The sequence below is a fragment of the Anoplophora glabripennis genome, unplaced genomic scaffold (assembly GCF_000390285.2).
Source record: "Anoplophora glabripennis isolate ALB-LARVAE unplaced genomic scaffold, Agla_2.0 scaffold105, whole genome shotgun sequence".
Classification (NCBI taxonomy): Eukaryota; Metazoa; Arthropoda; class Insecta; order Coleoptera; family Cerambycidae; genus Anoplophora; species Anoplophora glabripennis.
In genome coordinates, this window is record NW_019416276.1 from 574,960 (window position 1) to 647,048 (window position 72,089).

Sequence of the window (72,089 nt, forward strand, 5' to 3'; positions counted from 1 at the left end):
GAAAATTTGAACTTTAAATACGACAATATGTTAACGTAGGTATTATCTTGTTTAGGATTTATAATTATTATTTCTGTTGCGCGTATAAAATATAAAAATATGTCTTTTACCCCCTCCACAATTTCATTTTACATATTTTTGGAGGTATTACCGTTTTTGGGTTTCTACTAAAGCCCGTTTCGTCCAAAAGAGCATCGCGACAAAACGGGAACAGAACGTCGCGGCCTTTTCCAAGATCTCCGCTCCTCTAACCGAGCTTTTTGGCGGTTCGTTACGACCCGACGACGGTGCCGCGACGCCCACGACGCTCGCCATAGGCTACGCGGCATACCGGCGCTCCATTAGCCAGTTTATCCCAGCGATCGTGTCAAAAGCGGCGACGAAAAATTCAGGTAATCCTTGCAGCTTTTTTCCTAACAATGCATCCCCCAGGTGTAACGCGATATTTTAATTTATTTCCTTGGCTTATTTTTAGAGGTGCGTGACGGACGAGTATGACTAATTGTTGACAAAAAATGTTTATTTCGGTGTGTTGCAAATAGTTCGGAAATTATTTTCGGAGTGTTTTGCGCAATACTCAAACTTTAACTCGAGCTGTGACATGCGATACTAAACCCTCAAAATCGACGATTCAATAATCAATCTATCAAAAAGCTTAATAAAATATAACGGAATTAATTAATTGTTACAAGTACTTTTATAAAGTAATAGAAATAAAACGATATTATCTTATGTGTTCTAAATACCTAGCTACGTAATATTAAATCTAGGGTATTATACTGGGCGATAATAGCAAGAAAAATGTACATTTTTAGCATTTTAAAATATTTTTGTATGCTTTAATTTCTTTACTTTGTATTCTTGTGGTTAATTTTAATATATTTTGTTAAATGTACACTAAAATACGTCAATTTTTGTATCTGTTTGTGTCTATTTTTGTTGTACTTTGTATTTGTACCAATATTTCTCTATAAACTTCCAATACCAATACAAATAATTGTTCTACGTACTTATTCCCATAAAAGAACTAATTCTATTTTCGGCAATGCAAACAATAACCAAGCTGGATTATATTACAATAGAAATGATATTATTTTGCATGCTTTCTGCCAAAAATTTTGAGAACCCTAATAAAACAAACCCAAACAGTTCATAACTCCATTAAATTCCCTACTGAATCAAAGTTTACGACGAAAGATATCGCTAGTATATCCACTTGCCAAACATTATTGTCGTTTCGCATTCTACAAACTCCGACAAACATTTTTTAAACGGTAGCAGCGGCTTGGCAGATCAAATTTTCTTTTGAAAACGTAGATGTAAATCCGCAGATTTATTTTTAAAATGTTTGGTAACCGTGTGAAAAGCGCGAAAACAGAGTTTAATAAATTAGAAGAACGTCGGGCCTGACAGAAAAGACGTTGGTGGCGTTAAAAATACTTTCATCATTTCGAAAAAAAAGCCTACCTTGACTCCGCGGATGTATCGGGTTACCAAAGTTCTATGCCGAGGGAAAATTCTAGTAAGGGTGACATTTTGCGCATCGCTTTGAAATTTTTAGACACATGCGTAAATGACGACTTGGCAAAGTTTGTTTGGGATTATCGCATCTGCTAACATTATGTGTGTAAGCGCATAAAAATGTTTGAACTTAGCCATAAATAAACTGTAAAATAGTCATTGTTAATTCGTGGCAAATCAATATTTCGCTTTAGAAATAAAGTAAGTGGAAAGGATTGACAATGGTATTGAAATTTTAACTGATGTGTTGACGTATGGGGTAATAGATGTTCCGAAATCAAAGGTATTCGACACTTAAACCTCTGAAAATTACAACAAAAATATGTATACTTTGAGAAAGGATTCTTTATTACGAATAAAAATGTATTAAAGGAAGAAGTAGGTACTCCAAACGAATATATTTTTAAACACTGGGAGTAAGAATCCAGTAAACAAATATTTTTAACTTTTTTAATGAAAATAATTTACTTTTGTTTTGAAATTCACGGCTGACTATAAATAGCTGCTGCTATCAAAAAATAGATCTTTTTACAAATAGCTCGTAATATACATAAAACATCTCACTATATAAAACTTCTGAATACTTGTTTAGTTTATAAAAGTAAACTATATTTAAAATTTTGATACTGCATTAAGACCGGCGTTTTATAGACAAGAAATAACAAGAAAATAATGAAGCGTAACACTAAACTTCCTTTATTTTTCGAATTGAAAGATTCATGTAGAACATGTAAACATCAGAAAATGTACCTTTCCCGTTTCGTCAAGCAAATTTGTAAAGATACTCAATAATTGTGATTAATGCATGTGTTAATAGCTTCCTAAAAGCATTCTACGGGGTGTGATTATATTTATAGTATTGTACACGATTTTCTGTATGTTCTGCAGGCGTGCAAAATTCAGGAAACGTAAGATCAACATATGAGGTAAAAATATGCTTATATTCCTTATAGACTACAAGCCCATCGGAAATTTTCAAGGGGTCATTTGACCCAGCATGAATTACTTATAAGTCTATACTACCACATATATTTTCTTGGCTTTCGATATTGCTATTTTTGTACGGCATTAGGTCGAGGTTCATTTTTTTGTATAACCTATATACTTTCGAAATACTGTACAAAAATGTTTTGCCGAAAACCACCCCCCCTTGGTAGACAGGTTTAGTTTACCTGTGTACTCACCTGTACCAACAAGAATTGACGGCATAGTTTCTAAAGTTATTGTTATATGTGGTAGTATTGATATATAAGTGATTCATGCTGGGTCAAATGACCCCTTGAAAATTTCCGATGGGCTTGTAATCTATAATACAGTTTATTCTTACTCTACCAGTATATTACATAACATACTTGATTAAAAAAATGCAAAGTATTAACTTCAAATTTTTATTGCCAGCTTTTAAAATAATAACTTTTTTACTATGTTTGACTTTTATTTGCTTTAAATTCATCTAATAGACACACGTGTATGACATAAGTAATCATCAAGTTACTTTTTTTTCGGAATTAATACTAATATTTTATAACCCTACAAAATATATATAAATTCTATAATTTACGTCTAATAATACTACAGACGTCGTGTTTAAAGCCGAAATTGTTTTAAGACTTATGTTTTTAGACATTAGACTATACATTTCTCAAGTAAATATTTTGATATTGCAAAGTAAAGTTGACTTATTTAGGGACAGTAAACTGTAATGAAACACCTAGACTTCGTTAATTAATTAGACAAATACCTACACTTAACGCAAACACCATAAATTTTAAAAATTTGATATATTATTTGCGTAAGTCGAGTTTTCGTTGGCACAGTTTTAGTTCGAATTTATAGGAACATGTAACAGACCCACTCAATAACGTTTTTAATGTGTAGTTAACAAAAAGCAGCGCCTACAACGGGTTCTGTTCTCAGATACTTGCCGAACAACATAAATCCATCATCCATTCAATAATTCTAGAAATAAATAAGACAAAATATTTATATAAAAAAGAATAATTATTTGAGTTTAAAAAGTGATTCTTCATTGCGTGAAAGCTTGGTTAAAAAAACTGCGAAACGAGTGTTTTCAAAAGCCTCTGAGTGAAATAAATATAGTTTTACTGTCTTTTACCTTTTATCTTGGATCATAAGAAACGGTCAATTTTTTATGAATATTTGTAGAACTATCGATATTTTGATACATTGTTATTAAAAATTTTAAGCTCTCATAGTCGGTAATAAAGAAACGAGTTTGTAAATAAACTAATCTAGTCGAAATTGCCATTGTTGTTCTCAAATTTTTAATTTAACAAATCAGTAAAAATGTAGGGAAAATTACTTTTTCGAAAACTGTCACCAAAAGTCGACATTTTCGTTAAATTTTCAGTTGACAAAGTGAATCTTTTTTGTCACCTTGAGATTGAAATTTTATTTTATATAGAATCTTCTATACACAGGGTGTCCCAAAAGTATGGAAACAGCACAATAACTTTCGAAAAATGCATTTTGAGGAAAAATGATTCAGACAAAAGATTTAGGATTTTTCCCTGGCTATTCAATGGTGACCCTAGATTTGACCTTGACCTTCAAGGTTATTTCAAGGTAAAGTTAATTTTTTCAAATGGGATGCCCTACATTTGACCCCGGAAATTAAGAGCGGAAAATTTTACGTTCAGATATGTCCTTGACCATTTTCCGAATTTGACCTCTGATGGTCATTAAAGGTCAAATCAAGGTCACGCATGGTTTGGCGCGCTGTCTTGAAAACAAAGGGTTGCAAAAAAATGACCATAACTAACGTTGTAGGATTTTTCCCTGGCTATCTGACGGTGACCCTTGATTTGACAGTGACCTTCACCTTCAAAAACCGCACTATATCAATTTTGGCAAAAATCGGTTGATTTTTGAAATCGCGTCCGCCATCTTGGACTAAAATTCCTTAAAAACAAATTTCAGATTCGTAGTCAACGACCCCAAAAATCCCCCTATACTAAATTTGGCGTAAATCGGCTAATTTTTTGGAATCGCGTCCGCCATCTTGGATCCGCCATTTTGGACTAAAATTCCTCAAAAACAGATTTCAGATTCGTAGTAAGCGACCCCAAAAATTCCCCTATACCAAATTTGGCGTAAATCGGCAGGGAATAATCCTAAATATTTTGTCTGAATCATTTTTCCTCAAAATGCATTTTTCGAAAGTTATTGTGCTGTCTCCATACTTTTGGGACACGTTGTATGTCTCCGCTACCGTACTAGAACGCCACTCCTCATGTTGTTTAATGGTGGTAATATCGGCCCCTGCGTCGGCTAACAGAGTGGCGGAAGAACGCCTAAAGCAGTGCCCAGTTGCTGTTTCTTTTGGCACATTCCTTACTTTGTTGACGCCAACCACTTAGTTAACACATTTTTCCCTTCACAAAAAATCTTCGACTTGTAGTAACTGCCGGACATTAAACACAGTATTTACGGTACATCTTCATTTGGTCTGAACTGGAAATCACAAAACATCTCGGGGTATGAATTTTGGAATTGCGGATTCTTATAATAATAATTGAATCTTTGTCTTCTATATCATCGATCGTTATCTTTATAGCTCATCTCTTCTCAAAGTAGAGATCTTTTAATATCTCATGAGCCGCGAAATGCGCGAAAGGCGTGGCGTATCCCCATAATTCTTCTAATAAGGACGTTGTGAAAACATTGACTCAGAATTAGACCACGTGCCTCATTACAACTAGAAATGAACTAAGGCGCTCGGGCATCAATAAAGTCAACTGGCGAACGTTCGTTATATATATATTTTTTTATTGTTTAAATTAAAATAATAAAGAATAGGGCATTTTATTATGATATTTGTAATCGGATCAAAGGCTTGTTTACTCTAGAGCTCGAGAGAGACTGTGAATAATAGGTGTAATGTTTTTAGGACGTAGAATAATAATTTAGGCGACAACGGTCGGAATTATGTTTCTGCGCATATGAGGGTCAAAGCTCATAAGATTTTAAAACATCTCTACCACAGACACCAATTATTAAAGTGACAGGAAAAGTTGTCCAAAATTAGTTAAATCGATCGATTTATATTAATTTGAACTACCTTTTCTAGTAGAAATCTATTATCAGGTGCGTTTTGTAAAAAATCTCCCAATTTCCTCTTTCGTTAGAATTCTGGACTTTTTCGGACGGTATTCCACTGATTTGTTTCTCAAATATGGCATTAATTTTGGAATGGAATATACTGACCATAACGTCGAAGGTTGAATTTTATTCAATTTATATTCGAAATATGCCAGTAATACCGCTTTGGACATTTTTTGAATTTTCCCTAGATTTGTTTGGTAATAAATTTAAAGCCACATTTTTTGCAGCTGCTACTAACTCTAGTAGTGCTCCGGAGACCTGAACATCAATACCACTGTCCATTTTAAATATTTTTTAATATATTTTAGCACTTATTGGTATTAAAACGAATTCGACTTTTATCACAACAAAAAATAAGATTGTCGAGCAATTAGATTGTAACAATGAAATGTTAGGTATGCATTAATAAAAATTTCTTTGTTCATATTAATTAATTAATATGAATACTATTGTTCCTAGTATAATACATTAGTGTGTTTTGGCCCAGACAGACGACGCTTCTAGGACGATTCAAATTCGCTGGCCCTTCCATTCATAAGAACATTTAAACCAAGCCATACTGACAATACAGTTGGGTAATGTTCCGATCTGTTCTAGGACTGTCCGCTGACAGACCCAAAACAAGCATTTAGAAACAGTTTCCAATAGTCAGCGGTAATCGCATTTGTTTGGAAACAGTGAATTTTGAATCTTATCGGAATGTGCATGCGTCTGACAGTAACACAAAACAAAAAAGAAAAAAACTCTCAGCCATTCTTTTATCGAACAAGAAAAATAAACTCGCAACGTCATTTCAAACACTGTGCTCATCTCTAAGCTATTATTAAGAGTCAGCGTGGTAAAAGGAAAACAAATATCTCGCAAATGAATACTAGCGCAGATATAAGTAGTTCTCATTTAAAAAATGAGTCACCGTATAAACGATAACCGTTCAAACACCAGACATCAGAAATGAGTCATGAAATGATTTTGGCAACCGATGTGTTTTCTATCAGGATGACTTATATTTATTTTCGGACCGAAGAGAGAACAAAGAAAGCACAGAGGCTCTATTTATTGTTATTACTGCATAATTTAGAGTGGCCTGAACCGGACAACTCGGCAATTAAGCGTCTGCCAACATTGACAGCTGCTCAAGTGTTTGGCTGAATATCAGCCATACCCTGGAAATCGATTTGCTATTGACTTTTCGATCTTGGATATCTAATTAAGTTCGAAAAAATACAGACACAAGCACCGGGTTTAAAATCCAGGACCGTACCCCTGGTTATTTGCAGAAAATTAGATATTTAAGTGATTTAGTTGTCTGTGTCATTTTTTAATACCAATTGCATTGCAAAGGTAAGGATTTGGAGACTGGCACGATTGAGTAAAACACACCTTTAAATTTACAGTCACATATTAAGATACGTTCAGCTGTTGGACTTCGCATGACAACATAGGATTCTATTAAAAGCCGACTGACGATTACGTATTTAATTTTAAAAATATAGGCGGTTTCCGTGGAAAATAAGCTGTCTGTAACGCGCCAAAGGTGTACGGATATATTCTACTCGAAAATAAGTGTTTAAGAACATGTTTTCTAGTTTTGTGTTCGAAAAATCCGAATCCAATACTTTTCTGTCTACAGGGCGTCGCTATTTTTACCCTATCCTCTTTTTCCTATCACATTTTCTAAAAAAATCTTCCAAAACTACCTATCTACTATTTTTTACGGCTATAGTTTATATGAAAGTTTAAAGAGCTATAAATAAAATGTATAAAAACATAATAACTCATTTGGCAGACAGTCAAAAATATAGCTGAAACTTTTAGATATGTCATTAAGTACATATTTTGTTACTTCAAATGTATAATCTTCTATTGGCTTAAACCAATCAACGACTACTAAATCTGATCTGTTGCATAGTAAATGACGTCACAAACTAGCAAAAAAATAAGTACATCAAAAATTGTATTCATTTTTTAAAAGTTTCGATAAACTTACGTGTACAAAATCCAATAGTTGCCAAATTATAGTTTTTTAGGGCTCTATCCATAAAGAAGTTATACAGGGTAGGTCAAATTACAAAAAAGTATAAGTTTCTCAATTTCTTCAAAATCATTTCGTAGAAAGTTAAAATATGATTCACCAGTTAAATGTTGTAGAATAATTAAGGACTAGTAACTAGTAGTGGAAAAGGTCACACTAAACATTTAGAAGAAACCGAATTTTTACACATGGGTTTTCAATAACACAGAAGTTCGTAATATTTAGTTATTTGAAAATTGGTTAGTAGATTAAGTTAATTCCCAATATTCCTTCAAACAGTGTGATTGTAATGGACAATGTAACTTACCACCATACAGGAGTATGTCATTTTTATGAAAATAGTATCAAAATAGATTTAGTTGTAGTACTCAAATATTTGAAAATAGAAAAAGACTACTGCTGCGACGATTTCTCTAAAAATAAGGGACATACAGTGCCGCATCAATGTATGTACATTCAATTCCATACAACATATGTGACTACAATTGAAATCTGACGTCATCTGACATTATAATATGTCACTCAAATGTTAGTGTACTGAATCTTATACTTTGAAGTGTACAAAACACCTATGAGTAGTTGGAAAAATTATGCTTCATATAAAACTTGCAACATTCATACTGCGAATATTACAGAGAAATTTATTATTAGCAAAAATGATGATATTAGTAGTGAAATAAATAAACTTTTATTTAGTTATTAATGACGAATTGTATTAAAAAATATTGTTAATGTATAAGACCCTATTATTATATGCATACTTCAATTTCATTAATTTTATATTGCATTCTTTAAAATGAAATTATTTTTTTGTTATAGACGCGATTAATACAACTATAATTTATTGTGCTACTTGCAAATTTCTCAGTATCTAGCTGCTTGGTCTTCTCGATTGTTTTATGATATTGTGGCAAATGGACAACGGTCGTCATTCTCTTAAATCTATGAATACACTTTACAATACATTGTACGTTAGTAACGGTAAGGAAACAAAGATATTGTACATGAGTCTTAATATGTATACTATTTAAAGCTAAAAGAGATATAAATAGAGTTAATAAATATTATAAAAATGAACTTGTTTAGTCTAACTACGCAGCAGAACATCTTAAGTGAAAGTGTTAATAACTCAAAATTGATCTCCCTATCGTCTGTCAGTCAAGTATTTTCAGCAAAAGTGATTTCAGGTTGATTTATTACTAGATTCAAAGCAAATGTGAAACAAAGCTGACAAATAGATTAGTTTAATTGGAATTATGGAATATTTAGAATACTTATTTAATTATAATAACAAATAAAACACATTCCTTTAAACCTTGTTTCGATTCTAGGTAGATTAGAAGCGAAACGTAACTAACAAAAATGGCAGCACATCCGAAATTAGTCAACAAACAGTTCAATTCCCCCATCGGGTTATACTCACCGCAGAACATACAGGAGGTGTTAGAACGGGAGACCCAGATATTGGCCAATGGCGCAGTTGGGTAAGTACATTGGCAAAACGTTATGACAGTTTACACGATTGTTTCTAATTGTAAGTTAGCTCGGGCACAAATTATGTGGCAATTCGTCGAGGAGTGTTTTTTTTTCTAGACTCCTGAAATTTTGTATAATTAAAACAGAAAATATTAATATACTGCCCCTTCCTCCATCCTTTTAAACATAACTTGTCGTTGGATAAAACATTATCGCCGATGTTTGTAACGGATTTTTTTCGAATTCGGAAGAACAAATGAATGTATGCCGCTTGACATAATTGCTTTTCGAAAAGTTATTAAAAATGTTGAAACACAAACGAACATTTCCTTGCACCTGCCAAGTTGGACACTGTGCGTCAAGCGTATTTATAAAAATTATGCATAAAGCAACAGAATATCTAAAATTTGGTCAAGATACATCTAAAATAACCCACTGATTCCTATCGCGAGCTGCTGCCAAGCGAATTCCAGACGCGTAGATAATGCAGGTCCTGAGTTACCTATGTGAATGGTACCTATCATTTGCCGCTGTAATATGTTTACTTATTGCACTAAAGCCAGATGTCAGGGAGGATTATGTGTAATAATACCCGCACCGGTACTTGGCAAGAGGCCCACCAGGTATCTCGTGATGTTCTTCTGTTTGTCCGCAAGAAGCGCATTCCAAACTGCGGTTTCCGTAACCCAGGAGGTCAATTAACATTGATGTCAGCTGCGGAAATACCAGGTTTTATCCAAAAGTTCCGAAAATTTACATATTACTATCAGTCATCGTAAATCTTTTTTCCATCATCACCTTCGTAATAGTCCTCTTAGGCTTCCAAACAAGGCAGCCACGATTGGAAGCATCAAAGCAGCAAAGTTTGCTGACATTCACAGGATGGATCTACTTCTGATCTCTTTGGTAAAGTAAAATTAACGTCCTGTTAATAAAAGTTCCACTTTGGGCAAGTCGCAAAGGACAAGGTCTTATGAATGAAGAGAGTTGTAGACAGTGATCATATTCTTTGTTAAAAATTGTATATTCTCGTCTTTCTAATCATTTTTGAGATTCGAAATATTATGCACAAAGTTTCCATGAAAGCAAAGCTCCAAGTAACACACCATTGATAATATTTCATACAAGAACTCCAGGTATTCAGAGGGAAGATACTACATTACCTTTCTAACAGATGATCTCACATCTTTCTCCAATCAAGAGAGAGTTCAAGTAAAAATTTGCCGTTAGAAAGGTTCTATTCAACTGTTTTTAGGATAAGGATGGGTTACTTTGGAGCACTATCAGAATACGATGAGGTTATAAAAGACTTTAATCTAAAGGTGTTCTATCAATTAACAAAAAGGTAAACCCTCGCACTATCGAGCGACTCCTGTTGTATTTGGTGACTGAAGATCTTGAAGCCTAATCTTTGTTGAACAATTTTCAGGCTGGTAGTCATCGGTCTATGCTTCTTTAGATTCGATATATCGCTGCTTTCTGCAAAAGAAACTTTGAAACTGGAAATCAAGTCCAGTGACTTCAAACCATACACCAGATCACCAGAACGTCTTGGACCAGTGCAAATAGCAATTATAAATGCCATACAGAGCACTTAAAGCGATAACCTCTTTAGAAACGACAAGAAATTTAAATGGCTTGGAAATTGTTCAACCATAGTCAACTACCAAACCTGCAAACCTTGTTTTACTTATCATAATGTTTTTGAACCATTGAAAGTCGCTTTAGAAGAAAAACATTTGGTTGAAGCCAAGAGCAAAAAGATTCTGATTTAATGAAATAGTTATCGAGTGGGGAGATAATTTTAGTTTTATTTCTGAAAGTGATAATACATGATCTTTATTGGGATAATAAAAATAACTGCCTAAAATGCGGTAAAAATACCATAGAAAATTTATTTTCGCATTTATCGCAAATTATTACATACAGCTTTGGAAAATATAGAGTTTTTCTCGGAACAACAGAATTTTTATCCAAACTGTTTAGATTGCCTTTTGATTTCCCACTCCTATGTGGGAAATTTACGATCGTTTCTGCAGTTCCTCGACGAAAATACCCAACGATTCGTTTCGAATGTGCAAGTCGATATTTCGATTTTTTTTAATATCGTCACCGTGCGGTCATTATCAATTTGGCTCGAATTACCTCGACACCTACACGATTATTAATAGAAAACGAATAGGTACTTCAGCAAAAACCCATTCGAAATCTTATACCAGTATTGTTTGTTATAAGGTGGTTTGGAGCGGACTTTTAAATATTCATTTATTGTGACGAAAAATTAAATACGTATTTAAATATACTAAAATGCTGAGAGTATTTACGAAAAGTAAAAGAACATTTAATAATTTGCAACATATAAATCAATTAGTCTAATTGATTGATATCTCATTTAGAAATTAGAAGCAAACAAAACGGTTGTGAACTTTTATACACAACATGATCACTCATGTTGTGTTAGAAAAAGTAGTGTGAAATATTTGACAAGTTCGAAGGTTGCTCCAGCTTAGAACAAAGCGTTATTATTGATTTTTTTGTTTTTTTTTTTTGTACGTAAAATCAAGAATGAACCGCATACAGACTTTTATGTGACCCTTAAAAGTATTTAGTTGGAAAAACATTTTCATTTTAATAATGCCTTCAGTCTTGAACGGATGTTCTTTAGTTAATAAACATTCATTCTGGTAATCAAGACATCTTCACTGAAGACTTATTTTGCTGCGAATACAAAAATGGCGTCAATTATTCGGAAGGATTAAGGTTATGTAGAAAACTGTTAGTTATTTAGATATTTAAATTGTTTTGAAGACGAAATTTTCGATTTATATGTTATTATCAGAGCTAAGCAAAAAAGAGATCCCTTCAGTACTTCTTCATGATAACTTTTTCTGTGGCTTGGGCATTTTTTAATCAAGTACTCTCTGATGTGCCTCTTGTGGTAGTTTTAAGTTATTTTAAAACATTTTTAAGCATGGTACTTTAAAAAAAATGTCCCGCCAATTTAAAAATTGAATTTTTGTTATAAATAGTAGTAGTAAATTTAAAAAGAAAACGTCGGACAAAACTAATATTCCCACGAGAATGTACCAAAAAAATCTGCTTCTTTTTCGCTCTAACTTTAATAAAAACGTAAAAAAAAAACAAGTAGAAAATTGAAAAAGTCGGTTTTTGTCAAAATAATATAAAATATGTAAGAAATAGGGGCCTACACACATATAAAAATAAAATTTTGTGAAATATGCTTCTGCCATTTCAATGACCCCTAAGGGCACTTTTTTTCTAATTTCCCTATGATAGACATCTTTACTAAATAACTTTGATAATCTTTTTTTTTGGAACTTTGTCAATTTGTAGTTACTTTTGAAATAATGTTCTACGAAGCACTATAAAGCCCGAAGCAAAATCCGTTTTCAGCAAAAATGAAATTTAATGTTCGTTACCAAATATTCTCTTGATATATTGCCAATGTTTTGAAAACTTTTCTCATCAAATGTATCAAAAATCCAATCGCAACTATAACATTGTTACATAACTGCTCATTTTTTAAAACTGGCTTTAGCCCAATACATTCACGCCATATAATATTACAGTTTCCGATTTTCATTTACGAATAAAGCCGATTCTCATTTTTTTTGTATATTTTTGAGATTTACCTATAATAGCACACATTTTGATTATATTTTTCTAATATTAACTCGTTTGTAGAAATTTTCACAGAACTATTTTTCTATAACTATAAAGACAAATACGTAATCGTAAAGTTTTCGATTTTGATATCAAAAATACCAAAAAGTCGAAAATAAAAATAATATATTTAAAAATATTAGTTGACTCTCCCAAATGTGACGTCTATGATTACAATTAAAAAATCATTTTTATCCAAAGGCTGTCCATGAAAGGTTAACACTTAACCTTTGAACCTTCTAAATAAACAGCGTTCTGAATAATTAAAAATACAAAGTCAAAGGACCATTTACAAAAAGCCTTACCACCTTTAAAAAGACGATTTATGTCAAATCGATATGAAATCATCCCTATAATCGTTGGTATTTTGAAAATGTTATATTTCCCGCAAATCTACACAAAAAATAATAAGTACAGTATATATTTTTGGAAAGAATTTTTAGCCCCCCTTTCCGTTTTTGAAATAAAATACAGGGTGTCCCATATAAAAATATTATCACATTTATTTGTATGGCATCGAATGTATCACAAAAAAATGCCTGCAGAATGTTCAAACAGTTTTAAGATACCTAACTTGAAAAGAAAACGAGAAAAGGGCACCAGAGGTTTGTTATACTGAAAAAAAATTCCACTCAAATTTCACTCAATTTTACTCAATAATGTATTAAGCCCTGTCTACACCCGATTGAGTGAAATTTTCACTCTATTACTATGAGTACAGCTAAGTGAAACTATCACATCAGAAATTAGTGAGATTTACCACAGATAAATTTATCTGTGGTTTTACTCAAATCTGAGTTACTGCTAGCTATCAATAGGCCCATTCAGTAGAATTTTTTTTGCATATTCCAAAAGTGTACCCTTTAATTAGTTGGTATGCCAAAAATCAATTTTTTGTTTCAACGAGAAATGTGTGAAATAAATTAATGAAAACAGAGCGAGGAAAAACGTTGAGCAACCATTGCCGGACGTCATAATACCGGTACGGGCGACTGGCAGAGCACTTCGTTCGCGCTCGCGTCGCTCTCATCCCATTCTGTGTTAATACATACGCTGTGTGGTTCGCTTGACAGTTTCGTTAATCATTGTTTTTATGTCTAAATGGGTCGAAACCGAGGATTGTACAAATATTGTATAGTTCCAGGCTGCAAAACTACCTCAGGATCGACTCCGAATAAAATATTTATTTCATTACCGAAAAATGAAAAGTTTGTGTGATGTTATCCACGGTTTCCCCAGCCACGGTATGCAACTCAAAACGACCTTCGTTTTTCTTTGGTTGCACGTCTAGGGGGTTGTAAAATATTATTATTTGAACATTTAGGGCACAATTTTCAACTTTATGCCGGAAAAAAATTCTACCCCATCTAAATGTTCGTGTTCACAAAAAATTCGAAATACGTCGGCGAGAGGGACCTATAAGCAGTTAAAAACCACTCTCGTATTTCTTTGGTTGCCCTTCTAGGGGGTTGTAAATATTATTATTTGAACATTTAGAACAGAATTTTAAATTTATGCAGAAAAAAAAATTTCCACCTCATCTAAATGTACCCGTCCACAAAAATTTCGAAATACGTGGCGAGAGGGCCCTATAAACAATTTATTTAAATAATAATATTTTACAACTTCCTAGACGGGCAAACGATCAAAGTGGGGTGGTGCACCGTCATGCATGTACCACATTTCAGTTCTTATTTGAAGGGGCACTTCTTCTAACAAAATATTTAGATTTTCCTCTAAAAATTGCAAATAAGGAGCACCATTAAGTCTTTGCTCCAGAATAAATGGACCAATCAAATGATTCCCGATAATGCCAGCCCACACATTCACCATAAACCTTTGTTGGTAGCGAGTTTGAACTAAAGCGTGAGGGTTTTCTTCATCCCAGACATGTAGATTATGCGAATTAATTATGCCGTCTCTTGTAAAACCTGCTTCATCGGTGAACAAAATAGATGTACCAAAATTATGATTCCGAATATGATGCTGTAAAAACCAATTGGCGTATTGAAGTCTTTTTGGATAATCATCTGGAGACATAGCATGTACTTTTTGGATGTGGTACGGGTAAAGCAATTGTTCTTTCAGAGTTTCATGTACAGCCCATTTTGTAACATTGTTTTGCGCCGCAAGCTTCCTTATGCTATTTGAAGGATTATTAGCAACGTCTTCCAATATTTGTTCCTCTACATGAGGGTCTCGTACTCTCCTCGGGGCTCCTGCTCCACCACGGCGTGGCAAAAAGCTTCCTAAATAAAGGATTCGGAAGAAATTAGTTTCACTAACGTTTTTCACTATTTTTTTTTACCTGTTTCTCTTAAACTACGATCAACTCTTTCAAAAGTTTTTGGACTCGGCAAATGTCGACCCGGAAACCTTTCCTCATAAAGTCTTCTTGCCTCCACGGAGTTGCATAATGCTTCCCCATAAATTAGGTGCATATCAGCATATTCTGCACAGGAATATTCTTCCATTTTTAAATGTTATTTCTAACGGCTTAAAACGAATACCACAATAAAATTGAATTTTTATTCTGTCACGCGCCTTTGACAAGTACTTTAAAATCAACAGGGTCTAACAACGAAAACAATAGAAAAGAACTCCATGGAGACAAGAGCAATAATAATTTGTAGATGTATTTTGGTCATAGATGTTGATTTTACAAGAAACGGCATTATTCATTCCCTTAATTCACCACCAGTAAATGTTTATGGTGAATCTGTAGGCTGGCACTAGCGGGAATGATTTTATTGTAAAAAAATAAATTTTAATTGTTGTTGTATTTGTTACCAATTTTTTTCAAAACCGATTTATCTCGCAAACCGTTCATTTTTTCGAAATAAATAAAGAGTACCATTTTTAAAGAAAAACCTTCAGAGTATCTAATAATAATATTTTCAGTTTGATAAAATTACTTCTGTCAAAATTTTGAGAAAAATTGTGATAGGGCCAGTCCGTTTCTGGACACCTGATAATAGCAAAAAGTTGATTTTAGCATCAAATCGTAGAGCTCCATGTGTAATACAACGTACGAAAATTTTATTAAAATATACAGGGTGGTTTCAAAGTTATAACCCTAAACGTTAATTTCTAGGTACCCCTTTGACCCCCCATAACTCCGTTAGGGGGCACATTAGGAAAAAAAATTATAGGAAGGACTAGTTTTATTTTGACCTCCCCTATACACTCCCGAGAGATTAGGAGGTACTTACCGGACACCCTGTATATCACTGAATGGGCCTTTTTGACTCTACTCTGAGTATATAAAACCAATTTAGAGTTCACTTTTCTCTAATATGATTTAAATTTAACTATTATTGAGAAATGTATTTAAGGAGTACCTAAATTTCAGTGAAGTAATTAGTTTTAGTTTAAATATAATCACAAATGAATAAAATGATCAAAATGCTCAATATTGAGTGAAAATGTACTCAATAATTTCACTCAATTGATTCACTCCGAACCTTTATTGTTTTCACTCACCCAATTTTTTAGTGTATTGTTATTTTCTCGAAAAAAGAGCTCTGGACTCGTCTGTAAGATTTGCTCTATCACCCTGTACAAAACTTTGATACAATTTGCGCCTGTCCCAATGTCATAAACCACAGGCATGGAAATTGAATTTCATTTACAATTTCATAAATTCGTAACTTGTAGAGACATCCAAGTGTGTTTTGACCTACACTGGAAATTTTCTTGAGGCCTTCCTGTATCCAGGAAAACATCGTTGTTCATTCTAGTTATTAATACACCGCGGTATGATTTTCCACACGGCAGCAACCAAGCTCGCTACCAGGGCTTTTAAAATTAGAATCTCATATTTCAGCGTACTTTCATTAAGCGTGTTTATGCATATGCGAAATAGTTTATCTTATCGGAAATAACTTTCTTTAACAAGTGTCCGTAATGGCGCTACTGAAAAAACAGGCGAGAATTATTGGTTTTCTTTTTCGAATCTGGCTGGGAAAGTTCAAACGAAAAAATGTTACGCTCGTCTGGAACAATTTGAGAGCGTTAAAAGCTGTTACTAGGAAAGTTTTGATGTGGACGTCCAAGTGATTAATGTAGATTGAGATGTCGATTTGGTTGTTTCGGGGTTTTAGAGTCAGCAGATGTTGAAAACGTCAGTGTAATGAATTCTTTGACTTGACAGTCAAAGTAATTGTTTAGAAATGTGATATTCCCGATAACTAGCAACAATTAAACATTTTCATCATTATTCAAGACATAATGAATGCTGAGATAATGGTTAAAAATCCACTGAAAATTAAGTAATTATTTGTCATCTTTTTTATTCTATTATTATACTTTTACAGCTTAAGTGATTTAAAATATTTGACTAAAAAAATTTTAGAAAAATGTTGAGACATTGGATTAACAATTAACACATGAAAAGTAATTATTAGTAATAATAGTAGTAATAGTTTATGATTATTTATTTATTTTTTATTAAGCGATTTAAAATTTAAAATAATTAATAAAGAAAATGTAGAAAAACACTTGCAAATTTTGAGCTGTACAATTAATCGTTATTTATTGTATAAGTGTTTTAAGTAGCATTTTATCCACACAAGAATGTTTAATATTCTTAAGTGGATAAAAGACAATTAAAACAAATGCAATACGTTTTATCCATAATCTCATTGCAATTATATTTGTGGAGTCAGAATTACTTATTGGAATTTAATAAAAAAATATTCGCACGACTTGATATTTCTTACTAGTATCCAATGAAACGTGGTGGGTTTTGTTATACCTATTGGTTGCTATGGTACATTGTTTATTATCAATTATTTAATAAACAGTTCTAATCTAAATTTGGTAAAAATGCAAGAAAGTAATTGTGTTCCTGTGGTTGTTTTTGAAGATCAAGAAGCAATTTTACGAAAAAGTGTTCGCCGACTTTAATGAATGGAGGGAAAAACGGAGAGTAATGACGAAGACATGCTATGGTATTTTTTTTAAGAAAAAAATATGCAATTTCATCTATGTGGTCGAAGTATTCGATGTTGAAGGCTACTACAAAGGTCTACAAAAATATAGATATTGGAAAATATAACAAGCTTACTGCTTATTTGAAGAATGAATCGAGATACAGGGGAAAAAAAGCTGCAGTATTGGAAGGACCACATACTTATTGAAGAATTTTTGACTGGGGCTTCCGATAAAAATCTTTATCTAGGACAGGATGTGGTTGTATCTATTTTTGTTATATTTTTTGTATAACTATTAAGTAAATAATAGTATTAACGACGAAAGATTACAGCACCGCACCGTGACAAAAGTAAGAATTTTCTTACAGATTGTTTAATTCTATAAATTTATTTGTACATTTCCTTAAAAAATTGAAAAAATATTTTTTTATCTCAATCATTTTCTCAGGAGCTTTGATTTTTAATACAACCAACGTATTTTTATTTGATATCAAGAAACTGAAGCAAAATCATACCAGTGAGTGTACTGCTTCTTATATAACGGGTGTGTAGTAAAAAACGCCACAAGCTATAACTTTGCCATTTTTTATCCGATTTCCAAAAACAGAAGATTTGTGTCAATGGTTTCAAAAATACTCACCAAAACTAAACGATATATTTTCCCGGTTTATTTAGGGGTATTCCGTCATATTACGTGATATTTCGTCGTGTTTTGCATGCAAGTTTTTATATTTAGGAAATAAAGATAACTTGGGTGTTAAATTTCAAAAAATATTTTTAATTATTTTAAATAATTTAAAAACTAGTAAGTGAAATAATTTGAAATTCAAAATCAGAGGGCTTTTCCTAATATTTACATGCTCCAGTACAGAGTAGCGGTGGCATATTTTTGTAAATAAAATAGTACGCCACTGCTTTATGGTAACAACCATGATATTTTCGGATTCGTCTTTCAATTTTCTACAAATTACTACACTCTTATGTTTTTCGAAAAAAGCCTGATTTTCGAGTAAAACTTGAAAAACGAACTAAGTACACTCGTCGATATTCGAATATAATACTTTTTAAAATTACATACATACTGCGATAGCAACTTTGACATTCTGGGCAGTTAAAAGAAATAATAAATAATGCTTTTCATCATATTCAAGCAACAATAAATTTCGAACAAATTACATTTTCGTTACTAAAAAGATGTCGGGCCTGTGTTTGTGGAAATGGAGGTATTTTTGAGCATTTACTCAAACAAAATCATTAAAATGATGACTAATGTTATTAATCTCTTTATTCGAATAAATAACCGAATGATTAGTGCTTGTCATGTCATTAAAGTAAATGTTTTCAGTTGGTTTTTTAAGTTTTACTCGAAAATCAGGCCTTTTTCGAAAAACATAAGAGAGTAGTAATTTGTAGAAAATTGAAAGACGAATTCGAATATATGGTTGTTACCGTAAAGCAGTGGCGTACTATTTTATTTAGAAAAATATGCCACCAATATCCTGTATCTCCGCCACTGGAGCATGTAAATTTTAGGAAAAGTACTTAGAATTTGGACAATGTTTACACAAATACATGTGCCCAATTTCAAATTATTTCACTTACTAGTTTTTAAATTATTTAAAAAAAAATAAAAATATTTTTTGAAGTTTAACACCCTGTATCTTTTTAACGAAGCGTTCTAGATAACAATTTTATACAAAAGACCCCTTAAAATTCACCAAAGAATACGAGGTTTCATTTTTGGTCACCATTTGTGAATCACCCTGTACATATTTCAATTAATTTTAATTTCAAGGTTTTACTGTCAAATGTATACCAGTTTTCGCCAAAGTTGAAAAGTAATTTAATTTTTATTCAAGATTGAAATCAATCTTAATCTTTTTTCACCGTAGGGCTGAAAGTGGAAGGGTTTCTGGGAGGTCCAAATACGAAATTACTACCTGCCTGAAATTTCATATGTTTCCTAGGAATTTCAGAAGCGTTTTTCCACAGGAATCGCAATTTTAACCATATTTTCCCCAACAAATTCCATTTTTACGCGATTACGTGCCCCTCGGAACATCTTGGCAGGCAAAAACGGCCTAATTACACTCACCCGTTGTCAATCACTGTCCCCATCGGTCCTGAACCAAGTTCGATGACAGACGACCGATTTTATTTTCAGTATTTCAAATATACGGAATGATTCAGGACGGGCGTACATTCGCAAACGAGGATTCCTGCAATAGTTACGCGTTCGATTCACGTGAAGCCGCGTGCCGGTCGTCGGGTCCTTAGTAGCGCTACGATTTTCGAACGGGGTTGAAGTAGAGGCCGCCATTGGAGAGAGAGCTCGCGCGGGTAGTTCGATTCGATCTTGTTTGTGTGTTTGTTTGTTTGTTGGAAATCGCCATGGCCAGTACCGGCAGGTTGGTTTATTTACGTTGCGCGACCTTATAAAGATGCTTTGAGTAAATATTTTTTGTTTGGAGTTCGCTACATCTACAGGGTGAAAATGAAAATTTAATAGTAGTTTATGCTAGTCCTCAGCAGCATTATAGCCCATATTTCCACGAGTAAATTTTAAAAATGTGCGTCTGGTTTGTTACATAATCAAAATGTTATAATGTAGAGGGTGACCCATTTTAGACGGGTTCTGTCATAGTTCTGATAATGTCAGTAACAAAAAACAGTGTTTCTTCACATTTTAAATATATTTTCGATTATACAGGCTGTTACAAATTCGCTTCTCACTACAGGGATCTCGGAAACAGTAAGAGATACGAAGTAGCTTAAATGGGGGCAAAGTTGCGTAATCAGGGGACCAACATTATGCCTCTAAAAAATCAAGGCTAACATGATTAGTTTTCGAAATATTTGAAAAAAAAAACGAAATTTTGGACATCCGTTTTTGTTTCATTTCGGCCTCCTATTGAATGGCACAATCAATTTTTGTATGTAACGTTTCATCTCTCCAGGACCATCATCATCTTCATTTTTTTAAATACGACCCTAGAAATTTTATTACATTATTTGCAAGCCATCATGATCCCCAATACTGTATTGCTTTAGCCAACACAAGATTTAGACGTTTTGTCTCGAAAAATTCATCTTCAGTGTATTCGTTCCAAATTTATCTAAATTTTTTATTTAGATTTCTATGTTTATTGAATAATCGTACACTGTAACTCTCGTTAAAGCCTGTAAAATCCATCTAGTTATTTAAACTATTACCACCACGCATTAAAATAAAACATTATTCCATAGTTATTTCTAGGCTTCTCGAGTGCTCAAAATTCAAACAAATTCCTATCTATTTTTTTCAGGATATTCATACAAATGCATCTGACATGCTCTTTCACAGTTGCAATTACAGATATAATAAATTCCGATAATATTACGCTGATCTCCATTTTCAACCTTTGCCAAAACGAAAATGTTTTTGAACATTTACTGAAATTTTTTAAAGGATTATATTCAGTTGGCGTTTTGGTTGTTCATATGCATTTTCAAGAATTAATTTGTCATAATAAAATTAAAACTGTAATAATGTTTTAATTTTGACGCAACAACTTATTAAGTTATGTATGACCAAGTGATGGTAATAGTTAATAATAATAAATGTTTTATTGTAACGCGTGGTGGTGATAGTTTAAATAGGTCTAACGGCACTTACAGCGTACGATAATTCAATAAATAAAAAATAATCTAAATAAAAAATTTAGATAAATTTGGAACGAATACACTGAAGATGAATTTTCCGAGACAAAACGTCGGAATCTGGTTCGTACTGAGGCAGTACAGTATTGGGGGTCATGAAGGCTTGCAAAAAATGTAATAAAATTTCTAGGGTCGTATGGTCCTGGAGGCGAAACGTTACATTTAAAAATTGATTATGCCGTTCTTTTTACAATACCACCTCAAACAAGACTGAAATGAAACAAAAACGGATTTCCAAAATTTCGTTTTTTTTTTTCAAATATTTCGAAAACTAATCATATTAGCCTTGATATTATTATTGCATTTTTGAATTCGTTGTTGAATATACGACCTACCTTGATCAAATCCGATGTTAAATTAATTAAAACACCAACGGATGTGAAATTTAATTACTAAAGTATGTTAGGGCCTAAGTCTTATAGTTTGCGATAGATTCGAGATTTTTAATATTTTTTTGTCACTGTTATAGCTTTAAAAATTGATGTCACATAGCACTGCTTCCTATCCGAAATAGTAAAATTAATATTTTAAGTCAACATTTTCCACATAAACGAATTCGACTAATTGCCTATTTACAAAATTTGATTTTCAGTTGTTAGGATTCAACAAAATGTACGAAATCTAAGATGCAAAATCTCAAAATTCAAGCTTTTATATACACTAGTTACAAAAATTGAAGATTAAAAAAAAATCCTAAATTTTTAGGGTGATTTTCAAAACGCTGTATTTTGGCGAAAAATGGTCGTAAAACAATAAAAAAAATCAAATCAAAGCTTGAAGTTTCTAGGTTCAAGATCAGAAGGTCTAAATTTTTTATCGTCGGCCACAAGAAATCAAAAGAAATAATAAGAGGATTTTTTTTAGATTTTTGTATCTCTTTCAAAAGTTCCACGGACTTCAATATATTTTTTTACTATTCCACCCATCACCTCTTTTAGTTTGATTCATCCTCTTTTATTTGAGCTGTTCAAGAGCTTTGTACAATGTTTTTTTCGGTGAGTTATCGTCGTTCAAAGCAAAAATTACCTTTGTGTCTTTGATAATAATTAATTATTCGCCAATGATCGTACTGAAAATTTAAGCAAGGTTTTCAAAACTACTTTATATTACACCCGAAATTGTTCATCTGAGTGTTGACGAAAACTTAAAAAATCGTATAAAATTTTTAATAACTATTACTAGGGCTGTCAGAACTAAGCCGCGGGACAAAGGCGTACGCATTATTTATTAAAAAGCAACAAATTAAATTGTCTACAATAATATACCACCATAAACACTAACGGATAGGAATTAATTACGCAACATCCGCACGATAACAAATGCAACAGTATACTAACGTGACATGAACGTAAAAAGCATTATTGGCAGCGGATTACGCATGTCTCGGCACACCATTGAATTGCAGCTCCCTTTGACAGCCTAAATTATTACTGTAAATCTATTTAGTGTTTTTCTAATAATTTTGCATGTTTTTCTTTTATTATTTTATTATTACTACGCATTTTTAAGTCCATGTGTGATTTAATAAGAATAATTATTGCTGCTTTGAAAAGAAATTTACTGTTATCTAATCGGGTAAAAAAAAGCTACTACAAAGAAGTTTTGTTTCCACATTTTACTGTTACGTCAGGTAGCCTTTCTTCTTGCATAGAATTAATAAAATATTAACAGAAAAAAAATTATATATAAACATCAGTTTTTCAAAAAAATACATTTTTAGAAACGATAATTTCAAAAGCGATGAATATGTTTCTCCACCCAAAAAAATATTTTCCCTTTTTATTAAACTTCTATTAAAAAACATATATTTTATTATTAGCTTTCGAATTTTTTACTCTATTTTAAAAGTATTAGGCTAATTCGTACAAATTCATTTTGACTTCATTTGCTACGAGTTCAGAAAACAATTTAAATTTTTAAATTGAATTAGCTAATATGTACCTTTAACATAGTAAAACAATTATTTGTACAATTATTTCTCTAATATTTAGGCAACCAATACATTTAACGACAATCAAACATCACTTTCACGTTCTATCTTGGTATTGAAGATCCTATTATTGTCTGGCATCCATTTTTCAATGTGCGAAACCACGAACACCACAAAAATTGTATAATATACAGGGTAGGAAAGTACCGATGGTCTATCTGAAGTTACGTGAGAGCGATAAAGTAAGCCATAGAAATCCATGTGATAGACAAGGATGGGTATAGTGAAGGCGTCTAATAGTCACCGCCCATTTCGCCCTTCCACAAATAAGAAGTGGATCTTATTTGAGACCATCGGTACTTTACTACCCTGTAGACCTAAACATACCTCAATTAAATTAAAAGTGAATTAAATCATCTAAAAATGCAGACAGTACTAAAAAAATGAAATTACTTACGAAATCAGGAGTATTAGGATCGCATTTGGAAAAAATCAAAATACCCATGACCGAAATCTTTAAACTTTTAACAGGTACTAAGAAAGTAATGCAGAAATTTTTTTATGCTTGAACAAATTATGAAAAAAGTAAATTGTTTAATTTCGAAGTTATTTGATCTTTTAGACCCAATAGTTGTTTATCAAAGAAGGCTTTAAATTCAACAAACAATAAAAAAACATAACTGACAAGGTGTTTCATTTGAGATAATGAAGTTAGGTAATGTCCATAAGAAACGTGACACCTGTATAGTAGAAAATAATTTTAAACTGTGACAAAATCGATTTGGTTTAACTTTTATTTAAAACACTTTTTCGTATTGTTGATATTACCAGAGCTATGGAAGAAATCTACTTAAAGACACACCCTGTATGTAGTATGAAACTGAAAGGAAAATACTGCAAATACTGCTTTAATGTGCATCTATATTTATTTACAAATAAAGCAGATTTCCAAAAACTATGAATTATTTAGCCAATACTAATCTAATCTTGATATTTCATATACAGTGTGTTTCACGCTGTTTGTAGCAAATTTGTAAGTAATAAAGTTACGTAAACTTACTCAACCATAATTTTGGAACTAATAGATTATTATTAACAATTTGAGCATGCATATATCTCGGTATAACCTCTTCAACTGCATAAAATTTTAATTCAAAACGAAAATGTAGTAAAAAAATATGAACAGTGCAGTTAAAATATATCTCCACAGAAAACATGATTTGGATAATTATTACATCAACAATAACGTTACATTTTTTTTTTCAAAAGGGAGTTGTATACAGGGTTGGAAAATCCACATGGTCCATCTGCCTTTACATGACAGCGACAAAGTAAAGTAAATAAATCCGTACGATAGACAAGGATGGCTATAGTGAAGACGTTTCATAATCTGAATAGTCATCGCACGTTTCGGGTTAGAAGTGAGAGTGACTATTCAGATTATGAAACGTCTTCAATATAACCATCCTTGTCTATCGCACGGATTTCTATGACTTACTTTATCGCTTTCACGTAAAGGCCGATGTACCATGGGGACTTTCCGAATCTGTATATAAACTAGAATTGTACAAACCCATCTGCAATGAATCTCTAAAAAAGTCCTTTAAATACGAAAAAACTTATTTATTGTAGCGGCATATTAAATTACAACGACGAAAATTGTCTAGACTTGGTTTAGACAAAATAATTTCACTAAGATAGAGCGTGTTTGGATTTATAGGTACAGAAACAATTAATATAATAAATGAAACACACAAATATTTTTTGTAAAATAAAATTTCCTCATGATTGCAAATCTTAACCCTTCTACAACTCTTTAGGTGCCTGCCAGTTTTTGGAAAATTAAATATTTTACGTTCATGTTTTACATAATTATACTGAATAAAAATAATGGAATATTTATAACAATTTTTATTTTCCCACGCTGTAAAAAATGCCTGCTAAATATAGAATTTGACACACCATTAGAACGCGGGCTAGTATAGATTTTAATAAGGTAAACTCTAGTTGCAAGTACATAGTAAAATATGGACAGGCTGTTCAATTTCATCAATGCGTTCTCAAGGTGCTGCTTTTTGAAATAGTTAGATGATGTGTTATATCGTAAAATCAAGTGACAGACGTCTGTACCGGCTTTTGTTTTCAGCATCAACTTCAACAATCCCAATGTGGGTAAACCCGCCAATCTCAAAAACTCCGCAGTCCTACGGATGCTGGAGGAAGAAGAGAATCGACAACGAAATGGAATTGGACCAGGTAAGGACTTAAGGACGTTAATATTTTTCACTTTTTTTTGTCATTTTCAAGCTTCAATCTCACCCACAACCGTGGCTTCAATTAATTTGTAACAACTCGTGAAAATTCCATGCAACTAAGTTTGTCACACCCTAACAATAGACTGGAAAATCATGACTCCATGTGATACTTTTAAATGTTTTTTTAATACCGTTATATATAAAAGTGTGGAAATCATTTTTTTTCATCATCTGAGCCTTCTATAACGTTTAGCTTCGTTTAAACTGATCCCACTCGGCTCTAATCCAATTCATGCATCGTTTGAATCACATTTCAGTGACTCAGAATACCTATTTTCCACGGCATCACTAATCCAACTGCTAAGGACATCAAAAATAACAGTTTCTGCCAAAATGTGTACATCAAACTGACGTCATTTAGTTTTTTTTTTAATTTTAATGCTAATTTTTGTGCTTCGGGACAAGGAACTTTTATATTTCATATTCTAACATGAATAATATTCACATACTTTCCATCGCGATTTCAGTTTTTCATTAGTTATACAGGGTGATTCATTAACAATGGGAAAATCGAAAGCTGAAGATACTAGACGTGAAATGGTGACCATTGGCGCAAACATGCCTTATCCGAAAGTTTACGCCACTTACGACCAATTTTACCGAAAATTTAGTTAATAACTTTTTACCCTGTATGTCTAATATGAAACTTGGTTCAAAATCTGAAAGAGCAATAATTTTTCCATCAATTATGTACCCATGTTTCATTTCGGTATCTCGATGCGTTTTCGAGAAAAATAGATTTAACGAACACTATGTTTTGATACGAGAAAGTAATAGCGAAACAAACTAAGTTGTTTCTTCATGTTATTACAACAATTATCAATAAAACAAATGAAATACCTACTTAATAATGACTCACAGTAATTGTCCGAAGAATCCACCGTTAACACTGATACACTTTACACAACGTTTTCTGATAGATCTTCGAGTTTGAAACAACATATTGGGATTGCGTCTGACTTCGTTGGCAGCGATTTGTATTTTTTGCCACAAGTCTTCATACGAACCAATATATTCTTTGTAAACGATATCTTTCATTCGAGGCCAAATAGAAAAATCAAGAGGATGAAGTCTGGTCTTCTGGGTGGCCAAGCAAAAATGCTTCCACGGCTTGAAGAAGTTCTACTTTATTTAAGAAGAGACATGTGGTTCATGCATGACGGAACTCCACCGTATTTTTCTCGGCCAGTGCGTGCATATTTAAATGTAGTTTTTCCAAATCGCTGGATTGGCCATGTAAGCATTTTTGCTTGTCCACCCAGAAATCCGGACTTCAATCCTATTGATTTTTCTTTTTGGTCTTGAATGAAAGATATAGTTTACAAAGAATCTATTGGTTCGTGTGAAGAGTTGTGCCAAAGAACACGAATCGTTGCCAGCGAAGTCAGACGCAATCCCAATATGTTGTTTCAAACCTGAAGATATCTCAGAAAACGTTGTGTAAAGTGTATCACTGTCAATGGTGGATTCTTCGAACAATTATTACTTTAAATTATTATTACGTATTTCATTTGTTTTGTAATAACATGAAGAAACACTTAGTTTGTTTCGCTTTTAATTTCTCGTATCATCAAGACATAGTGTTCGATAAATCGATTTTTCTCGAAAACGGATCGAGATACCGAAATGAAATAAGAATATATAATTAATGGAAAAATGATTGCTCTTTCAGGTTTTGAATCAAGTTTCATATTAGACATACAGGGTAAAAAATTATTAACTAAATTTTCGGTAAAATTGGTCGTAAGTGGCGCCCTCTATTACCAACGCTGAATTTACAACACGCATCTTATTCGTCGCTTAAAAAAATATAGTTTCACAAATTTTCAAGTTCCTAACCCACATAGTTTCAGAATAATCGCAAAAAAAACGATTTAAAATTTTTACTTTCAACACCCTGTATTTCCGAAACTACCAACTTTCGGATAAGGCATATTTGCGTCAATGGTCACCATTTTACGTGTAGTTCTGCTTTCGATTTTCCCATTGTTAATGAATCACCCTGTATATCACTAAAATCAAGCAACTACATTAATTTTTCATGGCATCTTTAATTAAGAACTTAACTTCCATTAACATTCACATTCAACAAGCGAGGAGTTACATTTTTCAACTGTCACGTACTGTAACGGACTTATTAAATGTTTAACGTTGCACTATGCAACCCACGATGCACTAAGCACGAATAGAATAGCTTACGCCGTAACGTCACCTGTTAGGCAACACAACATACGCGTATGTAACATTCACGAAAAGCTGTCATTCCCACATCGCCCTGGTCGAGAATTACGGCATAATCTATTTTATGCTCATCCATGTCCGATATTTTATGTTGCGCTACCTCCACATGTCAAGCGATAGTCCTTCTAATTTTACTTCAGATTTTCATTCAGAGTTCTATTTCCAAACTATGAGTGATTATAGTCGTCGGTGTAAGCCAGATTAGTCATATCCAAAAACCGTTCCATAGGTAACTACAACACGGCGAAACCCCTACGAGAAAACATAACATGGCCGCCACCGGAGTACGAGCATAAGAACAGTCTCAGGTCGACTTTTAAAGACGTGGTCGTTCCAGGTAAACCGCAGCAGATGTTGTGAATGCGCCTGCGTTGTTTCTTGTCTTCTCCCACTCCAGCCGCGGTTGTTAAAGCCTTTAGGGGTGCCGATCCGCGGTACGGCACTGTTCTTATCAATTTCCGCGTTCAGATTTCGTCAGTTCTGCGAGCGGGAGTTTCTGATTTCCTTGTCTCTTACATGTTGTGCTAATACAAGTGTCCAAGTGTTTTCTTTTTGATTAAAGTGAGTGATTTTTTTTAGCTAGGGAAACGAAGTGGCGTTGCGCTTTTTTTGTTTGAGCAGCAGCAAATTATACATTTATTCCGAGCAAAAAATTTTTTGAGGGTTAGTTTTTGGGTAATGTTTACTGAATAATCTCGGTTTAGATGCCAGAAAGTTTTATTTTGTGTCACGGTGTGATTTTAGCACCTGTCCAGTTTTAGAAATTTGTTCGCTACCCAAGTGATGAAGGTGGGCAACATTTCAGACAAAAATAACGTACCGATTAGATTTTTTCGTCAAGTTGTCATGCTATCAGAATTAATCACAGACAATTTGTCAGGAGATGAAAATGCGAATGTTGAAATGACTGTTTAGAATTTCTTTATATAAAAAAAATTAAAATTCACTTAAATAAAAACAATTAATGTTTTCATCCCTATATAGGTATTTATTTTGTATTTTGCAGTCAATAAATAAATAATTACTTAAAAATGTTCCTCTAAATTGAAAATTCTAAGCCTGCTACGACTTTTTTAATGTCAGTTTTTGTATTAGCAATTTTTTCGTTTCAAATTAAATAAAAAATATTTCACTTTTGTTTGTTTTTTTATTTATTATTGTAGCAGACTGTACACCTATAAATAGGGACACCCTGCATGTTCCATTGCGAAAAAAGACAAGCAAAAATACTCGATAAAAAAAATAGAAGCACAACTCAACTATTAACTTTTCTAACCTACAAATTATTCAGTAAACAATTTAAAGAAAAACCCTGTAGTATCAGCTCATTTTTTTAAACATGCTTTTTGTACATACTTTTTTGCATGAGCACGTGTTTTTGTTCTAATTTCAATGTGCTAATTTTTTTAAGACAAACTGTAATAGTATTTTTACAACCTCGATTACAACCTATTTGCCACTAAATGTAATATATTATTTTTGTTGGGAATATATTTTGTATAATAAATGTTATATTTTTGTTATAAGGATGACATGTTTATTTCAAGTAAAAACAAATATTTCAAGTAGCGTTTACATAACGGTTATGTTTTTGATTTTCGGCACTGACAGATTTCGAACATCCTCACAAGATTTTTATTTTTCTGAAAGAACTACAGATTTATGGATATTTACCAATCTGAACCAAACGTGTTTGAAATATCGCGTCAGTATCTCGGAATCAACAGAAAACGTGACATATTGTAAAGCCAAGATCCACCTTGCTTTAGCATCATATGAAATGAAACAAATTGTTGGAAAACGCCGGTTAAACGATCAAGACATACTTAATTCATTGCATATTAATATCTGGTCATTTTTCATTTCGGTAAAGTAAATACATCAACAGCAATTAGTATATTTTCGGAAACCATTATGCAAATTTATTGCCGTGTAAATTTTCTGAAACTAACCAAATTATAGCACAGTATCCAGGCGAGGTTGTATTAATAATAATCTTGGCAAATTAAATATAACCGTGTTTACAGCGTTCCGCATTTGTCAGGGCGTGAATAACCGTGAAAAAAATTAATTACTATTTATGCGACCTGGCTAAACGAACATTGTTGGTGCTTTTTAACAGTTAACTTGATTATATTATACAATATTTCCGATTACACATGAATAGTGCACCGCGTTGGGCGCCAAATCTTGTATGCGCGTGAGACTGCAGGATATACCAGAATAGTAATGTCATAAAATAGTACTAGTACCTGAGATTTGGCAAAGAATTGTGTAATAATACACCTCGTCGCGATGAATACGTTTATCGGAATGCAATGTTTTAGGATTTTACGTCATTTTAACTGCCATAGCTAATATTAACAATTGTTTACAAAAACGAAGAATATCTAAACACAGAGGTGGTCTGAACAAAAAATTAATAAGCTTTCCTGTATATGTAAATCAATAAAAAAATTGGTAGATTCTTATCCATTCAAAATTTTTAAGAACTTTTTGCATAAATGCCTTATTAATAAAAAATAAAAAATAATTTTGCATAAATGCCTTGTTAATAAATGCTTAAATTTTTTCCTGAAACAACTATTTTTACCAAGCTGTAATATGTGTACCGTTTGGCCCATTTTCAAAAATTAATTACTACAAATATTTTAACAGCGTTCTTGGCATAAAAATGACAAAAGTGATTAATGTCGGGTCAAAAGCTAATTGGAAATATTTTTGTTAATTGGTTTGCCTGTAGTAATTATCTCTTGTTGATAGCGTTTAACGAAAATGACGAAAATGCGATAAATACCAAAAAATAACTCGAAATGTTTTTTCTCCATGTGAGTTTGTAGAATTTGGTCACAAACAAAGTTCTGCTTGTTTGCTTCACTGAATCATTGTTATTTTTAAAAAAGCAGACTAGAATTTTTCGTCCAGATTTAGGTAATATTTTTTTTTATGATTGCCTTTCTTGGGCCAGTTCAAAATCCAATTAGGTATTTTTTAAATTCGTTTACGATATTTGTAACTTTTTTCCAGGTGCAAAAAGGGTAGCTTGGCCTCCCCCGAGCGAGTCAGGATCGGACTCGCCCTACGTCGAACAGAACTCAGTATCTGCACAGGTAAGCAGGAATAACATCCAAGATACCCCCTGACCCTGTTGGCACTGTAGTCTGTTACGATATTTCTGGTGCAATCCTCGTAATTGTGCCATTTTGCTTGTTTTGCAACCGAACGGTTTTCAAATTAATATTACCGACTGGTTTATTATTAATAGCATGCTTGGCACACAGTAACCAAGAGGGAAGGATATATTTTCAACAGATGATACAACCAGGAGTGAATAATGCGATATGTAGGGCATCCTGAGTAACATTTTTTTCCGTACACTGTAAAAATGAGTCACCGATGCAAATCACTTTCAATTTTTTTGTGAACTAGTGAATCACTAGTGTATATTTCTTAATTTCTCTTGGTTGCTGTGAATATTTACTATCTAAAGTATAACATTTAGAAAATTCAGTTATAATTTTTCATCGTATTCAGTCTTATAAAAGGTAAAATCAAGAAATTTCTGTTCACTACTTTGAGATTTTTTGTAACGTAGGTTGTTTTTTGTCTGGATATTAGTGTTGTAAATTTGCTTTGGAGTACGTTCAGAAAATATTTATAAGTTTGCGATCAATATATCAATTGACTTAATGAAATTCAAAATATGTTCATATTTAGTTAGTACAAAACAGTGGCTTTCGATGTAAGAAAATAAAATCAATATAACTGGAGCAATATGTGCTGGCAAAGAAACGTGATGAAACTTTTACATATTACACACACACAAACTAACCTGCTGGTCTGAACTGTTGTGATGTCTCTTGGAATGATCGAGAGCATTTATGTAACTGCTCTATTAATCAAATGTGCTGTGGAACATAAAACAATTTTAAACGCGTCTGTTTATGTCGGATGTAGGTGTTCTTAAATGAAATAAACGTTGAAACTTCATATTGCTCTATTTATCAAATAAAAACGGCCAAATTTCGATCGAACCGTAACGTTTTTAAACACCCCTTTATTATTTTTTAATAGGGTGGACCTCAAATCTCCTCACAGTCACCCGGCTTTCAGCAGAATAACTACCAAGCACCCGCTCAACAACGTTCGGTTTCCTCTAACCCACCAACAAACCGCCCATTGAAGCCCCTTGACGTTTCGACCGGTAGTTCGTCGCCACTGTCTTCCCCTCTCTTGAATCAGAGTCCACACGGCTTCAGACCCTCCACTCCTGCTAAAGGGTGGGCCCCAGTGCAGTCTCCTGTTGCCACCCCCAGCCCTCCCTCTTGGCAGCAACACCCCCCAGTCCAACATCAGCAGTCCACCACTTCCACCACGCAACACCCCCCACTCCAACATCAGCTGTCCACCTCTTCCACCGCCTCCTCTACCACTCGCTACCAGACTGCTCATCAATCTGTCTCTCAGCAAACCTTTCTAGGACAGCAGTACCTTCCTTCCTCTGAAGTGCAATACCAAACCACCCAACAGTACCAGTCCTCTCAACAATACCAACCTCCCCAACAAAAATCCCAACAGCAATATCAACCTCAGAAACAGTTCCAATCTCCCCAACAACAATATCAACTTCCTCAGCAACAGTATCAACCTCCCCAACAACAGTACCAACCTCCTCAACAGCAATATCAAGTTCCTCCCCAACAACAATATCAAGCTCCTTCCCAACAGCAATATCAAGCTCCTCCCCAACAGCAATATCAAGCTCCTCCCCAACAGCAATATCAGGCTCCTTCCCAACAACAGTATCAAGCTCCTCCTCAACAACAATATCAGGCTCCTCCCCAACAGCAATATCAAGCTCCTCCCCAACAACAATATCAAGCTCCTCCCCAACAGCAATATCAAGCCACTTCCCAACACCAATATCAAGCCTCTCCTCAACAATATCAAGCTTCTACCCAACAACAATATCAAGCTTCTACCCAACAATATCAAGCCTCTACCCAACAAAACCAGGCTTTCCAACCCTCTCAATCTGCTCCTAAACCAGCAGCTGCTCCATCTCAGGTATGACTTTTTTGGGATGGAAAGTATAGGTTTACTTGGTACCTGGTTATATTGACTAACACTACTAGGTGGTATTGTTTGAGCTACTAATACGTCGCTGTAACTGAAGTTTTATATGATGTGTAATTTATTTTCGGATGAGAATAATTCTAGAAAAGATAATTGCTTGCTTTTCGGAATGAGTATGAACGTCATGTGAAATAATCAAAGTTTCAGTTGTGGATGTGAATAGGTTGCTACTTCTGTTATTAATGTTGCCGAGAATCTCTTTTGAAATTTCTCCAGAAATAATAAACTTGGTAACGCGTGAATGCTTGATTATTTTTTATCATTATTAACGAAATAATAAACGTTGTCTTTGAAATACATCAAAGTAGAGCGGAGATAAATGAAGCAAACTATTTTAGAATTTTGTCAAGGTCAGTCGTTATTTCTGCTCTAGTTACACTCAAGTAAATTTACTTTAAATCATTTTATTTTATAAAACTCATATCTTCTACTGATCTCTAAATATTCATCAATTTGTGTTATTAATATTTCTTGTTAGACAACATTATCTTTTCACATCTACCCTTGTGCTTATAGGTAGCACCAAGAGCAGCCCCAGCTTCAAAACAGGCGCAACCACCACCGCCCACAACCATCACTCTTCGCCCCAAGGCTCCAGTGAGCCAGGCACCTCCACCACTTGTTACATCACAACCAGCCACGGCTACCTTAAAGGGTTAGTAAACTTTTATTTCTTCGGTGCTCATCGTGTAAAAACATACAGGGTGATTTAATTGAAAACGGCAAAAATTAAAAGGACGTATGTCACCACCGAGAAATACTCATAAGCGCTAATAGAAATCAAATACATGCGATATTATTCATTTGCTTAAGAACATATGGAATAGGAACCCTTTTTTCAAGGTTTGTCAGTTAAATTTGAGTGATCAGCAAAGATCATCGGTTTGCGATCACATTAGTCCCGTTGCTCACGAATTACGTTTGGCATTTTCAATTAAACTAAGTATTGTTCTCTGCTAACGTAGGTTCTAAGATCTTTTCGGTGTTATAATGGTAGGGATCAAAACGATTTCCAAAAATAATCTTCTGCACCTTGTTCTATGATAATTCCAACCGATGGGTATTTTTTTCGTGTGTGATGAGTAAAAAATTACATTGTTACATTTTGCATCACAATTTTATCTAATACGAGCGTACTTTTTACCCAAGTCACTGAATAAACTAAAGATAAAACAAATGAGAGCGTCAAAGATATACACTTCAGTCGAATACAACTTGGAAATTAAGGGAAAAAAATTGAATTAACGAGCTCTGAGTATGCTGAAATTTTACAAGTGGGCTTTTATATTGTAGACTGTCCTGTTAAGATTTTGCCGTATTCTAATAGATCACCCTCTGGGCATGTTAAGGAATGTTTTATCACAATAAAAAATGCACTTCTTTAACATACTGCGCAGATCCTTCTTAATAACCGCCTTTGAGTATATAGAAGAACAATAATTATTTACACCATAAAGGAGATAAGTATTATTTACCAATCGAAGATGATTCTGCGCCCGAGCGGAGCGAGGGCTGGCAATAGAGTCCGAGACTGGTAAATTATACTTAACTGCTGCGTGGTGTATAACATTTTATCTGCTCCCACAGTTCCTAATTGTCCATGAAATAAAGATTAGGTTTTATTTTTTGACATTTCTTAATCAGTTCATTTTGACATTATGTATTCCAAATCTTGCAAAGTCGTCTTGGTTGTTTGGATTTTGTAGTTTCTAAGGTGTTTATAAACAAAACTACATAAAAGTTGCAATTTTGCTAGTTTTGAATTATTATTTCTAAATTAGTGATTTTCAAATAGAAATTGCAGCAAATGCTGCCTACCAATTTTTATTGCCCGAGAAGTCGAAAGTGCGCTACGGACGAGCATATAGAAATTTCAAAGAATGGTGCCAGAACATAAGTACTGGTGCTTATATTCAATATTTTTATATTATGTATTTTCCGTATAGATGAGGTGTACTTTTAAAAAAACTTTGTGGGATCGGACTGTACTAAATTGTAGCAGGTAGCTAAAATTTAATCCCCGACAATCCGTCTTTGTCTATGCCGCTTCAATTTCTCGGTCCATTTCTCTTATAAGTAAACAATATAAAAACAACACTTCAAAACATGAGGCTACTTTAAGCATCATAACCGGGTTAAGAGGGTTTTTAGTAATTCAAATAAAGTTATTCAATATTATTATCAAAATATTTATTTAAATTTAATGAATAAACTTTTATTCCACACAAAAATATATGTATTTTGAAAATTCAAATTATGGTGAGTAAATGTAGTGTTGTATAAATGTACAATGAAGAAAATAAAAAAGTAGGTATATTAAAATTCATCCTCTGAATATTCTGATGAATTATCTTCGTCTCCTAGATTGATAACGATCGGTTCCACAGTAACGTCAATTAAATTATCGAGTTCCCACATTTTCTCCTCTTCTTTTTCTACATGATGTATACATCTTTGCCAGTTATCTGCAGTTACTCGTTCCAAGGAATTTTTTAACAAAATTTTCTCGTCACTTAATTTAAACGTATTATTTCGCGCTACATCTCCTTTTTACCTGCGCCCAGACGAATTCGATTGGGTTAAGTTCACAGTGATAAGGTGGTAACCGTAGTACCGTTATTTGGCGATTTGTTGCCATTTCATCGATAACATATTTTTTCTGATCTTTATTAAGATTGACAAGTGTCAAAAGTTCCTTTTTCACCATATTTGGTTCAAAAGAAATGTTTTTTCCGGATAACCATTGAATTATATCGGCTTTCCTCCAAGCAGTCGTAGGCGTCCGCTCGGTCTGCCGTAAATGGTAACTGGCATTATCCATGACAATTACAGACCCCGGAGGAATAAGATCTAACATCTGTGTAAAATAATCTTCGAAAACATCTGCGTTCATGTCTTCGTGATAGTCACCTGTATTTTTAGATTCAAATAAAAGTAAACCGCCATCTACAAAACCACTGGCACTACCTATATGTGTCACTATTAATCTTCGCCCTTTACCTGAAGGTGCCTTGAACCCTGTTGAAAGTCCATCCAAAAATGCTTGTCGAAAACTTTTTACATTTTTATCTTGCCATACTTTTGTTACAGTATATCCCTCGTTGACCCAAGTTTCGTCTAGATAATAAATATTCCTCCCCTTCGTCACGGAATTTTCTAATTGATCTTAAGTAGGATCTTCGCCAACAAATAATTTCATCTTTATCGATAAGAACTGACTTCCTGTTCTGCTTTTCCCAGCAAAAATTTAACTCTCGTAAGACGGCCCATAATTTGCTTCTACTGATTTTTGACAAATCGTTGTCCTCTGAAAGTTCACTTAAAATTTTGTTTAGCGTTGGTATTTATTTTTTAAAATAAAATGTGTACGAAATATTACCACGCCCATGGCCGGTTCTTATCTCGGGGTTTTATTACTTTCTTTCATTTCCAAACAGACTATAGCAATCAAGAGACAGGGTGGGTGGAAATCAGCCACAATTGCAGAAAGTTATGTTGCTGACAGTTTAAGCAACAAAAATGAAATAGCCAACAGGATTCTTTATAATGACACTTCAACTCCAAGTTCTAGTAGTACATCGCATCATGCTGTTTTAATGGATCAGTCACATAATATTGAGCCTCCGGTGGCTGAAATGAGCGGTCAAATCATTTTGAGAAAAATGTGACAATTAGTAAACGCGAGGGGAATAATTATCCAGATTTTATAAATGTTACTAAATGTAATAACTGTACAATTACTATAAATATTCATTTATAACAATTAATAAAATGTAATGTTCATGAAATATTTCTATTTATTTGTTCATAAAATTTATATCTCGAAATCGCTTTTTTCCCTAGGGAGGTAAGTTACCTCGCTTACCTCCCGTTGTCCATAGCAACTTCCACTTGTACGGTAAAATCCACTTACCTCCTTAAATAGTGGGAGCAGATAAATAAGATTTACAATGCCCGCAGTTGCCGAGGTGTTAGGACGTTTAGGCTGGTCGCATACAGATGAGATTGGCATTAAGCAGTACCCAACTGTAGCAACATGGTATTGATTATGGTGTCATCTACATGTAGGCCTAGACTGCGTTAAATCTAGAGCTTGGTAGAAAAAGGGCCAATGTCCATTGCATTGGACATTGGTCGTTTGTCAAATGTTTTAAAAGTATTTCAAGGACCAAAGTCCATATATTGGCTCTTTTTCTATTAAACTAAGATGGACTTGGGCCATTTTAAAATTTAAATAATTAAGGCTTATAATACTTGTTGACATTGGCCCTTTTTGTTATGCAAATATGTAACATGGGTAGTCCAGGAGACTCATTGGCTGTTAAATGTAATTTTTGGACATTGGACCTTTTTCTACCAAGCTCCAGAAATATTTCAGTTCTTTCTATATGCTCAAGGGTATTAGTTGTATTAAAAAATTAATACTCAGATCACAGCTAGTAAGGTAACTGCACAAAATTTATCTAACTTTCTCTAATTGCCGTAGTAGAAGCAAGTAGTTAAGCTATCCTCTGATATAGTGATACGCCCTAGTACATATATTTATTTTTCTCCTTTTATAGTTTCGAAAAAAAATTTACGCGGGGACATAAAATGGCCTCCGGAAGACGTAAAGCGAAAGATTGCCGAGGAGAATTTAGATAGTAATGATAGTTTCCTTTCTATTCAAGGTGGGAAGCATCTCCGAGGAGACCTTAAATGGCCTCCAGAGTGTGTAAGGCAGCAGTTTGCGGAAGAGGACAGACTGCGCCTGGAACTGGCGCAAGGGCCAGCATGTAGGCCATTGAGGCCACACAAGGATTACTCAGAATTCTTTAATCAGCATGCTCTGAATTCGACGTATCCTGGCTACAAAATTCCTCCAGGAACGCAATTTTTCAGACCGGTGTAACGCACTTTCCGATATCTAGAGTTGTTAATCTAAGATTATTTGGAAAGTCGTTGAAACGCAAGCTTTTGAGTTTATAAAATCAAGAAAAACATGTATAACAATTGTAACTATATTTTAGGAAATTTCTTGATTCTAAAAAGTTAAGAAGTTTGCAAAATACCGTTCAGAACGGTAAGATTAGCCTTTAAGATGCTCGTTTGTGATAATACGCTGAACTGATTTCAATAGCCCAAACTAACCAAAAATTTTAGCTATTTTCTTACACTTTGTATGTTAATATTTTGTTAACCAACGCAGTATACTTACATTAAGAATATATGGTTATGAAAATATTAAAATAGTGAGGAAATGTAAATAAATAGTCTTATCCCAAGTTATATATGTTATAAAATAAAATAAAAAAAGGGTTTGACTTAATAGAAACGATTAGCCGCTTACCGATTATTATTAATATAAATTAAAATAAAAAAAAATGTATCGAATCGAAGGCTTGCTCTTTTTGCACAAAGTTATTTATTTTAGGTATATATATGTACATTTTAAAATTCTGTAATATATATTTGTACCATGTACGCCAGCAGGAAAATTAAATAAACAGAAAAACTCTGGTTTCGTTTTATTTCTCCCTGAATTAAAAATTCGATTCAATTTAATTGAATTTTTACAATACTTACACAATACACTTTACAATACTGTTAACCATGAATTGACCAAATAATTAACGACTGATTCCACAAAGTTGAAGAAGCTTAGAAAAATTAAATGTATTTTAGGTAAAATGAAGTACTTAACCTGTTTCATATTTTAGTGAAGATTTGACTCAAACAAGTGGACCTGAACCTTTCTGGACCTTCACCTCACTCCTTGAGCAATTGTAAAATGCTTAATTTTTAAATTAAAAATATATGATAGCATATAGTAGGATCATATTCGATGCAAAGTAGAGCAAAAAATTGTCGGTCTTTTATCAAAGGAAAATCGTCCCATCATTTTTAGGACGAGTAAAAGGCCGGTGTCCCATGCATCCGAAATCCGATGTACGATATCCGAAAATATTTTAATTCGTACAAATGATAATATTATAATTCACATGCATCCGAAATTAATCTCATAGAAATCAAGAATAGAACCATGGAATTTATTACAAGATGAAGGTGAAACATTTTCAAATGACAACCATAGGTATATATTATAGAAAATATACGTAATATTATATTTTCTTGTATGTTATATAATATAACATTTATTTGACTGTAAATATATCAAACTACAATCATAGTATGTTAAAAACTTAAAAAGTGAGGTTAAAAAACATACGATTTCGGATAAAAGTTAAAACTATTTCTACTTTTTCCGACGTCGTATGAATTTAAAAAATTTCGGATGAAAATGAGCGGTAAAAATTTGAATGTATATTAACCAATAGGAACACTTTCGGACCTTCGTATCGTCGGATTTCGGATGCATGGGACACCGGCCTAAGATGAACCATTTCAAATTTAAAATGAAATTGAATGTAAAATCTGAAATACCGCTTCATAAGCACCACAGACTATACGCATTGTGTTCTGGTCGTAGCTGTAGTCGCCCAGGTGCATCGAGTGTATGAAGTGGTCGGTTATACGTCAAGTACTAACCTGGCGAGCTTGGTCGTAAATCAGAGACCGCCAAAAATCAAGTAAACAACAGCGGTGCGTACAGAGGTAAAATGTAGTACCTATGTGCAATTTAAAAAACAAATTTGATTTATAATAAATTACATTTAAAATAAATAGTTTGAGAATAAAGGCATTTTTGTAGGAATAGGGGTGCCAGACGTGAACTGATCCTTTCATACCTTCATAATGCCTAAAAAAATTGTTCAATTATTAAACCCCTTAAAACCGTACTACACTGGATCCCTTGACAGGCAATGATTTATTACTTTGATCCTACTCTAGGATCGCTTCAGTATCCAAATTATAAAATATGTATAAAGTACCTACCTAAAGGTTTTAGGTAAAGAATAAGACACAAATGCTCTGTGCGAGGCTCTGGTCTAAGGTCTAGTGCCGTCTCAAATTCATGAACGAACGAATACGGTTGAACGACCAAAGCAGCGATTTTGATTTTCATAAAGTGGCCGTTGAATGTGATAGCCACTAGCTTGGTTACTTCGATTAGTGGTGGCGTAACATTGCTCATCAGTCATCACTAGTTTATACCATTTCGTATTTCATTGATATGTTGAGGTTATTGACGGATTTTTTTGTATTTTTATATTTGTGATAGCTATTAGAATTGTTTTGTGTAATAAATGAGAAACATACAATTGAGTTAGTGCTTATTTGTTAATAGTAGGAGGAGAAATGGACTTAAAACTTGAAAATACATTTTGAACTACCTATATTTATTTTTCTTAAAACAGCATACAATTCAGCTAGAACATTATTCCTTGAGGAGTGCCTTCTTTAAGTACCTGGCTGTTAAACTCAATTTTCACGAAGATAATTAACTTTAAATAAAAAGAACACAACAATTTTCGCATAAAACCCAAGTCTGTTTTATCTGTTTTCTTTAGCGCAAACTATTTCCAACATTCCGCCATTTCCGCCAGAGGGCGGGGTGTTTGGTTAGAATTGGGAATAACTCAACCGAAATATAGATACATACATAAAGTAGTAACAAAATTACCTAAAAGATATTTATTTGACACTTACCTGTGAAATTTTTCATTAATTCTCTAATATGGACCATCAATAACCAACAGACAACGCCAAAGGCCAACGACGAAAGAAGTCCACGAATGTCCAGAAACTTGTTTCTTGTTTCACTTAATTTTCATCGGCATAGTATATGTGTATTGTTTACTCGGATGATATACATTACTTACTTCAGCTTCAGATGTAGAAATTGTACAAATTGTAACCTTTGTAACAGAAAACCGAAACATAACCACAATCAAGCACTTATTGTTAAAACACAACACTGCGAGTTACAAAGCAAAACAGCGTTATTGATTTATTAAATATTTGATTTTTTCGTATCACTTGATGCATTTTCATACCGAAGTATTGTAAAAAAAACGAGTAAAAAAACAAATGCATGTTTGTGTTTGTAATCGCGGCCCGCGCGGCCGGTAAAACAGGGTCGCCAACAGAATAATTTTAAATTGAAGTTGCAAAAGTTAAATTTGTTTGAATTGAAATTATCACCAACTGTTGATTAAACGAGAAAAACTAGGGTACGCAAGGTGTACCGCTACCTTAACGCTGTAACGAAAACGGGCCAGTGGCGTGCTCATAAATATTTTTATAAGCAATTCAAAGTTAAAGTGGGGATCTCAAAATTAAAAAACGACGAATATATAGAATGTACCGTTACGGCTGGCGTTTTATAGACAAGAAATTTCACTTTTAGTATTAAAGTTGAAATATGAACATTCCTTTAATTTTTCATAGTGACAGATCCAGGAACATGGCACCAGGGCACCCATATAAACATCTGAATGTACCTTACCTGTTTTATCGATAATTTTGTAAAAATACTCAATTATGATTAATTTGTGTTAATAGCTTAAAAGAATTCTGCGAGATGTGATATAAGTTTCTAGTACTGTACGTGATTCTTTGCACGTTCAACATGCGTATAAAATCCAGGAAACGTAACGATAAATACAAGGTAAAAATAAGCTTTTTTTGTTAATCTGAATGTACTGTCAGCTTGTAAATTGTCTTATACCCTGGAGAAAACTTCGTTTCAATCGCATCACATCCACTCCATATACATAATTGTATCGTCAGATCCCACTTCTGATTTATGTAATTAATAATTATTACTATCGGAATTTTTAAAACCACCGTAATTTTGGGCCAACAGAGTGTTCTCGTAATGACATCGTTGCGACCCTCTGGCTTTCCAACGAGCGTTAAAACGAAATTATTACGTGAGGAAAAGCGTCTGCAAGCACTTAAATGTGTCAGTGTTAATAATTGGCGACAACCCGTTTGGGACTTGAAAAATTATTTCTTTTTAATCCACACGACGTCTAAACATAAAGGAAACGAAGAAATTTTTTTTTTAAAGTTTTGTAAATTTTAGTCTGCTTACGATCTCACATATTTTTCTCTTGAATATTTGATTAAAAAAACTCCCTCTTGTTTTGGGGCGTCACTCCTTACTTACCCTTTATATGAAAGACTGTACTAAAAATGTCATCGTTTACATCGATCATAAATTCATTCGCCGATATTTTTCCAATTCGCATAATAAAAATTTTACCTGCGTGGGACGGGAAGTTAAATAAAAATTGTCTAACAAACTTTTATTAAATAATCTTTTACAACTTCAATAACTGGTAACGATATACCAAATACACAATAAAACTAATATAAAGTTTTGAAAAATATTCTTTTTTACAATATAAAGAAACATGTACAATGTAAACCACACGATAAAATTAATTAATATTTCATAAATCTCTTCTCGATAATTCCCTACCTGTATTCATCGCTTTTATATAAAAATGTATAAAAAGTGATACATTACAATAAAAAAGTATACTGAAATTATCTCAATCCTTCTTAAAAGTCATTTGATTGACCAAAAACTGTGTAATTCATAGCAAAATATTAAAAGTTAAACCACAAAATCCATCTATTAAAAAAAATCACAGTCGGTACGTACCCACACGTTCATATTTAGCTTCTGATTATACTTAAAATTTTACATTTATTTGCTGAGCATATTTAGTGCCTATTAAGAAATATAGAATATGAAATTCTTCTCAAAAATATATTAGCAAGATAACAATCCAAATAAATACAATGCAAAATATACATACTGGTCAAATAAAGAAATATTACGACAACCGATCACACCAAAGAGAATCCTTCGGTCTGTTGGATAGCCTGCATTAATTTGTACCTTAAACGCTCCTTCGTCTTATATCTGGGCAAGTCCAGCAAGTTAAAACACGTGTGGGCCACCGGCAAGAACTTATCGTCATTCGTGGGCTGTACGACGATCTACAACAACGAAACGTTTACTGCTGTACCAAAAAAACACGAAATAGGGGTTATGAAAACAATATAAGCCTACTCTCTAACCGCAGTAGTTCAAATGTACCCAAAATATAAATAGGTACATCTGCAAGAACTTATCGTCATTCGTAGGCTGTAAGATGATCTACAACAACGAAACGTTTACTGCTTTACCAAAAAAACACGAAATAGGGGTTATGAAAATAATATAGGCCTACTCTCTAACCGCAGTAGTTCAAATGTACCCAATATATTAATAGATACACCGGCAAGAACTTATCGTCATTCGTGGGCTGTACGACGATCTACAACAATGAAACGTTTCCTACTTTACCAAAAAACGCGAAATATAGGTTACGAAAATAATATAGGCCTACTCTCTAACCACAGTAGTTCAAATGTACCCAATATAATAACAGGTACAACTCTCGACAAACGTAAGATCTTCACAGTAGTTCAAATGTACCCAATATATTAATAGATACACCGGCAAGAACTTATCGTCATTCGTGGGCTGTACGACAATCTACAACAATAAAACGTTTCCTACTTTACCAAAAAACGCGAAATATAGGTTATGAAAATAATATAGGCCTACACTCTAACCACAGTAGTTCAAATGTACCCAATATGTTAACAGTACAAATCTCAATAAATGTAAGATCTTCACAGTAGTTCAAATGTAATGGATTTGTTACAGCTTTTAGAATGTATTTAGTTTATTACTGAATGGTTGACAGAAGTCAAGCCAATGGTGTATTTGGATCCCTGAGGCGCACATTTTTATAACCTATTAGGAATTTATAGAGTCCAACAGTGAAACATAAGTGAAAGAATACACTTACCTTAATCGCCTTCATTCCCTGAATGGGTATCCTGTAGCTGCCCGTCAGGTACACCAGAAATTTCTTTTTGTCCGTCAACGACATCTCGTGCAACACCTCCCAGAACCACCTGATCGTCTGGTCCGAAGATTTGTAGCCGTTCTTGTACTCCGCAGCCTCCTCGAGGGCGTGCCAGTCGTAGTTCTCGTTGCCGATCACCACGGCCATCAATTCGTGCGAGTGGAAGAGCTGCAGCACTCTGCCGCCGCAGACCTTCATGAAGCCCTTGTGGAAGGCCTCGTATTGGTGCTTGACGGACTCGTTGAAGATGTAGTTAATGTAGAGGTTGACGTATTCCTGCCTGAAAGGAAAAACGGCTTGTTTATTAAAGGATGGGCGTTATTAACGGTTAAAACTCGCTTGTTTTCTTGCGTGACGGGTACATTCGATCCGTTGGGCTTCAGAGGAATGGTCACGGCCTCCCCAAACATGTCGCGAGATATGTCAAACGACAGGCTGAAAACGTCTTGCATGTCGTTCCCTTCGTAGTCCAATAAGCTTTGTAGGGAGTTGGCCATCATGGGGGAGAGCCCTTTTAAGTCGGACAGGCCTATCGGTTCGCTGAGGAGTTTCTTGTACAGCGCCAGAGGGAACGGTATGTCGATTATGGTGAAGTTGTATATTGCCAAGCCCAGAATCATGCCTGGAAAATGACGTGGCGTTATCTGGAACGATGTAATTTAAACGATGAGATACCTATGAGGAAATAAACGTCGTTATCCTCGAAAGAATTCTCCGCGAACCAAATCGTTCTAGTCTCCTCGTATTCCTTGAACATGCCGTATTTCGGATCTAAGATTTCCCGGAGGAGCAACAGGAAGAATTCTTTCGTCACTCCGCCGGCATCTTCCGCTTCCTCGCCGCAGAATTTAACCTAAAATCGTCAAAATGTAAATCAGACGTGACCCGAAGCTTCGATCGTCTCTTTCTAACACACCACGATATTTGCTAATTAGAAATATTATAGAAACGTTGAGTAAGTTCTTGCTGTTTTCCAACAGATGGCGCTACCAGAACTTGCAACGTTTGAAAGCATTGAGAATAAGTTGAAACCGAAAGACGTCGAACTGCGTTTTTGCATGTTTGAACAGCTGAGCAGCAATTCCATTCATATGAAAACGCCAAAAAATGAATACTCTTGGATATTCTCAAAAGACGTGTCGTTTTATGACGTGGAATTAAAATGGTACCAGAAAAATGGGAAAAAACCGATGGATAATACTTTCAGCGACATGTTTTTTTTACTATTTTTTTTTTAGATAAACCATACATTTTCACGAAAAAAAAACAGCGAGAACTTATTCAACGTCCCGATATTTCGTACCTTTAGAGGTTTTTTGAGATCGGAGGGGTTGACGTGACTAAGTTCCCTAAGTGCATCGTCTACGATATGATCCCTGGTCACGTTCAGCACCAGGAACTGGTTAATGGCGTGCATGCCCTGGGGCGAGATCAGCATTGACAGGAATGCCTGCTGCGCAGCGTCGCTCATGGCTTTTTGCATCTGTAGAGAGACGGTTAAGTTCGTGACTTACGTGAGATACAATTGTGAGTCAAGAAATGCTAAAACCGTCTCTGGTACTTACTTGAATCGACTGGTCTGTTTCTAACAGCTGCAGCTTAGCGTGAGCGTCAAATACGAACGGGTAGTTACATAAAAATAGTTTTCCTGTCTAAAAAATTGTGTTTAACAATATCACGATACATTTTGGTGTTTAAATATGGCACTGACAGGGTGTATACCAATTTTGACCAAAAGATTCTCGTTTGAGGAGGTTCTGTATCAATTTTTATTTTTCAGTGACTAGCGTTCCAAAATTTTTTGTCGGTGCCTCCCGCGTATGATCATTTTGAAAGATATGCGGAGACTGATAAAAATGTTTACTGTCAATGACTTTTGTTTGACAAGGGTAGATTTTTACCATATAATTTTTAGTTTCAGAGAAAATGCTAAACAATTTTAAAACCAAAATTTAAAAATTCCTACTTTTAAAAAATATTAAATTTTTTCTATACGGGGTGTCCCGAAATTAATGCAACAAAATTTGGTCACAGATTCTTAAGACAAATTTAGGGGACCCGTATTTTTTATTTTTGCCAAGTGGCCCCCTCTCTCGGAGTTACAGCTCCCTGAAATCCACCCCTAAAAATAATCTTTTTTATATCTCAGAATCATGTACGAGAATCACTAAATTTGGTACACAGGGGTTTTGTGACGTGGAATCTGATGGTGCTACGCTTTTTGGCGGGTTCCCTTGTCTTTGGAAAAAAAAATTTGGTCACATTTAAATTTCTTACAAATTATTATTAGTCCGCTAGAACCCATTAAATTTAGAAGCTTTCTGTCTCTTGATACTTTTTTCGTAATACGCAATGTTTTCGAGAAAAATGTTAAAATGTCATCAAATGCATATCGTGATTCGCCATTTTCCTCAAAAACATGGCGTTTTACGAAGTAAAAAAAAATCGAGTGACAAAGAAGTTTATAAATTCAATGGCTAACTAATAATTTTAAAAAAATTCAAATTTGCGACCAAATTTTTTTGTTTCCAAAGACAAGGGGGCCCATGAAAAAGGATCTTAAGGGGGTTCCCTGTTAAAAAGCGTAGCACTATTAGATTCCACATGTCATAAAACCCCTGTGTACCAAAAGTGATTCTCGTACAACATGATTCTGAGATATAAATAAGATTATTTTTAGGGGCAGATTTCAGGTGGCTGTAACACCGAAAGAGAAGCTAGTTGTCAAAAAGAAAAAATACGGGTCCTCTAAATTTGTCTTAAGAATCTATGACCAAATTTTGTTGTATTAACTTCTGGACACTGTATTTCATTAGAGTTAATAAATCTTATTTTTTTTTTTTTAATTTAAGGTAATTGGTTAAAATTTTTAATTTCAATTTTATAAATTATGTTAATGATTTTTCCAATAATAAATGTTATTGTTTCTTGATATCAACTAAATTAAATAAAATCGAATATTTAAATAATGTGTATCTCTTATTTTTTTCTTTTAAATTAGAAAAAATAAAAAGTAGCTATGAATTTGCGATTTAATAGTTTTACAGGAAATTAAAATTTAGTCAAAATAAATGAAGGCTATTAGATTTTTTCCAATAGTCTAAATATTTTCAACAAATGTATTATTTTTAGTTTCAGATGATTAAAATAACGCCTATCTTTTCGTAAAAACAGAATTAAATGTAATTTAAAAACAATCGACACACATATGATACAAATAGAATCAAAATCAATGGCGTTATAGTGCAATTAAATAAGCCTTTAAATCGCAATTTTGGTCAACTTGTCTGAATATTTGGTATGTTTGAGGTATACAATAACAATAAGTGACAGTAATTTTTTTCCAACCCTCGTCCAGGGGTGAAATAAAATAAAACAAAGTGTTTTTTCGAGATAACTCAAAGGGGTAGTTAGAGCCAGAAAGAAAAGTTTACAAAAATCGCAACGAGCAAATAAATGAATGAATTTTAAAAGTTTTTTTTTCAATCTACTCTAAAAAACATAAATTCTGTTTTCAGTGAAATAGATTTATATATTTTTTTACTTTTAGTAGTGTATATTTTTTTTTTATAAGAAACTTTTTTTCTAGCTCTTCCCCTTCTAATTTTAATTTTATTTTAGTTATTTTATTTAACTTATTGTTATTACACAAGGTGTCTAATTTGAATGTACCAGGCTGCATAGCTTTTTTTAATTCGACTTTTATAAAAAAATATTTCGAACAAAAGTTATCAGGTTTCGAGGGGGTCAAATTATGGTGACCTTGAATTTTACCTTGAAGTCAATTTCAAGGTCAACCGTGATTTTTTAAATGGACACCCATATTTTTATTGCGGATTCGTATTCTGCGGGAAAAATTACATAACTTTTGTACGACACATTTTTTGAAAATGCTTCGTTCTGTTGCCAGTATGTAAAATTTTATGTTATACAATTTCTTTATAAGAAACTTTTTCTTCTAGCTCTTTCTCTTTTAATTTCAATTTTATTTTACCTATCGTTATTGCACAAGTGTCCCATTTTAATGTAGCAGGCCATATAATTTTTTTAATTTGACTTTTATAAAAAAATATTTCCAATAAAAGTTAACAGGTTTCGAGGGGGTCAAATTATGGTGATCTTGAATTTTACCTTGAAGTCAATTATCAAGGTCATTTCAAGGTCAACCTTGATTTTTTAAATGGAAACTCATATTTTTTATTGCATATTTGTTCAGTGCCATAACTTTTGTATGAAACATTTTTTCGAAAATGCTTCGTTCTCTTGTCAAAGTGCGCTAAAAAAATAACGACCTTGAATCTGACTTTAAGGTCACCACACTTTGACCCCCTCGAAACCTGACAACTTTTGTTCGAAATATATATTTTTTAAATGGAAACCCATATTTTTTATTGCAGATTCATATTCTGCGGGAAAAAGTTTGTAACTTTTGTATGAAGCATTTTTTCGAAAATGCTGTTCTCTCGTCAGAGTGCACCAAAAATCAATGTTGACCTTGAAATTTACTTCAAGGTCACCACACTCTGACCTGACAAAATATTTTTTTCTTTAAATATGCGGCCTCGTACAATGGGACACCTTGTGTATTCCAAACTAAATTATATAAAAAATTCAGGCAAGTTGACCAAAATTGCAATTTAAAGATCCATTTAATTGGACTATTAGAGAAATTCTAAAACTGTGGAATTTCCGAATAATTCTGTTTTTTCGGTATTCTAGATGGGTATACATCCTGCCTTAAAAAATTACAGCAAATATAGGAGTCCTAACAACTAAATATTCGGACGGAACATTATTTATTACAAATTTGATGCAATTTTTAAAGTTTTGTTCTCCAAATTGAGCCTAATTAAAAAGTTAAGCTACAATGAGAATTAAACCAACGCCACAAAATGTGACGACAAGTAAATGTCCAGTTGGAAGAGCTTATTTACGATTTAGTAATCCACCACCTTTTGAGAAGTGTCGAAGTTGTCAAAATTTGTAAACTGTGAGTATTAAATTGTTTGTGCTAAATGTTTATTCAAGGGTGGAATTATTGACCGTTATTGACGAAGTTATTGACCATCGGAATATTTAATTGTTGGGGGCTCGTAATTGTGAAATAAATTCTAAGAAAATATAATTAATAGATTCGTTAAATATAAAACAAATATCACTTACTCCAGGATCCGAGAGCCAGTAAACATAATCGACCCTCACATCCATAAATTCGGATAATTCTATTATATGGAAAGTATCATAAGGTACCCTAAGACCGTCTACGCTGTGATTCAATTTGTTCAAATACGCTAAAATATCTAACATTGCCACTAGACTAGGATCATAGAAGGCCGTCTACAAGGAAAAAGAAAAACAAATGATTCCTACATTAAAATTTAGACTTGTCAGTCCTCATCGACACACTACGTTAGTTTTTACACACTCAAAATGATAAGTTATTTATTTATACAGTGTCTGCCTAACAGAAAAAAAAGTAATTACAAGGAAGGGTGACGGGAAATACAAATCCATTGCAAGAATAAAGATTACTTAACAGTAAATTCGAAAAAAAAATAATAATAAAAGGGATGCAAAAAACAAAGTAAAACACAAAAAAAATATAAAATAAAAAGAAAGAAAAAAAATACAAAATATGGACGTACCTGCCCCTGTGGAATTTTCTGGTTTGACAAAATGTACACCGCGACGCTCTTAAACACATTAATCAAGCGTTCGAAGTAATCACAGCTCGTCATACTGTACCAGCTGCCTACCACTTTATTGGCGGGCTGTTTCAAGCCTAGCAGAGCCTTCACGAAGGGCTTCTGCAGCCTTAAGTGCTGCTTCGGGTTGTTGAATTCGTGGTACAAAGGCAAAGTGAGGTAGATTCGAAGCGCTTCGACGTCAGGTGGCGACGGGCTCAGTTGAGATACAATGTTTTCCGTGATACAGTTCCAAATCTGCAAATCCAGAAAATAATAAGAAAAACAGCGACGAAAATTTAAAAAACGTACCAAGTCTTTTATGCTGTTGTTTTCGATCTTCCCTATCAAGGAAAACGTCCCCTCGGCCTCCTCTAAATTCACTCCGTGGTGCCTGCTGCTGCAGTAGTAGTGTTTCTCGTCGTTCAACAAGAACGACCCGTTAAGGCAAGATAAACTCTTAAATACAGTCTCTAGAAACGAGAGGACTTCCTGTTCGACTTGAACATTACCCGGTGTCCTCAACAAGTTCTTCACGTAATCCTGAGTGAGGTGCAAAATTTGCGTTTGGGGGTTGTACTCCCTGCAATCGTACGGGGGTATGTCGCTGTTTTGTTTTACCACAGATACGAAACAGTGATCCCCACCTAGAAGAATTATAATAAGGATAGCAGACGTGATACGACCATCATGTCTATAAGTTGCCGTTTAGTTACTACAATTTTTTTGTTTTTGGAAAACGGTGAAAACTTGTCCAACGTCACATTATTAACTTTATTTCGTATGTATTTTGTTTATGTAACGTTTTATATAGAATTTCATTTGTGGCAACGATCTTATTGTTAAAATTTGTCCATATATATAACTCACCTGAAAATATTCTGTGAATGACAAAATTCTGGTTATTTCCGGGAGTAGGAACGAGCGAAATACCGCTAGGCGACACCCACGGCCCCAGCACCACCTGCGGTGTCATCGAGCTGGTGGGTTTCCGAAGCCCCAGCTGTCCAGAACCGCCGATACCAAAACTGTACACTCTACCCCTAGATGGCACTAAAGCTAAGGAATGCTGTCTGCCGCTAGCGATTTGGGTTATCGTCGAACCCATTAATTCCACCACCTAAAATATTTTCACGTATATCACGGATCGAAAATAAATAACGATTACCAACCTGTCTCGGTAATATCTCGTTGGTATTTGAACCGTGACCCAACTGCCCAAACATACCCGCACCGCAAGTGAACACACCCCCGTCCATGGTCAGAAACGTAGAAAACTCCTCCCCGCAGGCAATATACCTTACCCTGATGTTCCTCAAGGTACGTAACTGCGTCGGGAACATCTTATTGTTGGTATCGTTTAAGCCTAGCTGACCACGGGTGTTCTTTCCTTAAAAAAGTTTATTTCAATACATTTTTTAAACGGTCCTGCGAGTTTTACCAACCCCATCCGTATACAGCACCAGATTTCGATATCGCAAAGCTATGGTTTGCGCCGCAAGCGATAAATGCTACAGGAATGCCCGTGAGAGAATGTATAACTTTCGGCTTCACCTCGCTGGACGAGAGGTTGCCCAGGCCGAGTTGACCAAAATTGTTTGCACCCCACGCCAATATCTCCCCACCTGCAAAATTCCATCGTTGAAATACATGTATATCTCGATGCGCTGGGGCAATATGCTGGAAATTTTTCATAAAGTTAACATCATTGCACAACGTCAGCTGAGAAATATAATTTAGAAACTGTGAATAAAACATTATATTGTACGGAGGGATGAAAAATTGAACCAATGAATCAAAAGATTCGGCACCAATCGCAATGCAGGCGGCATTTATCAAAGGCCATAATGGTACGTGTAAGCGGGCGGCGTCAGCAGCGGCTTTTCTCAAAGGACTTTCGGCTTCACGACACTAAGATTTGTTTGTTTATAAATAATTTAATACCTAATTTTGACAAAAAAATATAGATTATTCTAAAACTACAACATGTATCGTTAGTTTTGGATCCGCGAATACGGTAACTACGAATAAGGAGCTTTGACTGTACTTGTTTTATGTCGTACGCGGGAGCGCAAATGACTCCATCTGTCGTGCTGACTCCTAAATTTGCCATTCAACGCCTGTAGGGGCATATAGCCCTCGGAGTAGTTGTTTCTCGCAACACTGACAATTAAAACATGTACTTGTTTTAGTTTTCAGTTTATTTTCAGACCCCGTTCAAACATTCACACATTGCAAACTGATAACACTGGAAAGTCCAGATAAACATTCATGATTTCATTTTTTAAATTATTTTACTCACTATTTGCCAGGGCCAACGAATGTCTCTGTCCACAGCATATCTGCAGAATGTGATAAGTTCCTAAGGCACGAACGAATTTCGGTGTGGCTTGAATGTTTTCTCCGATATCAAGCCCCAACTGGCCGTGGTAATCGGAGCCCCAAGAGTACACTTGGCCCCACTGGTTCAATGCCATTGAATGCATGGAACCGCATGCTACGTGGGTAATAACGTGGGCATCTAGCCCAGTGACGGGTTCTACAATAAGGGAAATTTATACAGTCCATTTTATCAGCGATTTTTAGTATACTGATGCGAACAAACCCCCAATAGGCACATATTCAAACGAGAACACTGTTTCCTTCAATTCACTTTCGATATTTGTGTTACATTTATATGAATTGTGCATTGGTTGTTAAAGTATTTATTCTAATAAAAATTGTACAAACGGTGTGATACTAGTCTATCGTGCATTGCAACTCAATAAAGTTTACTTAAAAATGATAAATAAATAATTTTCATTATTTGTAGGTACTACATTAATATCTTCATTCATTTCTAAATTTGTTTCATAAAAAATTACCTGAATTCATTAACAAATTGTTAACCACATTAAAAGAATGTTTTTATATTTAAATAAGTACTACATCACATAAATATTGATTATTTAACGTCATTTACTTTGCACATTAAGTTCCGACTTTTCCGTGTGCATAAAAATTGCACTTAACCACAGATAATGGATTAGTATTTACTAAATCACTAAACTTAGAGTTAACACACATAAGCAAAATATTACATACTAAAGAGAGACATACGTGGCCTTTTTCTAGGCTGGTCGTGACCCAGCTGACCATAGTCATTGCTACCACACGAATATACTTTTCCTTCCTTCGTCAAAAATAGTGTATGATTCTCTCCTAGTGCTGCATAGATCACAGTATTGGCTAGGTACCAGTCCAAGGCCCTCGGGGTTAGAATATGTTCATCTTCGATGCCACCCAATCCCAATTCTCCGTGTATTGTACTTCCCCACGCAAACATTGTTCTGTTTGTTATCTATTCAAGAAATAAACAAGTTTCATTGCTCGTACTGATACAACTGAAATATAGATAAAAACATTTCACTCAAAATGACATGTCTAGAACATTCCAATAATTTTTATTTTAAATTTGTTAATTATCATAGATAAAATATTCGTTAAGGCGTTACCTATTTAGTGTGTGTTAGTTCATTATAGACGGTCACTTATGATTTTGTATATACGTAAATTAGATTAAAAAATGACAAGGCATTAGAAAAATATGACACTATGTAATGGAGGTTATGAGGTTATGAAAATAGAGGAATTTAAGGATTGCGACTTTATCGATTTGAGTTGGAATTACACGTATCTTTACACTTTGAAGTTCTACTAAGCGAGGGAGCCACTAATCCATCTTAAATTACATTACATATAAAAATATTAACACCATAAATTATTTAATATGTTAATTTAAAAATTAAAATTCATATGTGTTTCTAAAACATATGGTTCAATTATTATTGAATATTGAACAGGTACCCTCAAATCCCTCAATTTCCTGCCAGTACAATTATTAACAGGGTTGGATCAGTGGCTACGTTTAGGGTGTAGAGCCTTGCACAAAGTGCCTTCATTTGCAGGAAAGCAGAAACCAATTAAATACGATTTATAATGATTTATTAGTGGACGGCTGTTGGAGCAATATCAATGAAATGAAGTGTATTATCGGAACCAGAGTAATATTTGTTCTGCGAATATCTACTTGTATTAAAAATAATTCACAAGAGAACAAACAGTCAAGGGGATTTGTTGGGTACGGCAATTATTTTGGGATCATTATTAAATTTCTCTTAGGAATAATTATAACAAGTACAAACACCAAATATTTTTTCAATATGGAATACTCGATGGGATCTACCTCGACATACATAATATCTGTTTCTAGGGGAATTTCGGAATCTGATTGTTTAATATTTAGGGTTATTTATATTCTGCTTTAGGTAGTTGGTTTAAGTTTACATTATTGTTATTGCAGCCGTTACATCTCAAGTTGTTCAACTTTCCATAAAAAACTACTTTATTAATTTCAAAATCGCGTCTTCTTTATTTTTAGAGATATGATTTTGAACATATAGGTAGGTACCTACATTATTAAGCTGTATTTCAAAAACGAAGCATTCTTCGATATATGTTTATTTTTTTCTTTTCTATTATAACAAAATACGCTGTAGTAAAAATACAGTTTGTTCCATAAAATCTTGAATCACTTAGTATATGTATATTATTTGAAATTTAATTTTAAGCAATCAAATTTAAAATTCCTGTCCTACATTAATTTGTAGGCAGGCAGTTAAAGCGTCACTATTAGCTTTGAGACATGGGTAAGACACTAACATATAGGTATATTGCCTATAGGATTTAACTAATAAAAAATAAATATTCACTAAATTCTACTACTTAGGTACTTATGAGTACTTACCAGAAATACATGGATATACGATACGACTTTTGACGATTCCATGCATACTTAGACGTAGCTAAAAATGTGCATTTTTGTAACATCTTTATTTTACCAAGCACTACGTTTTTGTGGTAACTGATTTTAGAGATTGATCTGACCTTATATTTCCCGGATTGATACAGTGGTGGACCCATTTTGTAGGAGGTATTTCTGGAACTTCTTAAATTATTTTGTTTGATCAATATTTGGAAGGTTTCTTATGAACTCCATCTAATTTTATACGAAATCGGTGCTTTGTGGGACGTTTAAATATTTTTTTTTACAAAACAAATTCAATTACTACCATTTGATTTTATACATTTATTTTATCATTCCTTTATCCTTTATATTTAACGACTGAATTTAATTTGATATGAATGCCATATCAAATCAATCAAATTTATTTTGTTTGTCGTATTTGTAACATCTACATAGTCAGCAAAAAAATTAAGGGAGCAGAGAAATTTTCAAATTTTCTTAGTGATATTTGAAAGGCTGCAACTTTGTGAATAATGGTCGTATCGAGAAAGACAAAAGAGCGCCATTTTTTTCACAATTTCACATTGAATACTTATCAAATGTCGAAAATAAAAATTATTTTTTTTCAAAATTTTAATCTTTTCAGTTAAAAAATTTTTTTTTCGACATTTGAAATAGGTATGTATTAAATTTGAAATCGTAAACGAAATAACGGAAAAAAATTCAGAAAAATTAAAAAATTTTTTTTTTCAAAATTTTGAATATTTTTTTTCGATGTATGAGCATTTAACGCAAAAAATGTAAAAAAGAATTAAAAAAAAATTTTAAATTTAAAAAAAAATAATTTTTTTTCAAAATTGATTTTTTTTGTGTTTGATCAGTATCTAACGCGAAAAATAGTAAATTGATAACGCAAAAAATTCTGAAAAATTAAAAAAAATTGTTTTTCCAATATTGAATTATTTTTCAAATTTTGAGTGTATTTTCGATGTATGATGAGTATTTAATGCAAAAAATTGTAAAAAAAATAATTCGATCTGAAAAATTTTGTTTTTTTCAAGATTTTGATAAAACGCGAAAAATTGTATAAAAGAATGCAAAAAATTCTGAAAAGTAAAAAAAATTTCTTCAATATTGAATATATTTTTCAATATTTTGAATATATTTTTTGATATGATGAGTATTTAACGTGAAAAATTGTAAACAGATCATAAAAAAATTCTGAAAAATAAAAAATTTTTTTTTTCAAAACACCGTTTTTTCCATATTTGATGAATATTTAACGCGAAAAATTGTAAAAACGATACTTAACGCAAAAAAATTATGAAAAATTAAAAAAAATATTCTTTCTCAAAATTGAATTTTTGTTCGATATTTGACGAGTATCTAACGCGAAAAATTGTAAAACAATAACGCAAAAAGTTCTATGAAACTTAAAAAAATTTGATCTTTACTCAAAAATTTTTTTCAAAATTATGAATTTTTTTTCGATATTTGATAAGTATTTAACGCGAAATTATGAGGAAAATAAGGCAAAAATGTTTGTTTCACCTTGATCATCATCATCAATGTTTAAGGAGCAATAAACCTGGTCCTTTAATGTTTTATAAAATTTTGATGATTCAGAAAAGAAAACGATTTTACCAATCGATTTCAAAATTTACATGTTGCATGGGCATATATTGAGCTAAAAAAATCCTATAAACATTGGTACTCTTTGCAACATTTACAGAGCAGTCGTTGATTTTCCAAAACAGCAGGAAAAGTAATTTTTTTGCACTTTTTTAACTGAGTATAAATAATTTTTTTTTCAACCATACCAAAAGGCCCTTGAATAACATTGATGCAAGTTTCTAAAACCCACCATTCCGTTCGCTGTACGATCAATTAATTCATGAGATATCGATGATAAAAAAAGGTGACTTTTCACTCAATAACCGATATCTCAATGAGAAATAATCATACAGAAAACAAAAAACAAACAAATCGAAGCTAAGAAATCAAGCTAAAAAATCCTGACATTGATTAAGCCAGAAAAAAATTTTCTGATGCCATGGGCAATTTTGAAAAAAAATTGGAAAAATTTTGCCATGCATTATTTCTTTTGATTGCGCCCAGAGTAATGCTCAAAAAATATTTTCATCTCAAGATTTCACAACTAGAATCTTCAAGCTTCAAGATGTTTTTTTGTTTTTCCCGATACGACCATCATTCACGAAGTTACAGCCTTTCAAAAATCACTAAAAAAATTTGGAAATTTTTCTGCTCCTTTAATATTCTTTCTGGAGACATAATAATGTATAAAATTAATAATAAAGTTTAAAAAAATACTGTTCGACTATTTTATGAACATACCTCGTACAGCGTTTATTTCTTCTTTTATGTCTATGACTACATTTAGTTAGCTTTGTTCCTTGACTAGTCCAAAACAGCTCCCAACAGTCAGGCGCATGCGCATTCCGATATAACGTTTACATAAGGTTCAAAATTCGTTGTTTCCAATCAAATGCGCATCCTCCTGACTGTTTTGGATCGCTCTAGGAACAAAGCTAATATCTCAGAGGTACACAAAAGGGTAAAGTTACGGAAATTTATGAAACCATTTATTTATTTTAAATATGTATGTATAAACAAATAATAATACATTTCTTAACAACTCATAGAATTTTTAATAGGCGTATAAATATCATGTAAATAATACTTTTCGACTTTGGCACATTAAGTATATACAGTTATATATCTATCTTAAATGTTATAAATTCTAAAATTAATACTTAATAATTTAAAAATTACTCAGTACAGCTAGAATAATATATTTGTAGCGCTTATTTACAGAGATTCTAATATCCACTACTTTAGGTTTAGGTATGTAGGCTTGTGATCGAGTTTCTGTTAAGATGGTTCCACGTTATATCGTTAATGAAATACGCTTACAATTAACCAATATAGGTACCCAGAGTGAAACTAACTTTTCTCGGAAGATAACGTCGAGATCAATTTAGACGAAAGGATGAACTGGAAGTGGAAACTGCTACCCGAGCTTCTTTAATATTGTTGTGGCTTCAATAAAGTTGCTCAATTACACTAAACTTTATACATCGAATAAAATAAAACGAGATAAACAAACACACATTAGCCGTATAAAGTTCGGACGTAAAGTACAGACCTACAATGGGTATCGCCGCTATAGGATAACGCTAATGGCAACTTTTTCTAGAAAAGATGACACTTACTATCTCTCAGAAAATGAATTTGTAGTTTTATAGCTCTTTTGAAGAAAGTTAGCGTAGATACACGAGCAACAAAACTTTGGTATACTCAACACGTTTCATATAATATACAGGGTAGGTGCTTGAAAATGAAACAGAGCGAGTAATTCTCGTGAAAATTCTCGGGCCGATTTTTTATCGAAGGGGGACATCTTTTCACATTTTCTTGTTACAAACTCTAAGGAGGGGGTAGAGTCTGAGTTATTCGTTTTCAAGAATCCACCTTGTACATATTTGTCAACTTGCAATAAAAAACGTTTGCAAACGAATCGAGTTGCCATTAAAACAGAAACCCAGCCACTACAAGAGCGAAGAACATTAAGTGCGACTCTTCAAACTAGAAATTGTACAAACATTTTCGCAGTCTCCTTTTAATTAGAGTATAATTGAGTGTGCTTCTTAATTCAATTCCAGAAATATCAACAGACGCACGCCTTCAGGGAGCGTTATGTTTTCGTTTTGGAACGTAACTGGATTTGGAGGAGAACAATTGTCGTGGGTATGATAAAGATAAATAAAGTATCTATACACCTACTTGCAATATAATCGCAAATTAACCCTGTTTGTTCGCCACTCAACCGCAATCCCGCACAGGGTGTTCTGTTTAAAGTTTCCCAGCCCGATATCTCGAAAAACCAAAAGAGATTGTAAGTTCTGTAGGAAGAGTTGTACAGGGCGAGTCAACGCTGTGGCAAAGTTGATTTATCGCTAGAATATAATTGAGGCAAAATATTTCAAAATAAATTGGGATGGGGGGACAAGAAAAATAATTTGACTTATACAGGGTGATCCGTTTTCGGAGAACTGACCAAAGTTGTATTATTTTACATGGAATACCTTGTATTTTAGTGGATATTTATATTTTACATAGAATTTTTCGTAATAGGTACTGTGCCAAAAATCAACCGTTTCCGGATATTAATATTTTAATATAAAAAATGACAATTTCGGCGTTACACTTGATCGTTGCTGATATACTCGTTTTTTGAGATACAATCTAAGCAATCGTCACACATATTGTACTAGGCTCAGCGTAAATTCTGAAGTGCTCACTGTTTATAAATGACATACAGGGTGTTCACAAAATAGTAACAAATGTTATCTCTTTCAAAGGCAAGTTTTTTCAAATGGAACGCCCTGTATTTTTTGACGGGATGTGAAAGACCTTCTCAAAATCTACAACTTTCATAATAGGTGTTATATATCAGTTCCCCATATTTTAGGATATTTTCGCAATTTATTTAGTAGGCTATTGATTATATAAAAAAAAACAGGGTTAAAGAAACTATGACGTTCAAGCAATTTTATTGCATGAATCGTTCAAAGAGTCATTTTAAATGAAAAAAACCCGGAGTGCTATTAAATTCAATTTTGAGGTGGGAAGTAGCTATACATATAGAGTAAAAGTCAGAACTGAAATTTTTATTTTAAAATTTGTATTAGGACATTATTTGAGGTTATAAACAGATTTGTTTTATAAAAATGTTGTGTAAAATAATAAATAATGGTACTTCTCTCTCGAGTATTTTCATATTTTTTTAATCTAATTTTTTCGAGGGGCAGAACTTTTTATAAAGAGTGACATTTTTCGATAAAGTCAAAAACAGAAGAGTTTCTCCTCTTATCAACTTCATCCGTGGACACACTGTATATACAGTATTAATAAACTTTATTTTTCTTAAATTCTCAAGTTTTTACTAAATTATTTTATTCAAAAAGCAAAAAAAAAATAAAGAAATCTTATTTTTTGCTTTCTTTAAAATTGTTTAGTAACGTTTATTTTCATAAAATTTTCCTCTTAGATTTTTTAAATAAGCCATATCGATGAGAAATCAATTCTCTACAAAATTTTTCCTATGAACTATACCGAAATTTTGCTTCGTTTTCGTACTATATTTAAAAAACTGCAAAAGTGCTTTTTCACCCCTATCTTTAATCTCAACCCTCTAATTTAATATCACCCCGCGGTTTTTTCATTTTTAATGACCCTTCGAACAAGTTATGCGATGAAAATCCTTGAACGTCTTATTTCTTTCCTTTTTTACAAAAAATGAGAATTAAAACGTATAAGGGTAAACGCAACAAAAATCGAAAAATTGGCTAAGTTTGAGCGGCCATATATCAGTCAATTTTCATCCAAAAATACTTTACAACCTCTTGTTTTGAAAGAAATTTTATCTACTTTTTTTTCTATGAAGCAATGCCTACACCTATCTTTACTCAAAAAAAAACTAGAGACAAAAAGTAAAAAAAAACAGAAAATCGAATTTTTTGCTTTTTTTTCAAATTGTTTATTAACGACTTTTTTGCATAACATTTTCCTTTTAAATTTTTTAAATACGCTATTTCGATAGGAAATTCAATTCTCTAAATAATTGTTCCTGTGAACTATAGCGAAATTTTGCTTCGTTTTCGAGCTACAATTAAAAAACCGAAAGGGGTGCATTTCCACGCCTATCTCAAACACCCTCTAATTTAATAGCACTCCGCGGTTTTTTCATCTAAAATGACCATTTCAACGATTCATGTAATAAAATATCTTGAACGTTATAGTTCCTTTTAAAATCCTATAATCAATAGCCTATAGGGCTAAAGAGTTGAAACGAAGAAGCATTGCTTAACCGCATCTCTCTATCTGTTACCGTTTTCGAGCTACAGGGCGTTTCTCGATTTTTGGTTAAACCAACTGGTGCCCTTTCCTCGTTTCCCTTTCAAGATATCTTAATCGGTTTGAACATAAATGAGATATTTTTAGTTTTTGTGATGTGACCACAACCTTTGTTTTTTATATGAAACACCCTGTATTTTATTTCAAAAGCAGAAAGAGGGCTAAAAATTAAGTTTTCTGACTGAGAAGGCTCTGAAAAACAAACAAGTTTGACACTCAAAGAGTAACATTTTGCTAGGAAATGATGGATGAATATAATGATGACCCACTTATTTTCAAAAGTATTTTTTGGATGGATAAAGCAGCATTCACAACTCTCACTTTGTAAACGAACTACCAGAAGACACTTAAAGTTCCTACAAAACGAAATAGACGACTTTCTGACAGAAATTCCATTAGACCAGCCGAGGGAAATAATCTCTATGTTACAATACTGAAGAAGTTACCAACTTTTTAAATAACAATTTCACGGAGCGGATTGGTAGGCGAGGCACCACATCGAGGCCTTCCCGTAGTCCAGATCTTAGTCCACTGGATTTTCTCTTGTGGGGTTATTTAAAAAATAAAGTACATACTGATAAAGTAGAAGATGTAAATCAATTAATTGACAGAATAACGACCGAAATCGCGAATGTCAATAATAATCCCGACGCATTAGAAAGTGTGATCGTATCAATAAAAAAAAGATATCAATTATGCTTTCAGAGGAACGGGACTCACATAAAACAATTATTAAAATAACTTATATTTTTCTTGTTGTGTTAATATTCATTACTTTTTCTATGATTTTGTTTGTTGTTGTTCGAACTAGTTTCTCTGTTTTCGTTTCCCGATATTTTACAATAAAACTGTCAAAAATAAGTTATAAGTATGCATTTGTTCAGAATACAATTTTACATTTAAAAATGTAATAGTTCACATTAAAAAATAACAAATTGTATCTGTCGTATAGACATTTAAACTTGAATTGTTTTTTTTTTGTTGCTACAAACAGAAACTTCATAAAAAACACTTCAACTTTTATCTCAACAAAATTTTTATATCTGCAAAACTAACCGAGATAAGTGCGGTGGGAAAGTTAAGTGGGACACCCTGTACATAAACATATATTTTGGTTTTTAAGATATCAGACTGGGGAATATTAAACGGAAAACCCATATATCGATTAATTTGTATTCATTCTCATATTAATAAATATAATTTTCACTGAGGACCTGGACTATCTGCAAAATCATACATTAGGAACCACAGAAGCGATAAAATATATCTAGAGCATATTTCTAATAAACGTTACCAGTCCTGCAAGGGAAATAATATGCACCAAACTTTGTAACTAATATTGACTTTGACCACAAATGTGTTGTCTTAGGTCGGTCTCAAGGGTCCCAGGAATAATCCAGTCGTATTTGCATTACTAACAATAAATGAATTATAAATAATTTATGTTGAAACTCCAAACGTACTCTTTGAACAGGTACAGAGAATACTAAGATTTAATTTTAATAGTGAAGCATAACATTTGGAAATTAGGTACCAAGACTCGCTTTTGTTTAAGGAGAATATCCTTTATATAAATTGGGATCATTCATCCAGTCCTCCAGATGTGACAGTTCATTCTATTGTTTTAAATTTCCAAGGTGAAAACCTGCTCTTTGAAATTCAGATATTAATTATCATAAAGTCGTAAGGCCTGGTTCCCGCCGAGAGAGAGAGAGAGAGAGAGAGAGAGAGAGAGGGAGGAGGGAGGGAGGGGAGATGGTACATCATTAAAATTTCAATTTATCAGACATGAAAAAAGCAATTATAATCTCAGCTCCGTCTTTTTTTCATCTCGTATTTTAAGGATCGTGGAAATACTCGTATAAGTCGTTGTTGTTGTTATCCTGCGGTTTTAATATTTATAAAATGATAATTTCGGAATCAAGTAATATAATAAATAACATATAATTGTCAAGAAGATGGACACATTTAAATAAATACGACCGGTTTTGTTTTCAATAAAAGAGTTACAATACAAATGCGAGTGAATTAACCGGGACACTTGGTAGAAAGCCTATTTTGGACAAAGATATCGAGGATAAGTTAGTAGCAATATTCGAAACAATAGTGAAAAATTCGTACGCTTCCTTGAGATCATGTCCAGGTCCACCAAGTTCTTTATATAATCATATTTGTTTCCCCTACGTTGAGCTATATAAAAAAAATTAGAAAGAAAAAGAATCATAGCGCGATAACGGCGTCGTCGCTGTCTGCCTCACTCCAGTGGCCGGAATCTACGATGTGTCTGTATAAATCCGGAGGCTGGTGCAGCTCAGGTCATATCTCGAGGATGGTGTCCTGCTCTGCTAAACTGTCCGAGAGTGAGTGGCTGCTGCCTGGGATGGGTTCCGGCAGGCCGTCGTCCAACACCTCGGTCACCTCCTCGAACTTGCTGCTGGAAAAAGAGAAATCTTCAATAATACGCTATTTCTTCCAAAATTAGGCAATGACACGACTAGAAATACCTAGTAATATAGGACAAGAACACAATAATAACACACAATTTACAGCGAGGTTACATCTTTTCAATTAATTTTCATCTACCTCAAATGTAAAATTCGGATGTAATTTTAAAAAATTTCTAGAAACTTTAAAGTGTAATTGTAATTTTACAACATATCTATACTGTTACTGTTATTTAATACTGATACAAGCGAAATCTGTAAGATAATAGATTGACTCGTGAATCATCATGTAAATGTAATTGTGAAATTACATACTTCAAATGTAAAATCTCAATGCAATTTTACAAAATATCTATGTAAACACTTTAAAATTTATATGCCAATTTCACAACGTTTATTGTCGGCAACAAGCAGCCTACTTTGGTTATTGTAATTTTACAGCAAAGGAAGAACATGTCATTGGCATCAAGGCGGTACAAACGAGATCTTTATATATATTTTTTTACTTGTCATTTGCATATAAAACTGTAATTTTACATTAAAATTACATGTGCAACGTGGATTGTTAGCAACAATCTAGATACTAGATTTATGTCTCAAGTTATACTTACACACAGTTATTGTGATTTTACAATTAGATTACATATTTTTGGGTAATTGTGTGGCATTTTTGTCCAACTAGTTAAATTACATACTTCAAATGAGAAACGTAATGTAATTTTACGAAATATTTTTACAAATGGTTTACAATAAAATTGTGAATTTACATTTGATTTGGAATTCCACCCATCGGCAACAAATTACCTATGTTAGTAATTGTAATTTTACAATTTCTCTTTTTGTAGTGCATACAAAAATATCTCATAGTCATCACAGCGGATTAATAGCAATACAAACGAAACTCTTAGATAATACGTTGATTTGTTAATTATAATTGTAATTTTACAAAATTTTATAAATAGGACTGTAATTTTATAGTACAATTACATCTATTTGGTAAAATACAACTTTCCAATAAAAAAATCAATTTTTACAAACATTGTATTAAGTTACATTGTTTCTTGTGAATGCCACGAAGTGTATTGTCAACAGAAACTAATTTAATTATTGCAATTACTTCACAGATAATAGATTTACTTGTCAATTATGCACAAAACTATTATGATTCTAGAATAAAATTACATCTTTTCGGATATTTATCTATCGAGTTGTCATATTACATACCACAAACGTAAAATTTCAATGTAATTCTACGGAATATCTATGTAGACACCTTAAAATTTAAATACCAATTTCAAAATGTTTATTGTCGGCAACCTATTTTGATTATTGTAATTTTACAGTAAAGGTAAAGAACGTCTCATTGGCATCAATATCGTATGATAATCGCTACAAGCGAGATCTTTGGATAATTTTTTTTACTTGTTATATACATATAAAACTGTAATTTTACATTAAAATGGATTGTTAGCAACAAACGAAATATGTTATATTATGTCTCAAGTTATACATACAATTACTGTGATTTTACAATAAGATTACATATTTCTGGGCAATTGTGTGGCATATTTATCCGACTAGTAAAATTACATACTTCAAATGAAAAACGTAATGTAATTTTACGGAATATTTTTACAAACGGTTTAGAGTGTAATTGTGAATTTACATTTGATTTAGGATTACAGCCGTCAGTAAAAAGTAATCTATTTTAGTCATTGTAATTTTGCAGTCTCTCTTTTTGTAGCGTTGTGACTTGTATAAAAAAATATCTCATCGTCATCACAGACGATTAATAGCAATACAAACGTAACTCTTAGATGATACGTTGATTTGTTAATTATAATTGTAAATTTACAAAATTGTACAATTAAAACTGTAATTTTATACAATTGTACAATTACATCTATTTGGTAAATTTATACAACTTGCCAAAAATCGATTTTTACAAACATTGTATTAAATTACATTGTTATTTGTGAATGCCACGAAGTGTATTGTTAGCAAAAACTAATTTAATTTCAATGTAATTTACGGAGTATCTATGTAGACACTTTAAAATTTAAAACCAATTTCAAAATGTGTATTGTCGGCAACCTATTTTGATTACTGTAATTTTACAGTAAAGAGCGTCTCAGTGGCATCAAGATCGTATGATAGTCGTTACAAACGAGATCTTTAGATATTTTTTTATTTGTTATTTGCATATAAAACTGTAATTTTACATTCAAATTACATGTGCAACGTAGATACATATTTATCCGACTTGTTAAATTACATACTTCAAGTGAGAAACGTAATGTAATTTTACTGAAAATTTTTACAAACGGTTTAGAGTGAAATTGTGAGTTTAAATTTGATTTAGGATTCCAACCGTCAGCAACAAATAATCTATTTTAGTTATTGTAATTTTACAGTTCCTCTTGTCGTAGTGCTGCGACTTGTATATAAAAAAAGAACATCTCGTCGGCATCAAAGCCGGTTAATAGCAATACAAACTTAGATAATACGTTGATTTGTTAATTTGTTAATTATAATTGTAATTTTACAAAATTGCACAATTAAAATTGTAATTTTATAGTACAATTACTTTATTTGGTTTGGTGAATTTATGTAACTTTCCAATTGAAAAAATCGATTTTTACAGACACTGTATTAAATTACATTGTATTTGTGAATGCCGCAAAGTGTATTATTAGCAAAAAATAATTTAATTATTGCAATTTTTTCTCAGATGACAGTTTTACTTGTCAATTATATACACAATTATTATGATTCTACATTAAAATTACATCTTTTCGGATATTTGTTTGTTTTACCTCAAACGTAAAATTCCAATGTAATTTTACTGAACATTTGCAGCGCAATTGTAGATTTACAACCTATACTGGTGACAAGTAACTTGTTATAATTAGTTACAGTATTCTGTGGGTTGCTCTGGTTCTTGTAAAGAAAGGACCTCCGATCACCACCAAGGCGTTTAATAACCGATACAAGCGAAATCCCTTAGATAATAGATTTACTTGTCCGGATAAGCGGAGACGTTGGGGCCTTAGGAACACATCCTCTGGGATACCGGACTTCCGGTCATTGTAAAATCAGTCGAGCGGGTAATCCTACAAGCACCGCGCGCGGGTTCGATCGCCGTTTATTCTGTTAGTGGGCCGTGTTCTTGTCCAAACTTGGCCTCGACAAGAGCCTATTCTGCTACTGATGCGGTTAGCCTGAGTACAAAGTGCGATGGGGCGGCTGTTAGTTTTCCATTCCACAGAATGAAACTTTATCTGTTTGCTTCATTGTGTACATTCGGTGCAATCGGAGTCGGCTGCGGGACGAAGCTGAGGCGTTGGTTTTTTGTTTCTTACACCGCATCAACATACCAAATAGAGACAACAAATGCGAGAGACAAATAAATGTTTTTTTTAATTATTAAAATTTAAAATGATATCGAATTTACAAAAAGGCAGTGGCGTGCTCTAATTTTCCTTCAAATTATTTACTTAGTTGCCTCAGCGCCGCCGCTGCAGTATTAAATTAAATCTAATTACATAAAATTAAACTTTAATAAAAGTTTTATCAATATTGGCCAGGAAATTTTTGAGATTTTTGGAAACAATTTTCATTTTTTTAATTAACTTTAACGAAAACAAAGCGTTAAAACATATGAACTTTTCTTTCAAACTTTGCGAGTTCTATCGCTAAAATTTTCCCCAATTGAAACATGGAACACCTTGTATGTTTTAAAAACTACCATGTTTAAAGCATTTATCCATTCAACTTTTACTTCAGTTTTATTTTTGGTCTTATGAAGGACCTACTAATATTGATGAATTTCTGAAATTGTCAGATCCGAAGCAGTTTACTGGCCATTGATTCCGAAGATCTTGGGTATCTTTGTTAGCAGATTCGGGAGCTAATATAATTACAATAAAATGATATGGTGGACAAATAAATAATGTATTAATGTTTCTAAATAATTATTTCTAAATTTATCAATACATAATTCTATTATCTTGAGAAAAATGCATATTGCTGTATAGTGTATAGCATTTTATTTTTAACACCAGAAATAGCTATTTACACCATAAAGGAGGTAAGTATCATCTACCAGTCGAGGACGATTTTGCGCACGAGCGGAGCGAGCGCTGGCAATAGAGTCCGAGACTGGTAAAATATGCTTAACTGCGTGGTGTATAACATTTTATCTGATCCCACAGTTCTTTATGGTTCATGAAATAAAGATTAAGTTTTATTTTTGACATATCTTAACCAATTCATTTTGACATTATTCCAAATCTTGCAAAGTCGCCTTGGTTGTTTGGATTTTGTCGTTTCTAAAATGTTTATAAACAAAGCTACATAAAAGTTGCAATTTTGCTGGTTTTGAATTACTATTTCTAAATGAGTGATTTTCACTGAAATTTCACGCTTTTTATGCGCTATCAAGCAGGTAGATGTTACGACCAACCAGTCGGCAAGAATACCCTTTCTACGATTCCTAATAAGATTGCACAGTTTTTGAAACTAGAACATCCTGAAACATATGCACTCCATTCATTCCGAAGAACATCGGCAACGTTACTGGCTAATACAGGAGTTGACGTGGGTGGAAATCAGCTGTGATTGCAAGGAGTTATGTTGGTGACAGTTTAAGTGACAAAAATGAAATAGCCAACCGGATTCTTTACAATGACACTCCAGGTTCTAGTAGTATGTCGTATCATGCTGTTTTAATGGATCAGTCAGATAAAAATGTCACTTTTAACGACAGTTTTACAAAAAACTGTTTGTATGTTTCTATTCTATCCTTTTATTTAATTTCCAGTCCAGCTAGTTGGGCGCCTACATTAAAAGGTTCTCATTCCAGACCCTCGACTCAAATCTAAAGTTCAACAGTTTGTTGTACTTCTTCAGTGTTTCGGCATGCGAAACCGAAAGTAAATTCCCGTTTAGCGCCGCTCGACTAAATAAACCGTCCCTAAGTAGATAAGGCCGGGAACTTGTAAAACTCGCATCCTAACGAAATCAAACTACGAACCTCTCGAAGCTGTCGATGTCCCCGTGCAGGAGGCGGTCTTTCCTCCGCCGTCTCCTGCGCCCCTTGAAAGATAGCACGAGATGAAAGACGGCCAGCGCGAAGAGCTGACCCGCTGCCACATACGACAACCACAACTTGTGGGGCCAGATGAGGGGCACCGCTCCCATGGGGCCGTAGAACAAGCTCTTCTTCCACCCCTCGAACCACGTGACCGCGGACCAGCACTTCCATATCCTGTTGTCGCTCCTGAAACAAAAGAGAGTTCCAGTTAAACTGAAAATTTAGAGTTTTCAAAGCAGTATTTCAATGAAATATATTTTTACTTTAACAAACGACCTTTTTTTCTTATTTTTGATCAGAAAATCACCTGTAAAATTTTGTTAGTGGATGCAGCATTCTATTTCCTACTTTTCCTTCAAATAATTTTGTTAAATTTATTGAAAACACTTTTTTAATGATTTGTTGGAAGATAAACCTGTGCCGAATTGAACGAAAAGCATTATTTTTCCCAAATAAGTTTATTTTTTCCCTTGTGCAAAACCGTACTTATCTTATCAACTTCGACGTCACCTGTTACATAGGTGTTGTATAATCATGAAAAAGTAATATCATTGTATAAGTAAATATAGTATTATATTCCTTATGGCCGAATAGTTGATGAAATTTTAGTTCTCGAATTCGTTACAAGGAGGAGCCATATGTATGTAAACTTGATATTTAATCGTTTACGTTCAATTTTACACTTTCGATACTGCGCCATCTTATGTTCAATAGTTAAATGATCCATTTGAAAATACANCCCAAATAAGTTTATTTTTTCCCTTAAGCCACGATATTCCTTATTCCCTGTATTTTGCGCAGCACAGATCGATTTTAATTGGGTAGTTTTCGTTCCTTTACGGCTTATGGAAATTTTTGGTAAGGCAGGCGATAGGAAATCTATACGTTGCGGTGCCGTTACGGCCAATAAAAACTGAATAGGATTTTATATTTTACCCTCTAGAATCCGCATATTAAATTTTAAACATTATGTAGTGGATCCTATCATGAAAATTCAGTGGGATGTTCTTCGTCGTTATGGAAATGATTTTGGTGATTTTTGGGAACACGTTATACATTTTATAACATTCCATCTTCATAAATACGTCAAAATAATAACTCTGTTTATAGTACGATCGTATACGATGCAAAGTAGAGCAAAAAATTGTCGGTCTTTTATCAAAGGAAAATCGTGTCATCATTTTTAGGAGGCGTAAGATGAACCGTTTCAAATTTAAAATGAAATTGAATGTAAAATCTGAAATACCGCCGCATACGCACTGTGTTCTGGTACTAGCTGTAGTCGGCCAGGTGCATCGAGTGTACGAAGTGGTCGGTTATACGTCAAATACTAACCTGGCGAGCTTGATCGTAGAGCAGGGAACAATAAACAGTGGCGCGTACAGAGGTGAAATGTAGTACATATGTGGAATTTAAATAACGAATTGGATTTATAATAAATTACATTTAAAACAAATAGTTTATGAGAATAAAGGGATTTTTGTAGGAACAGGGTTCCAGACGTGAACTGATCTCTTCATCGCACCCCATTACGATTCTTTTTTTTATAAGGAGAACGAAGTTTCAAAGCAAAAACCTTGTATAACAGATATACTATAAATATTTACAGAATGAAAACAAAATATAAATCCTATGATATGATTCTATCAAATGAAAACACTAACAACAATTCTCTACCAATCTCAACAAAATAAGTTATTTTTCTATCAAACAAGAAATGTTAACAAATTATAAACAAAATATAAATTCTATGATTTATGTACTGTACGCCAAACTGCATTTTTCTCATCTTCATTTAATATTAATTTCTTCTTTGCACCCCCTTTTTTAGGTTTCTTAACGTCTCCTTCAATTTTCTTCTCTCTTAAAATTTTGAAAACAGATAATTCGCTTACTCCAGTATATCTAGAACACATTTCCACCAAACCAGTCTTCAGTTTCATGGGATGATCCTTTTCTAAAGGGTTATAGACATTTAATATTATCGTTTTTTCTCTGTAACTTAATATAGATTTTTTTGTACCCACAGCAGTACATCCGGCTCGCGAACATCCAGGCACCGCCTCCATTTATCCATATAACGACAACAGAGCAATAATAATACAAAAAACTTCACTTCACTAGCACAGAAAATATAATAGCATTCACGATTCACAAACAACAGCCCGAAACACACACACAGCACACAAATAAAACACTAAAAACACTTTTGTTACGGAGCACAAGAAATATGATTTCACTCACAAATTCTCAAATAATAGCGCGAAACACACATATAGCCCGAAAGAAATATAATTGCACTTATAACAGTTATAACCTCACAAATATCGCGAGCGAGAAACACGCAGCACCAATACAACCGAAACGAAACTGACCACGCCAGGCCGGCACGCGCGCCGCCGCAAAAAACACAAGACACAAGTCATATGAGGGATAATGAAGGGAGTAATAAATGTATTGTTGTCCTGCCGCCCAATGTGCGAAGGAGATGCCTTTGTTTTTCATTTTGTCCTTCATAAATATATAACTGTTAATCCATAATGCATAAAGAAATTATTCAATTTCCAAAACCCCCTATAAAATGTGTTGCACTGATTCCCTTGACAGGCAATGATTTATTACTTTGCATCGAATACGATCGTACTATAGATTGGGAATATAAATAAAATGATGATTTCATAATGTGTCCTTGATATGTACAGGATGTGTTATCGTACTCTTGTAAACATTTTTTTTATTGTTGATTTTTCGAGAAAAAGTTATTCTTGAACTTTTGCTTACCTTAGGAAGCCATGGGCAGTAATTAAATATGTAATAAAACATATAGGGCGACCAAAAAAATACAAAATGTGACATTTCGCTAAAACACTGTATTTAACAAAGTTGCTCGAGAACTCAAGAAATGCTTAAATACGGGGTTTTGTCAGAAAAGAACAATAATCATGTTTAGGATTAAGCTATGATACCAGCTAGTGATGGACTGTAATGATTGAAAGGACGACTAAGAAAAAAACAAATTATGCAAACTTACCAGAAAAGATGACAGCATCCATACAACACTATTACGACTGGCGAGAACAAAAGGATATGAGGCATAGAGGACAAGTAAGCTGGCCACCGTATGCACAATTTCGTTTAACCAATTTTAAAAACTATCGTTTTAAAAATCAATAACGTTACTCCACGAACCTTTTCTGTCTCGATTCGATCGAAATCTATCAATTTACACGTCTCTCTTTTTTTGTTTTAGTTTTTTAATTAACCATTCACTTCGTGGCTATAAAATAGTACATACAGAGAATCTATGATTTATGGTCTAAACTAGCAAAACGATTTCTATTTTAATGGTTTGGCTTAAACAAACCACATTTCGCAAATAACTATTCTACATACCATATAATTACCATGGATATCTCCTTATCAATGCCAAAGTCAATATATTTATTTTTATTAACTGCCAACCGAATAATTTTTATTAATAATGCTGGAGCTACGAATTTATCNTACAAAATGTGACATTTCGCTAAAACACTGTATTTAACAAAGTTGCTCGAGAACTCAAGAAATGCTTAAATACGGAGTTTTGTCAGAAAAGAACAACAATCATGTTTAGGATTAAGCTATGACACCAGCTAGTGATGGACTGTAATTATTGAAATGACGACTAACAAAAAAAGAAATTATGCAAACTTACCAGAAAAGATGACGGCATCCATACAACACTATTACGACTGGCGAGGACAAAAGGATATGAGGCATAGAGGACAAGGAAGCTGGCCACCGTATGCACAATTTCGTTTAACCAATTTTAAAAACTATCGTTTTAAAAATCAATAACGTTACTCCACGAACCTTTTCTGTCTCGATTCGTTCGAAATCTATCAATTTACACGTCTCTCTTTTTTTTAGTTTTTTAATTAGCCGTTCACTNAAGCTGGCCACCGTATGCACAATTTCGTTTAACCAATTTTAAAAACTATCGTTTTAAAAATCAATAACGTTACTCCACGAACCTTTTCTGTCTCGATTCGTTCGAAATCTATCAATTTACACGTCTCTCTTTTTTTTAGTTTTTTAATTAGCCGTTCACTTCGTGGCTATAAAATAGTACATACAGAGTTATCTATGATTTATGGTCTAAACTAGCAAACGATTTCTATTTTAATGAAACCACATTTTGCAAATAAAAAGACGCCACAATTTAACTATCATACATACCATATAATTACCATG

At 33.3% G+C, this 72,089-nt stretch overlaps 3 protein-coding genes across 9 annotated transcripts in view; 1 reads left to right on the forward strand and 2 right to left on the reverse strand.

Annotated features, from left to right (window-relative positions):
- Nucleotides 1-288: 288 nt before the first annotated feature.
- Nucleotides 289-38,447, forward strand: LOC108903198 (transcriptional regulator DEF1). Of its 5 annotated transcripts, none has more exons than XM_018705291.1 (8): nucleotides 289-392; nucleotides 9,010-9,162; nucleotides 25,548-25,657; nucleotides 28,187-28,294; nucleotides 30,985-31,067; nucleotides 32,032-33,024; nucleotides 33,610-33,748; nucleotides 37,656-38,447. In XM_018705291.1, exons 2-8 carry the CDS (start codon nucleotides 9,041-9,043, stop codon nucleotides 37,982-37,984), a joined length of 1,884 nt encoding a protein of 627 aa, XP_018560807.1. In that variant the 5' UTR covers nucleotides 289-392; nucleotides 9,010-9,040; the 3' UTR covers nucleotides 37,985-38,447. The 5 variants fall into 5 exon arrangements, with proteins under 5 accessions (XP_018560807.1, XP_018560809.1, XP_018560810.1 ...); XM_018705293.1 differs by having other exon boundaries at nucleotides 37,764-38,447; XM_018705294.1 differs by lacking the exon at nucleotides 28,187-28,294.
- Nucleotides 38,448-42,743: 4,296 nt separating this feature from the next.
- Nucleotides 42,744-53,197, reverse strand: LOC108903197 (probable E3 ubiquitin-protein ligase HERC4). Of its 3 annotated transcripts, none has more exons than XM_018705289.1 (15): nucleotides 53,089-53,197; nucleotides 52,679-52,934; nucleotides 51,897-52,133; nucleotides 51,040-51,219; nucleotides 50,767-50,984; nucleotides 50,465-50,714; nucleotides 49,907-50,241; nucleotides 49,556-49,852; nucleotides 49,074-49,247; nucleotides 45,476-45,562; nucleotides 45,214-45,393; nucleotides 44,586-44,763; nucleotides 44,250-44,532; nucleotides 43,851-44,190; nucleotides 42,744-42,990 (listed from the first exon to the last, which is right to left on the reverse strand). In XM_018705289.1, exons 2-15 carry the CDS (start codon nucleotides 52,917-52,919, stop codon nucleotides 42,838-42,840), a joined length of 3,153 nt encoding a protein of 1,050 aa, XP_018560805.1. In that variant the 5' UTR covers nucleotides 52,920-52,934; nucleotides 53,089-53,197; the 3' UTR covers nucleotides 42,744-42,837. The 3 variants fall into 3 exon arrangements, with proteins under 3 accessions (XP_018560805.1, XP_018560806.1, XP_018560804.1); XM_018705290.1 differs by having other exon boundaries at nucleotides 52,694-52,977; XM_018705288.1 differs by having other exon boundaries at nucleotides 52,679-52,977.
- Nucleotides 53,198-62,633: 9,436 nt separating this feature from the next.
- LOC108903184 overlaps nucleotides 62,634-72,089 on the reverse strand; it is a 98,038-nt gene continuing 88,582 nt past the window's right edge. Inside the window, exons 3-4 of the mRNA XM_018705274.1 lie at nucleotides 67,797-68,042; nucleotides 62,634-62,751 (exon numbers count right to left, since the gene is read on the reverse strand). Coding sequence (XP_018560790.1) covers nucleotides 62,634-62,751; nucleotides 67,797-68,042 — 364 coding nt within the window. The remainder of the gene's footprint in view (nucleotides 62,752-67,796; nucleotides 68,043-72,089) is intronic.

Excerpts from the sequence above, each read along its gene's own strand:
- LOC108903198 (XM_018705291.1), top strand. The coding sequence starts at position 9,041 with ATGGCAGCACATCCGAAATTAGTCAACAAACAGTTCAATTCCCCCATC. Across the intron at positions 31,068-32,031 it reads AGAACTCAGTATCTGCACAG|GGTGGACCTCAAATCTCCTC; the intron begins GTAAGCAGGAAT and ends ATTTTTTAATAG. Across the intron at positions 33,749-37,655 it reads AGCCACGGCTACCTTAAAGG|TTTCGAAAAAAAATTTACGC; the intron begins GTTAGTAAACTT and ends CTCCTTTTATAG.
- LOC108903197 (XM_018705289.1), bottom strand. The coding sequence starts at position 52,919 with ATGTTTGCGTGGGGAAGTACAATACACGGAGAATTGGGATTGGGTGGC. Across the intron at positions 49,248-49,555 it reads AGAAAATTCCACAGGGGCAG|ACGGCCTTCTATGATCCTAG; the intron begins GTACGTCCATAT and ends TTTTCCTTGTAG. Across the intron at positions 44,764-45,213 it reads ATCTCAAAAAACCTCTAAAG|GTTAAATTCTGCGGCGAGGA; the intron begins GTACGAAATATC and ends TGACGATTTTAG.